Source organism: Miscanthus floridulus, chromosome 9 (genome assembly GCF_019320115.1).
Source record: "Miscanthus floridulus cultivar M001 chromosome 9, ASM1932011v1, whole genome shotgun sequence".
Taxonomy (NCBI): domain Eukaryota; kingdom Viridiplantae; phylum Streptophyta; class Magnoliopsida; order Poales; family Poaceae; genus Miscanthus; species Miscanthus floridulus.
The window spans coordinates 57,789,034-57,861,122 of record NC_089588.1 but is presented as its reverse complement, the minus strand read 5'-3'; the positions used below and the strand labels follow the sequence as shown (position 1 = coordinate 57,861,122).

General features: G+C 43.1%; 3 protein-coding genes across 4 annotated transcripts; 2 read left to right on the top strand and 1 right to left on the bottom strand.

The window, feature by feature from the left end:
* Window positions 1–20,775: 20,775 nt before the first annotated feature.
* LOC136481983 (uncharacterized) lies at window positions 20,776–24,281 on the top strand. Its single transcript, XM_066479243.1, has 2 exons — window positions 20,776–21,131; window positions 24,143–24,281. The coding sequence occupies exons 1-2, from the start codon at window positions 20,830–20,832 to the stop codon at window positions 24,261–24,263; spliced, it is 423 nt and encodes a 140-aa protein (XP_066335340.1). The 5' UTR covers window positions 20,776–20,829; the 3' UTR covers window positions 24,264–24,281.
* A 16,674-nt stretch (window positions 24,282–40,955) lies between these two features.
* LOC136481982 (peroxidase 43-like) lies at window positions 40,956–42,771 on the bottom strand. Of its 2 annotated transcripts, XM_066479242.1 has the most exons (3): window positions 42,280–42,771; window positions 42,038–42,200; window positions 40,956–41,932 (listed from the first exon to the last, which is right to left on the bottom strand). In XM_066479242.1, the coding sequence occupies exons 1-3, from the start codon at window positions 42,709–42,711 to the stop codon at window positions 41,493–41,495; spliced, it is 1,035 nt and encodes a 344-aa protein (XP_066335339.1). In that variant the 5' UTR covers window positions 42,712–42,771; the 3' UTR covers window positions 40,956–41,492. The 2 variants fall into 2 exon arrangements, with proteins under 2 accessions (XP_066335339.1, XP_066335338.1); XM_066479241.1 differs by having other exon boundaries at window positions 40,956–42,200.
* Window positions 42,772–62,621: 19,850 nt separating this feature from the next.
* LOC136481981 (uncharacterized) lies at window positions 62,622–64,723 on the top strand. The gene is made up of 3 exons (XM_066479240.1): window positions 62,622–64,179; window positions 64,275–64,473; window positions 64,627–64,723. Exons 1-3 carry the CDS (start codon window positions 64,003–64,005, stop codon window positions 64,647–64,649), a joined length of 399 nt encoding a protein of 132 aa, XP_066335337.1. The 5' UTR covers window positions 62,622–64,002; the 3' UTR covers window positions 64,650–64,723.
* The last annotated feature ends 7,366 nt before the right edge of the window (window positions 64,724–72,089 follow it).

The window sequence follows — 72,089 nt, the reverse complement described above, 5'->3', positions numbered from 1 at the left end:
GAGGAAGAGAAGTAGGAGGAGGAAGAAGGGAGAAGAAGGAGGAGGATGGGGGCGCCCCGGCCGCCGTTGCCATGTCCCCAGCACTTCCCAGCCATCGCCTTGTCCACTGACGCCCTGGCCCCTTCACCACCGCCGCCCTACGACGCCCACTAGGTATGCCCTACCGTCGTCGTCGTCATAGTATTACTAGTAGTTGCGGTAGTACTAGTGGTAGAGTAGCAGTGGTGGTAGTTGTAGGAGTCGTAGTAGTGGTTGTGACATTGTTACATATATGTGGTTGGATATAATCTTGTGCATATCAGCTATCGTGCTGTTCATATATATGTGCATGTCGGCCATCGTGCCATTGATTTTCTTGCAGGTTTTGGAAACCTCACCATGCAGGGGAGGTGCTACCGAAATTTTGTATTGACAGTTTTATGTTTCTTTTTTTGCAGAGAAGAGCCCGTCAGAGCGGAGCCGGAGTACCTCGGCGACCCCAATCGCCTTCCTCGCTGCTGCGGGTCTGCCTGCACCACGTCGCCTCGCCACTACACCGACCCACCATGGCCCCGTTAGCCTGACTCCACTGCCACCCTAGGTATAACCCCTCTTTCCGTATCATGGTCGTAGATCACGTAACCTAGTTAGGCGTCTCCCATTCGATAGAGATACGGTTGGAAATATGCAGATATTTCCATATCTAAAACTGTATCTATTTCAAATTGTCCACGTTTTTTGGACAGCCCGCGGATGCGTAGGTGGGGTTAGTTTCCATGGTCTGCTTCGATCCGAGACAGAGTTTCGGCATCATCTCCCTATTGTTCTCTGGATACACACTCTCCCTGGCAGGACGTGTATTTGGAGAAAAGTGGGGAGGTGCTGTCGAAATTCTATCTCGGATAGGAGTAGAGCATGGAAACAAACCTCATCTACGGATCCGCGAGTGGGATTAGGACCTATCCTCACCTATTAGATAGTAGGAACGTCATGTAGATGCAATTGATGTTTATATTACTCGTCGCTATATATGTTAGAGGATGGAGGACCGTGAGTGGATGTACATAGGGTCAGGTCACCAATGAATGGATCGACAAGACCGATGCTTTCTTGGAACGGGCATTTGGCGTGGACGCTAAAGGAGCGAGTAAAATTTACTGTCCCTGCAACAAATGTGCAAACAGGAAAAGACAAACAAAGTAGGTCATGGGGGAACATCTTTGGAAGAATCGATTTATGGCAGACTATACCCGGTGGGTCTACCATGGTGTGGTGAGACCACGCGTCGAGGATTATGATGCTGATGCCGAGGTAGCAGACATGTTAAATGACTATCATGAGGCATAGTTCGCTGAAGGACGTATGGAGGAGGAGCCAGAGGCAACCACAAAGGCATTCTATGACATGTTTGCTGTGGCACAGAAACCCCTTCATGGAGATAGACTTAACCGAAGCGATCAGAATGGAAGTAGACAATGAAATGGTTATTGAAGAGGACGCTGGAGATGAGGTGCAAAATGTGAAGGACTTACAAATGCTTGAGCGATTACATTTAGACAATGACAATGGCAACATTGCTCATTCAGATAGTGTTGATTATTTCAACATGATTGATAGTGATGATGAGACTTATGATCCAGCTAATCCCGATCATGAAGATTATTTCTAATACATGTATACTATGTTATTTTGTAATTACGTTTTGTTTATTTTGCATCTCTTTCTAAGTACTTTTTGTTTATCTGTGCTTATTGGTTTACTCTTTTTAATTGCAGGTGAATGAACAAAGATGGTGGGCGGTGGGATGAGGAAGCTAGCGTCCTTGTAGGAAAGGACAATGACCGCTGCACCAGGGGAGAGTAGGAGGAGGAGCAGCCGTAGGAGGGAGCCATCGCTTGAGGAGGAGGAGGAGCAGGTGCCCTAGGAGGACGCCGAGGAGGCGCGGGAGGACACGCAGGAGGACGACGATACAGTAGGGGGGTCCGCTTCCTCTAGTTCGTCGAGCGTCTACTTGCGAGGTCCTGTGAGCCTCCCTCAGCGATCGATACCTCATGAGAGATGCCCGCTGATTCAACCCGAGGGGGAAAAGTAAGTAACTTTAGATGTTATCACTACTTTATATGATATGTTGAAAATCAAAATAGAAACCAATAATTTTTCTTAATCACTTGGGCAGGAACTGGACGATTGTGGTGAGTGGAGGTGCTCACACATGCCAAGTCAATGGCATCCTCGTCTTCGGTGCAAGGAGCACTTCCCTAGCCTGGTTGAGTACGCTGGAGTGACGGGGCCGGCCTACTCGTTTGACCAATATGCCGCCGCCCCCGATGCTGTAGATTGGGACCGTAGTGTATTCAACAACAAGGCAGAGCGGGTGAAGCAAGAGTTGTGGGTAAGTCTTCCTCGCACTACATTGCTCAATACATCACATTCATTGGATATTCTTGAAATAATGAATGGATACATCGTGTTTGTATGTAGGATTTCTTTAGATGCCAGGACAGACATGAGGCCAGGGTGGATGCGGTGGCTACCAAATGCTGCAAAAAACTAGTCGTGGACATGCATTATGAGGCGCACATCCAGGCCGTCGTAACTTACCACGGGACCGTCCTTGGAATGGAGGTCACCAAAAGGGACGCAAGAACCATGACACTAACCCAGGACCAGTACATGTAGGTAAATACAGAACATTAATATTGATTCCTTTTGAGATTAAGTAGGCTTAATTTCATCTTCTGATATGTCATGTACTTGATGGCCTGTAGATGATTCCTTATTGGTGCGCCACACATCCCCAGTGCTGGGTACATATGGTGGACAAGTGGTGCTCACGCGAGTGGGAGGAGACGCACAACTTGTGCGAGAGCGGAGTTTGATGATGCCAGGTGTAGCACACCATCAAGGTAGCCGCAGCCTCAGCGGATACACAGAAACATGGGTATGCAAATTCATTTATTTGTTCTAACGCTCAATTCTGCATGATTTCTAATCATCTTGCTATTTTTCTCGCAGTCAGCATCACATGGTGGCCAGCCTTGCTCCATCTTCAAGGCATTTGCTATGGCCCACAAGGGCAAGGCGACGTCCGACGTCGACTACAACCCGGAAGACGGGCCCGAGGCGTACAACAATGCGACCATCCACAACCGCCTTAGTGAGTACACATCGATGACAAGGGAGGTCCATGGGCCAGAGTACAATCCGAGCACTAAGGACCTTGATGGAGAAGTCATCATGAGGGTGGGAGGAGGCAAGAAGCATGGGCGGTACTGGATTGGCGACGGCGCAATTGACTCGGCCGCTACTCCCAGTCTCTCCTAGATTCGAGCAAGAAGCACGAGCACGAGCCCGGCCATACGACCTCGGTAGGACACTTCACACCACCGGGTGGAGGCACTCGAGGTTATTCCTGGTTTATTCGTCGTTCATTGGTTTTTTCATACCTTTCCTTTGCATTATTGTAACACTGGGGTGAATATATTGTAGGCCCATCTGGAACAAGAGAGGAGGATACAGGAGCAGATGCAGGCGAAGATGGAGAGGGTGGAGGCTGAGTGGGAGGCCGAGCAGTGGAGGATGGCGGACATTCTTCAGTACATGCAAAGTCTTGGCGCCGCTACGGGTGTAGTTCCGCCACCTTCGCTATTCGCTCCACCTACACCTCCACCTCCTCACTATTCTACTCCTGTGAGTATAAATGTTTTAGTTTGTATGTTCATGCTTACGGTCAAACCTAGTGGAGTATGAAAGTTTTATTCATGTATGGTATATATTTATCTTGTCTCACACATGCAATCTCTTCTTCTTTTTGCAGAATCAATCGGCGGCATCAAACGATCCTCATGCTTCAGCGAATCCTTCACCAAATCAGTCTCATTGGCCATCTTGGTGATGATGCTTGTGGTTGTTAATGGTACTTCTATTTGCAATTGTGGTTGTAGATGATGGAGCACTTGGATTACTTGTGAACTTATTTGTGATATATTATGAGACATGTGACGTTTGTGATATATATGTGACGTTTGTGATATATATGTGGTGTTGGTGATATATATGTGATGTTGGTGATGTTTGTCATATATATCTTCTGTTTGTTTGGATGGGATGTAAAAAACAAATAAAAAGGCTGTTTTCAGTCATTTTGCCGAGTGCAATGGCCATGACACTCGGCAAAGTCACTACCTGAGAACATGCTTTGCCGCGTGCAAAGGCCATTGCACTCGGCAAACATCACAAATTTGCCGAGTGCCACGGGCAAGGCACTCGACAAAGGTCGCCTGTTTGCCGAATGTCTTGTCCGGTGGCACTCGGCACAGTGGCCACCTTTGCCGAGTGTCTGAGTCAACGGCGCTCGGCAAAGTGTCGACCTTTGCTGAGTGCTTGACCTTGACACTCGGCAAAGCCACTATCACGGTGACGCTCACCGTCATGGCGACTTTTCTTTGCCGAGTGTCAGATTAGCACTCGGCAAAGGCTTTGTCGAGTGCCCGATAAAGTGCACTTGACAAAGAGGTCTTTGTCGATAAACTGTTTACCGAGCGCCCTTTGCCGAGTGTAACACTCGGCAAAGGCTTTGCCGAGCGTATATCGGCCTTTGTCGAGTGCCTGAGGCACTCGGCAAAGAAGCTGAATCCGGTAGTGTTTGCTGTTAGAAGCCGAAGCACTTTTCACATTTCATGTTCTGACTACTCTGTTGTACTATTTGGTGGTGTGCTAAATGTCACAGTTGCAGTATCAGGGCGTGACTAACCATGCTGACTCGAAGCATTCTTAACTTGCCTACCATTGTTTCCCGTATTTGCATATCTCATCATACTAATTTTCTTCCTAACTTGCAGTTCGACACTCAGCTATCTGTATTCGAAATGGACCTGATCTGAACTAATCCTAGGTATATGCATGTATGTGCAAAATGGATCTCCTTGTTATGGTCTTTCTGCAGGATGTTGATTGAGTTTTGTTAATATATCTGTCTATGAAATTTGGTCAAAGTTAGGGAAGCAACTGTGTACTCAATCTGTGCAAAAACAAATTGGTTAGTTATCCACCGTCCATTCCATCACCAAAGCACTCATTTTTGTTTAGTGCTTAGATCTTTTATTATATTAATTTCTTTCAGTAAGTATACCAAGGAATGATCTGATATTCCCAATGAACTTGGATATAGCTAGTAATGAATAGATGGAAATTTTCATTATATTGTCTAACAGACAATCAAAATGCTTGTTTAATCTATATCACTGCTTATTTGTTTGGAAATTTAAGGTTACATGTGAATCTGTTGTCTTGTCTGCCATTAGGGCCCTCTCTTCTCTATACTGAACTTTGCCAATCCATTCCATACAGGATCTGCATTTATGTCCATACAGGATCTACATTTCTGTCGCATGTGCTGGCAACCAGGTCAGTGAGGAATATATGATATACAAAATTCAGTGATTTTGGTTCTAGACCAAATAAACCGGCCTGTACAATGGTTATGGTGACAAGAATTGTTTCTTGTTTGTTCTTTTAACATGTTTCTGCTTATCACAAATCTAGCATTAGGCTAATGCTCTGTACAATTTAAATTGACAGATACTTAGTTGAAATATGGGTTGCATGCTTATGTATATCCATAGTATCCTGATAGCATCAAAGAAAATTCACAAGCAGTTGCTCAGATTTCATGTTGTCCTGCTCAAGGTATGCAATATTCTTTAGTTTTGATTTTTAATTCCATTTTTGTTATCCTAATTTAATTAATCCTCCATATATACTTTGTTATCACAATTTAGGTAATGGATACGATGCATCTTGATGTTCGACCCATCAGGCATTGCAAGTTTAGGTATTGCTTCCTATCTTTATCTGTATGTGTCACTTCAAGTTAATTGAACAACCTGAAATAAAATTATAGACACATGATACTATTGCTGAACAAAAACCATCATGCATTGTTTTTTTTATCCACCTGTTGTCCTAGGTAATGGAATCTGAACTTGATCATATCTGTTAATCATATATTTAGTTACTAGTGACAGTAAGCAAAGAAGTGGAATAACCATGGCTAATTTAGTTACTGGTGACACTAAGCAAAGAACTGGAATTGCAGAACTCAAATCATGGCTACTGCATGGAACTTGTTGAAAGTCAGTTGTGGCACACCATTTAGAAACTTGACAAACCAAATCTCGGTTATTGCAGAGCCTGTAGACCTACAACGTCGAAACAATCATGGAGGCCGGCGCTATACTAGAAGCACTTCCTGCCATGGGTGCACATGGCAGCGTGCGGCAACAGGGAGCACCGCGAGTCTTTCTGGTCAATTGGCACTGGTCATGGATGTTTCCTACGCCCCAACAGGGTAAATGAATTTTAGTCAATTGCATGCTAGTATTTTAATCATCTTGGTTGAAACTTGAACTGCTGAGATGAGATGGTAATGCTTTTGAATGTATTGATGCCGAAACATTTGGACATCATCTATGTATCTATGAATGTGCTGAACATTTGGACACCATCTGTATGCTATTTATCATGTTGTGATGTGTCATGAAATTACTGTATGGACAATATATATTATAATATGTTGTTGCTACTGTTTCAAAATAAATTATTTTTCTATGTGTTTAACCTTTTTTCTGCGAGGGTAGCTACACAGAAACATTATTTTTAATCTGGGCGAAAAGAATTTTTCTGTGAGTTAACCTAACCGACAGAAAAATACATATTGTTTTTTCTGTGCGTTTATTTCTTTTTTTATGTGTAGATATCCACACAGAAAAATTATTTTTAATCTGGGTGAACGTAATTTTTCTGTGCGTGTAAGACCGACAGAAAAACTATTTCTGATGGTGAAAAATTGGATTTTTTCTGTCATGCTATTTCTGTGTTATTTTATGCCGGTATTCGTATTTTTCTGTGGGTTTTTACACACACATAAGCAATCGAGTTTCCAGTAGTGGACTCATATATGCCTGCTCGCCAATAATTCGTGCAAGAGCAATGATTCGTATTTGCATCTTTGAATAATTATTTCAAAATACCTATGTATGGTTCTGTTCCGAACATTAAAACCCGGTTAGTTCTTTAGACCTGTGGTGCCACATGACTTACATCCAGCGCTTAAGACTAAAGCTGATAAACTATATTAAGATAAGTGGTGCCAAACCAGAACTTCACTACATTAGTCTAAACTCAGGGTTACTACATCTAGAGTAAAGTAATTGTAGAAAGTAATTGCACAAAACAAAGTAGAGACGAATTATACCGAGAACTTGAAGTATTACAAAGGCAAAGATACAAGAGCTATATCAAACTTCCAAAGACTACTTCTGGAACTTTGAGGCAAGCTTGACTCATGATCTTTGTTCGCTCGACGCCACGCGTTGGTCGTGGCACGTGCGTCTTTGTCTCCCCCACCTGATGTTGGACGAAGTTTCTACCCAGCGGTGGGTTCGCTGGTTGGTGTTTGCCTTCGTGCTTTCTCCATGGGGAGCTTGAACCCCTGAGTTATGTCGAGGCGATTGTTGTTGAGTTCGGGTGGCCTGGTTCACAACCGGCTCGCCTTAGTCGTCTGACGGCCCTGGGCGGATGGCAACTCGGGCATTGAAAGCCCTATGTTTGGTTTTGGTAGCTGAGACAAGTAGTGGACTAACCTCTACTTAAGTGTTGTGATTGAGATAGGTTAGGTCCACACCAAGGTTAAGGAAGAAAGGCACTCATGAAGGCGATGATGATGGTGTGCAAATGTTGATCAAGTTCTCAATTCTTAGAAAAGAAGAAAGAGAAAAACAAAATGCAAGGGTTCAAGGCAAATGTATAAGGTAGGGAATTTTATTTTGCTGGCCAAGACGCGATAGAGTGTATGATCAGATTTATGATAGATAGCTATACTATTAAGAGGGAACTCCAAAGTTAAAAATGGTTATCTAAGTGCCACTAGGTGGATCAATTAATTGCATATTCATTAGACCTAGTGAGGACGTGAAAAACCATTTGAAAAATATTTGTGAAAATGCTAACTCACTTGCACTAATGTTGGAACACATTTGGAGTTAGCACTTTTGGAAAGGGTTGGAAACTTGAGCTAAAGATGCTCTTGTGTGAGCATCGGACCGAGAGAGGTAGCACCAGACTGGAAGAGGCCGGGTCCAGTGGCTAACCCTAGTTGTGGGTGCCTCTAGGTCACATCGGATCATGGGGTATGGTCCGATGGTGACGACCAGGGCTGCATCAGACAGTACATTGACACTATTCATCCGCTAGGCCCCACCTATCAGTGCATGGGAAGGATTCAAAGGAGGTACCGGACCATGGCCGTTGGTCCTATGTGTGGCGTTGGTCCAGTCCGATGCAGTTGGGAGCACACTGGAGCTCTCTGTGTTGCACCGGACCGTGGGAGCCTTTGCTTCGACGACCATCAGACTTAGAGGCGGCGGACTACACGTCATAGTGATCGTTGGCGGGCAATAGCTAGTTTCAATGTTGGAGCACCATGTGTACACAGCAGAGGGCATCTGACACTGATGGTCCAACGGTGGCACCGGATAGTCTGGTGCCCCCAAATTATGTGCAGTAAAGGTACAACGGCTAGTTTGTCCAAGGGTGTTATAAATAGAGCTTGGTTGGCATATGGCTGGCTCTCTTGGCACTTCAACGCATTATACACCCTTGTGAGCTTGGCAAACAGCTCCCACTCATCTCTTTGCCTAGTGCTTCATCCAAATTGAGACCGAGAGTGATTCTAGTGCACTTGCATTGAGTTCTTGCATCTAGTGGCAATAGAGATTGATTGAGCTTTGGTTTTCTCATTACTCTTGATGGTTGCTGCACCTAGGTGGCCTGGAGCAGTGGTGGATCGTTCATTGGCTATTGGTGACTGTTGTCGATGTCAGTCAAGTAATTGTAAGGGGCGCTTTGCTCATCCCTGCAGGAGATTGTGATGAGCAACTATATTGAAATTGTGGCTAGTTGGAGTGCACCATTTGAGTTGTCCTTGCGATACCCTTGGTGTGTCTAGCTTGTCAAGCTAGTTAGCTCATGAACCATCAAGTGGGGACTCGCCACAACAAGGATGTAAGTCACCAGCAAGCAACTGAACCTCGAGGCTATATCTTGTGTCAGCTCTTGCCCCATTAGTTTGCACACTACACTCTTGCTTTACATTCATATCATGTGCTTGTTAGTGTAGTGTTGTTTGAGTAGCTCACTAGAACAGTGGTAGTTATAGTTGTAACTAGTTGTGGTTGCTTTTGTTAGTAGCTCTTGCTAGTTGTAGATAGTTTTGCTAGTTATAGTTTGTGTGGTGTTGTGACTTAGACTATAAATCAAGCTACTATTATTGTTTAGGGGGCTTGCTTGGAGTGGACTAGAGCTAGTGCAAAGTAGAAGCTACTGGGGTCTCATATTGCTAATCTTGTCGCAGAACCGACCAATTTATAAGAGTACAAATACAATGGCAGCCCGCAAGCGGTCGCACTGTCATACTTGAACCCATATAAACCCGGTAGTCTATCGAGTACCACGATAGGTCTCGATAAATGATTTACAACAACCAAGATCGTACAGGATTCAACATACATGTCACATATTACATAAAGTTCGCAGATACATTTCCATCATCAGAGTATGAAACAAAGTTATTACAAACCAAGTTTGATAAACAAAAGCGGAAGCAAATTAAGTTTGAAAGTAGCATTTGCCAACATAGATTGATACAGTGCCCACATACGATCACAGTCCACAAAAGCATGTAGAGGGATTAATAAAGAAGCCTGCCCAAGGCTTACTCCTCATCCACAGTGGGATAAAAGCAACTCTTGCAATAACCATGATACACAGTGCCATCTGCAACAATGGAAAATAAACCCTAAGTACGAGAAGGTACTCAGCTAGACTTACCCATCATAAACTAGAAATAAAAATAACTCCAAGGATCATGCAAGGCTGTATAAGTGGATATAGCTTAATAACATTTTGCATAAAAAGTGATTAACTCAGTGATATAATTATAATTCTATTATCAAGTTAATTACGACTATCCATCTCTAAATTAGCAATTATCCTATGCCAAACATGTGGTATATCATTTTAAGAGCATACAATAGTAACCATAGCAGGTATTGTAATTCCGTATTTATCCGAACCATCATGTTCCATAGTACAGTTACTACGATGTTGGGACTAGCCAAGTTTCTCACTATCCGGGAGAGAGTGGTGATTCGAATCGATTTCAACTAGCTGGGAATTTATTCCTAACACAAACCTAGGCAGACCAGATCAACAGACACCTTAGGTCACCTTTGGTACAACTCAAGTACACATTTCGTGGGTTCGCCCAGCACCGCACAATCAGGGACAACCAAATGCCAGGACGTTCAGGCCCAGCTTGCCCTTGGGCTCAGTCTGGCTCCCCGCACATCCTTACTACCATCCAGAGTGCACACTTTTATAGAGCGGGGCCTAGCCTTAGTTGAGCTACTCAGCTTCGCGGTTAGAACGAGTTATCCGGCCAGCTAAGTGATAGGCATGCGTTCAATCTTGTCAGAAGCGCCAACAACGGTATGGTCCTTAATCGGCACAGATGGAATCACATGAGTCAACCTACGCATAGACTCTGCCCAGCCTTGATTTTCTTTTACCCCATGGTTTTTTTCCACGATAGCAAATATAGCCAACCATACTGTGGTATCCACCTATATCTCGCAGGTGACAGGAAATCACCCGACTTCTACCGGTCTAAGCATGGCTAAGCATATATTCGATCCTGGACCTACACAGGGTTAAAGGTGTATATATCTGGATAAGGAATTTATATGCATCAAGTGGTTCCAATCAACTCTTATAACCTAATGCATCAATCATAAGGACGTGAGTAATATTTTATAAAATACTGGGACACTTAGAATGCTCCGGGGCTTGCCTTTCAGAAAGAAAGTGGGGCGATGATCAGGGCACTCTGGAAACTCTTCTAGGTTCTGCTCCTCGCCTTCAGAAGCTACGGCTTGAGGAATCTCCTGCTGGTCCCCTTCCTCTCCTTCGCCGAACTCCAGCAACGTTATCTCTTCCGTCGATCCTAGATACATGAGTGTGACATGAGATAATGCGGATGCATTCATGTTGGCAAGTATAGTATGATGATACAAGATGAATGGATTCTTGCAAGCATTCTTAACAACATGGTGTTAAAGAAATAACATGCGCATCACATTTACTGAGTATGTGCATATCTCTTCTTGCTTATTTAGCCAACTACTTCAACAATGCATTTACTATATCACAGCACAGCAGCTACTTATTTTACTCATAACTGAAGTTCTACTTATCCAAATGCTATGATCTTGGACTTTCTGGAAAGCTTATAAAATTGTCTACATCTCTTATTTAATCACCAAAAGCTAATTCACACTTTATCTTAACCAAAATAGACAATCAATCTAGTGCTATCTAGAAATTCCAGAGAGCAAGTATTTTAGGATACTAACTTTAAACAGATATAACTCCTAAACCCTTTAGCCTATTGCTCTCAAATTTTAACACAAGATAAATGAAGAAGTTATCTACAACTTTGTTATTAACCATTTTTACAGCCAACATCATTTTTACTATGCAACATACCAAATCACAGAATCTGTCCAAAAACTTCTTTTCACCCGAATTATAAAAGCAACAATATTTCTACTACATGTAAGCATTCACATTTTGACAACACCAAGTTTACCAACAGTTTAAGAATACCAAATATACTCAAGAAAACATAATGGTAAAACCCAAACTATTTATTTAAATGTCTTTATTATTTTATTTAGATACTTAGGTTAAATAATAAACATATACTAAATGTATATCATAAATTCTCAGAAATTTACAAGTGGCTTACTAGTGCTACCAATAGACTACTGTAAAAGTTACACCCTACACAAAAATGACAAGGCATAAAGGCTTAAAATAGCATAAATAGAAAATCCTAGTGAAAAGTATCAAGCAACAGATTTTATATTTTTCTTAGCATCCATATGGTACTAGGAACAACCTCCAACAAATTTCATGAATATTGGATTCATAAATAATTTATTAAAATTCATACAAGGATCACCTAATTATAAAAGGAAAATCTATAGCTACAAATCCATACATGCACTGACCCTCAAATTTTTACCAAAGCTTATACTTGTCAAGAACAGCTCACCACATAAATGTCATAATTTTTAGAGCACAGGAACTCTAGATATAAAATAAACAAGTTTACATACAATTAAAAACATATTTCAAGTTTCATTTTAAATCTTCCAGAAATTCTACTACAAATGCAAATATCATATTTTTCATAAATACTACACTTCCTATGGAACACTACAAAATTTGGTTCACAAATTTTGGATCTCTATAGCTCAACTTATCAATTTCCAAAGTTACACACAAAAATAGGAATAAATGGACTAGCTTTTTCTGAATTGAGTCACTGACAGACGGGGTCCACCGGTCAGACGGACCCATGCATCAGCGACCGAAAATAGGGGAGGCGCCACAGAATCGACCGGGGTTCGACGGAGCTCGCCGATGATGGCCTCTCCGGCGACGGCGTCAGGACTACAGTGACCCCCACTACATCCCGCGCGCACTGGTGCAACAAATTGGACCGATTAACAAAGTTAGCTACTACGGCGGCGGCCATGGCAGGCGCGGAGGTGTGGGTCGATGGCGCTTTGCCGATGGTGACCACGATGACTCAAAACAGGGCTTGGACAAGCATCTACGGGCTACGGTGCACCTATTGCGCATTCAAACACAGCACGTGGTGGTCGGAGTTGGCCAGACCACGGTGACGGGGCACGGCAGTGGAATGCCGGCGAAGGTGAACGCGGCACGATGGCTTACCGGGCGTGGTCAGTGAGCACGGGCGGGCGCGGTGAGTCTCGGGGGTGATGGAGTGGTTGCGGTGGTGGAGAAGCGAGGCGAGGCAAGCTGGTGGCCTGCAAGCGACGGCGGCGAGCTTGGCGCTGCTGCGGCTGCTTCGGACGGCGAAGGAGGAGGCAGTGAAAATGGAAATGCAAGCGCGGACGTAACAGGCGGGCGATGGGGCTGATAAGGGCGTACTCTGGCCTGATGTGGTCGCGCTGGGCAGGGCGCCGGTGACGCGCGGCTTCACCAGCGGCTCCACACGGCGGCCCAAGCCTGATGCCGGTCGGCCACTGAACGCTGATTTAGTTTGTTCATCAGCGCGAGCGAGCAGCCTGACAGCGCGATTTGGTGACGCTCGTTCTCCTAAACCGTGAAGCAAAATCGAAAACAATCTAAATCAAATTCGTAGACCTATATACCATCTTCAACTTCTATTAAAGAATCAATCTCTAATTCCCAACCAATACACAGTAATATCATCTCCAAGTTGAGGCAGTGCAACTGAAAAACAGGAAAAGACTTAGAAAATTCTAAGTGTTGCAAAACAGTGTTTTAATGATTCTTGTGAGCCTAATTCAAGCATGTTAGGAGCTAAACCAGTCTATGACCCAAAAATAAAAGTTGTTTCTACTACAACTTTGCTTTAGTGACCACCTCCATGCAAGGTTTCTAGCACCTAGTTCAAACTTGGTCAAACATGCTACATTCAAAAGTTGATATACACTCAAACTATGGCTTAGTGACCAAATTACCCCTAACCATGAATACCAAAGTTGTTCATCATGATCTTCTAAACATGTTAAAGCTATTAGTAAGGTCACCCACTCATTTAATGCATTGGTCACACTTAGGGCTATCCAGGTCAACACATATAACATCACTTAAGTACTTGATCATGAAAGGTGACCTTCATGAACAATGTTCCATTTGTTAACCTAAGTATAGCTAATATGTTTTAGTGACTCACATAAACCATTTACATGTATTCACCCATGATCATATGCATATATACAAAGAAACATAAAATAACAAGCATGTTTCATATGTTTCAATCACATGTTTCAAATGTAAAAGCTTTAAATATGAATGCTTGATGCTCATGCTCATGCTATGCAAGACTAACACCTAGGATGTTACAAATCTCTTTGCTCTAGTGAATTGTGTTTTGTAGAAAAATTTTATAGGCTATTCACCCCCTCTAGCCATCTAGATCCTATCAAGCTTGACATGCATGATTTGCATTGCTGCTGCTAGATTCTGGCTTGCAATATGGATGTACATGAACCTCTTTACCATCGGCCTTTCGTCCAGATCGAGTTGCTCTTCAAGAGCTTGTTGTCTACATCAAATGTGATTGTTTTTGTTTGCTAGTGCATCAAGCTGATGCACGAGTTGATCGCGCATTTTGTCATTAGTATCATAATGTTCTGTTGCCCCTGACTCCCTCGAAGGAGTCTGGCATGTGATCTTGCTCTACTGTTTGCATTTGTAGTGTGCAAGTCCCTCGATTGCTCGGAGTCTGCCATATAGCATTCCCTCTCGAGGGATAGTCATCCGAATTATGAGTGTCGTCATCATCTAAGATAGCAAACGAAATCGTATGCATCTATCTCAGTGGTTGTCATGTTCTGGATCTCAAAATCCATGTTGATGTCGTCATAGTCTTCGAGACTTGCCATTGCGATGAATCTACAACATCATTGAGATTCCCATCATCATCATGGTGTCCTTTATCTTCGTCTTTGAAGCCGATGGTGCGAGTGTCGTGAGACGCGGCCATAGACTATTGAAGCATATGCTGGGATGTAGCCGCGACATTCCTCGGGCCGATCGAGAAATCGACAACAATATTGCATGTTAGATCCTTCTATCCTGCATTGGGAGCCCAGTCGATTGATCCCCGTAGGAAGTTGATGCCCCGATCAAGGATGTGTTTTCAACCAAAGTTGATGAAGAAGCACTGAGCATGGAGGTCCATGTGACAGGCCAACACGGGTGCACTAGTGGCCACAACATCCTCGAGCTCTGCGTGGAACATCCAAATGGAAAGGGGCTCCTCCCCTACATGACTGGTTCGGGGTCCTATAGGTGCAGGTTCCAAGGCGATCTGCGACGAAGTCCAGGCTACCATAGGTGATCTCGTTGCATGTGTGAAGCTTGTCGTAGTTGTCAAAATTGAAGATGATCTCCATATGAAATGCAATGAAAATAGATCTGCGCAAGAATGCCCCTACATGGTGCATCAACTGTCGGAAGTATGAACCCTGGCAATGAAGATCAGGGATCATGCGCATGGAATTTGGTGGGTAGCACATGGGACATAGATTTATATGTGTTTAGGTACGATGTCTCCTATGTCGAGTGGAGAGTATATCTGTTATCTCATATGCTCAAGGTTTACAAGGGACGTTGATGGCTATGCGAGCCTAATTGCCTAGTATGTAGAGAAGTTGTAAGGTACCAAATGGGGGCTCCTTGCCTCACCTTATATAGTGCGGGAGGTAGGGTTACAGATTAGTTCACACTCGGTTGATATACAAGTTTTTCTAATCGATTATAGAGAAATCAATCGGATAGAATTAGTTATTCTAGGCATATATCTTGCCATCAAAGTCTCGTCCAGTAACTTATACTCCACATCGATGATGAACCCCACCTAGGTTGGGCCTTATATTCGACTGCCTCGACCCATCCTACGCGTAGTGGGCTTTTCTGTAGGGTTCATATAACTGACACTCCTAATTGTAGTTCTAGTTTGAAGAATCCTATGAGCATAGCCAAATGAGAAATGTTTTTTTAGAAAACATACGTACAGGGACGTAGCCAGCGGTGGGGCTAGGGGGGCTTCAGCCCCCCTACCCATCCTGAGCACGTGAAGTTTTTCCTAAGTCTCCCCTTAAAATTTTATGCATACATGTATTAGGTAGGAGGGGCTAAGGTTAAGAGAAGATAAAAAAACCTCTATTCTTTTGTTCAGCTCCTCCTAAATTTTTTTCTAGCTTCGTCACTGCATACGTATGAAACATTTCTACGAGAATCTGAAGCTCTGCCAGACGCTCGAAGTAAAGAATTGTCTCTTCTTTTTCTTTCTAGAAAGAAAATACAAAAATCTGTAGATAAATTAAATGCCACTGAAGATTGGACCAGTAATCCAACAGTCACTGCAAGTTCCCCGACCAAAGGTAACGTGGTCACCACCGTCCTCGAGATCCTTGTGATAGTATCTGACAGGTTACCCATCATGGACCATGTAACGCGTGGCTGATTCATCCAGTTCTATTGGAAACATTAGTCATGCCAAGTAGCACGCAAAATTGGGTACATCCCTGGAAAGAATTTGGGACTGGTTTAGATTGGGGTTAGGAATTATTATTTGATACTGTAGCACTTTCGCCTGTATTTAACAATTATTGTTCAATCATGGCCTAACTAGACTCAAAAGATTCGTCTCGTAATTTACAATCAAACTGTGTAATTAATTATTTTTTTATCTACATTTAATACTCCATGTATGTATCCAAAGATTTGATGTGATAGAGAAAGAGTGAAAAAATTTACAATCTAAACAAGTCCTTGAACTATAAACTTAAACTTGCAAAGTTAGATCACTCGAGTGGCACTAGATGACTAATATGTAAACAAGTTTGCTCCTCTTGATAGTACGGCCATCTATCCTAAACCCGGTCACAAACTTCTCTACACACCTATGACCGGTAGATACAGTAGAATTTCGTTTGTATTTGGCAATAATTGTTCAATCGTTGACTAATTAGGCTCAAAACGTTCGTCTCGCAAAGTACAACCAAACTGTGCAATTAGTTTTTGACTTCGTCAACATTTAGTACTCCATGCATGTACCACAAATTTAATATGACGAGGAATCTTCTTTTTGCATAGTGTCAAAGTTTAGATTTTAGGTGAACTAAACACCCTCTAAATATGGGCTAGTACTGCACCTCCTCCCGCCCATCTGTTTTTTTATTTCTTTATTTGTTTGGTGGCCGACGATGGATTGACGGGTGATGTATCATGCTATAGACCTAGGAGCTAAACTGTTCGGCTGGAATTAAAAAGGGAAAATTGGTTTCATAGCACCGAAAGAACGCGAGATTCGGAAAATACTATCGAAAGTTCATTGTATCGTAAAATACCATTGAAAGTGAGTATCCGTTCCATGATGTAGCACTCTGTTACTTTTGCTGTCAACGCCGTCTGTTGGCATCCGTCCGAGGACTCCACTTGACTAAAAACACCATGGGAGGACGTGGAGAATAACCTGTACGTGGAAGCCCACTTAGCTGTCCACACTTGTCCCTGGTCTTGATGCCGATGGCTATGATTTGCTTGAGGTTAGTGAAAAGTTACGCCCTGTGCAAATTGACTAAACATCGCAGAAGAGATGGAAAGAAGAGATTAGAGATTGTGAGGATTGCATTCTAACTTAACCTGCTGTGGTTGCTGCAGAAAATGCTGGCATATGAGCCGGCAAAGCGGATCTCTGCGAAGAAGGCCCTGGAGCACCCGTACTTCAATGGTGTGAACAAGGAGGTGTACTGAAGTGATCCGAGTAGTAGGATTCGTCGAGAGGATCCTTGTCACCTTGTTCTTAGCTTAGTGTTTTAACATGGCTGCCCTGAAGCAGTGCTTTTGCTTCCAGGCAGTATCTCTGTGTTCAAGCTTCTACTTTCCTTTGTGTTGTGCCATTCACTTTGGTTGTTTCTTGAAATTTGTAGCCGGAAAGCCTGGGATCATCTTCCACTTGCTTTATAAAGCTTCACTCTATGGCTCTGAAGCACAAGATGCCTGTCTTAATCAAAGCCAATAATTCTCTCATCTGTTACTTCATTTTTGTAAGGTTTCAAAATTATTGTATGATGATTGAGCGTTATGTGGCTGGTTTGCGACGCTGCATGGCCCTTCCTTCAGCCTTCAGAATGACTTCCCTGACTAAGTGACTATGAAAGACCTTCAGCAGTATCAGTACAAATTACTTGTTCCGTTGAATCATTGAGGGAAGCTGGACAGCAAGATGGTTGGCTTTATTAAACTTAGATTAGATGGTCAGTGAACCAACTTGGCATGGCATAGGAACTTGAAGTTCAAGTACTCCTTCATTTGCACTACACTGTGCAATAGGATTTTAAGGACCAACAAAAAGGGCTCTGGCGATTCCCAATTTGGCGGCTTCCTCACGAGCGACGGCGGAGGCGGTCTTCGGCACTCGCAATGCTCGGCACTGCGGCGACTTGTGCTCGTGCGCTGCAGGCATGGCCTGCTTGCCGGTAGAAGCGGCGCTGCTCGCCAATTGCCGAGCGCACGGGATGGGAGAGGATGGAGCTGGCTGTCGGTGCCCAGACGGCTTCTCCCGTTCACGGGCTTTCTGCCCCTTCCCGAGCGGCAGCGGCGACTGCCTTGGTGCCGGTGGCGCTCAGCTCCGGCCTCCGGCGTGACGTCGACTTCGACACGCGTGGGTGCTCCGTGCTGACCACACTCGGCTACATGCGGGGAGCTCCGGGCAGCAGGGTGGCGGCGGGCTGGCCCTGGTGCCCATGGCGCCGAGCTCCAGCGTCTGGCTGCTGCGGGCGAAGTCACTGGCTGGTGCAGCACAGCTCCGGCGGCGGCGGCATTCGGCGAACCGGGGCGAGCGCGGCTCCAGTGGCGTAGCGCGTCGGTGCTAGAGTGCTCGGCGGCATCGTCGGAGTCAAGGACAGGCGCCGGGCTTGAGCTCCGAGCTCCCTCGGATGAGGCTCTACCACTGCATGCGGCCTGCCCAGGTTGATGCGACGTACAGGTTATTCTCCACGTCGTTTTTAGTCAAGCAGAGTCCTCGGACGGATACCAACAGACGGCGTTGACAGCAAAAATAACAAAGTGCTACATCGCGGAACGGATACTCACTTTCAATGATATTTTACGATACAATGAACTTTCGATGGTATTTTACGAATCTCGCGTTCTTTCGGTGCTATGAAACCAATTTTCCCAATTAAAAAATACTGCTTATACTGATTTTCACTGTTTATATTGATTTTTTTTAAAAAAACACTGTTATAGTTAAAAAAAACGACGAGCCAGCCGAACATCTTGAAAACGTCTTGCTTTTTGATACAATTTTTGAATGCTCCAACGTCCTTAATTCTGGGACAGAAGGAGTAGGCCTGTAGCTGGCTGCCTCTGCCGACAGAGCAAACAAGCTGCTGCTGCCGTGGCCGTGTGCCGCAGACCCGCAGCAGCCGCGCGGCGTTCGGCAGCCACAAACACACGTCGCCGTGCCGCACGCACTGCATGGTTATGGGCGCATGACGCCGTACGCGCTGGGTCGGTGTCGCCGACAGCGGCGCGGCCACATGCCTTGTCGCCGTCCGCCATTAACAGCCGCGCTTTCCGGTTCGGTCGGCTCCGGGTTGGCTCCGGCTCGGCCTCGATCGAGATCGTGTCTCCATTGGTAGCAGCGTTGCTTTATTTTTGTGCTACATGACGGGCCTAATTTTGGACTAAATGGCTAGCGGCAGTGTGAAATATAGGTCGGGTTTAATTTGCCTGTTCTGCTGTTTGCACGTACTATTGCTATCAATTCAATTCAACTAGCAGCATGACAGCTTCGGTTCCTGTCAAAGTGTCCATCAGAGTATTGAAGGATATATTCCAACTGCTGTGCGCTGGGATAATTTGTAAAAGCTTAGGGCCCTTGGAACGCAGAGTTTCGTAGGAATGTTACAGGATTCTGTTCATCTTTCGTAGAAAAAACCTCGAATAGGAAAAAATCCCACGTTCCAAAGAGGCCTTAGTTTTAAGTGAATTTAAGGCTCAAGCCCAATAAGCCAGTGCTTCTTTCTAGTTCGATCGCATTTCACTCCACCAGTGCTTGTTAATACAGATTAGGACATGCCGTCAATGTTTCAGGTTTACTGTTGCAGCGTAAAACGAAGGGAGAACTGGCTTCTTCGTTAATTTTGAGACGCGGCTGAACAATATGAAGCACTGTGAATCACAATTTGGGCATAAATATTGTTATTGTTACTACCAACATTTTGATTTCATTGGTCGATCAACAAGCACAAGGGATGTATATACTACGTATGTCCCTTGTCCACGCACAAACACCACAACTAGTGCTCTTAATTAATTTACAGTACTTAAGATTTAGGAAAAACGTAGATTTTACAATAAACCAACCTTCCCTGATTCATAAATAGCCGCCATATTAGCTTTAGTACTTGCCAGAAAAATCAGTGTGCTCTTGCTTGCGATATCAAATTTGATCACCGCTCCAGTATGGACCATTTCTCTGTCAACGGGATAGCCACGCGCCTATTTTGTTTTGTCAGACCACATTAGCGCTACTGGAAACTTGAATTGCTCTGCGGATGACCAATTTTTTTTTTGTGTTTTTTAGCACGCATAGAAAATTATGAATTTTCTGTCGGTTTCAAAATATCCCGACAGAAAAATACAAAAACTCACAGAATAATTATATGATTTTTTTTTGTGCGTGGGAGTAAACACACGGAAAAATAAACACTCACAGAAAAATTGAAATTATTGTGTCGATTCTTTAAATCCTCATAGAAAAAATATATACACGCACAGAAAAATTGGTATTATTGTGTCGGTTCTTTTATAAACGCACAGAAAAGCATACACACGCACAGAAAAGGCAGTGAAAAAAAATAAAAAACGCAAAACCACCTAGACCTAAATCCTCCATACGCGGCCGGCACCCCACCCCATTGCAGCAGTACGCGCCGCCCACGCTCGCACGAGACAAATCCGTCGCTCCCACCTCATCCCGTCGCTCCCAGCTCTAGGTCAGGCGCCCGCCGCCCATTGCCACTCAACCCACCCGGCGGCCGCCGCTCCTTGGGTATCGCGACGCGCCAGCCGCCGCTGCCAAAGTCCACCGTCGCCCCCGCCCGACGCGCCGCCTGCCCCAGATCTGCCGTCGCCCAGCCCCTCTAGCGCATGGCACCCCGAGCGCGACCTGTCCTGGCGAGCGGCCCCTCCCGGCGCGTCGCGCCGCTGGCCACCGCTTGCCCCAGATCCGGTGCCGGCGCGTATTTGCATCGAGGGCCGCACCCCTACGTCAAGCTGCTCCGCTCGCAGGGCAAGGTGGAGGTCGTCATGTGGGACCCCAGCTCCGAGACGGTGGTGGCCATGGACATCGAGGGCCGCACCACACGCACCATCAGGTTCATCCCTGGCAGCGCCTACTACGCCGATTTCATCCCCTACGTCTGGTCGTTGGCAGCCGTCTCTGGCTCCGGGTAAAACGCCGATTTCCTCCTTCCTCCCTCTGTTTTTTTGGAATAGATCTGTGTGTTGATAGGTAACTGCAATATGTTTGACCGATTGATATCTCAATACCTGCTTCCACAACTGCAAACTTCTGAAATATTGCCATGTTGGATGAATAGCTGAAATTCTGAATACGTAAGTTTTGCTGGATTGTTTGACATGTAGTACTCTGAGAATGATTGTTTTCTGCTGGCCTGGTCCTCTGGTCTGGGCATAATGTGATTGATAGATAAAAATTGTCCAGTTAATGCAAATTATATCCATGTCAACAATGGCACCTTACAGCACAACTAGCTTTATTGCGTCAACTGGATCATGCAATTACTTCAGTTCTGATTGCTAGTTTGGGATGTATGTTTGGCTAGTTTGGGATGTATGTTCGGTAGGTAATGTTGATATGGAGACACTGCTGTCCACTGAAACTGCAAGTGTGACTTGGTCCATATCTTAGCCTTTTTAGTGCTGGTAATTTGTCTTTTCTAGGAAGTTGTAAACAAATGATAAGTTGGCCCCTGTTTGACCCATTATTTATTTTCATTCACATGTTGTCCTTTTGCTGCTTTTCATATTGGTGTTTTGTTAGGTGTACTGTTACCTCACTTTTTAGGAGCAGAACTGGATGCTAGCTAATTTTTGGAGGAAACTACTACAATTTCAGTCTGTTGATGAATGTCATTATCTGAATAACCTAGTTTTCTGGCTGATTTGTTATATTATATTATATATATATATATATATGCTTGGTTGCACCTGAATATAATTTTTTTTGCTGTTTTGTGCATAATGTGTTTGTTACTCTGATAAATGGAAAAAGGGGAGGAGAGCCCGCCACCACGCCCCTTCCATGTCCGCCACTACCCATTCACCAGCCCTCCACCTCCAATGGGCTGACCGGACTGGAAGAAGGGGAGGAGAGCCGCGAGGGAAGACCACCTGCGCCACCGTCGGTGCCGCCGGTGAGCTACGTCTCTGACCGTTTCCTCCTTAGGTCGTGGCTTAGGACTTTCTCCTAGTCGAGATCTCTTGTGATTTGCCTTGTTTGTCATATCAAGACCTTTCACTACCGGAGACGGCTTCTTAGCCGAGTGTCCTAGACTTTGCTGAGTGCTTTTTATCGGGTGCTCGGCAAAGAGGCTATTTGCCGAGTACGAGAGAGAAAGCACTCGGCAAACAACTGACACTCGGCAAACAATAACACTCGGCAAAGACCAGGTTTGCCGAGCGTCGGGCACTCGGCAAACCAGAACACTCGGCAAAGGGCCGCCACCGTTAACGGCTGGCAGCCGCCGTTAACCCTTTGCCGAGTGTCTTCTCCTGACACTCGGCAAAGCGCTGATTTGTCGAGTGTCATTTTTTGACACTCGGCAAACCATATTTTTTTTTTCACTTTTGACCTTCAAACTTTTTATGCGGTCTTCATACAATACCTGGTACTCCATGTTCCAATGTGGCACATTTCTCTGACTTTTTCTATATTTCTTTAATTTATTTCATTTAATTGAATTTTCTTGGATAATTCAAATTATAACTGCTAGTCATTTGAATAATAAAAAAATGAATGGAAAAATGATATTCATGTTATTTAGTATAATGTGAGGCCGTATCCAGGAACAGACCACCAATTTTAAACATCTTGTTCACGAAACATGACCACGAACTTGCGGTCGAGTTGTTTTTAAATTCTATAAAAAGCAAACGAAGACCAAAAATCTTGAAACTTGTCGAGATGTCATGATATCATATGTGGAGGCTGTGATAAAAAATTGAGAAGGTTTTGCGCAAGTTGTCACGTACGATGCTTGCAAACCGAAGAATTTCCGAAGAAGTTCCCAACTTGCGCGAAACCTTCTCAATTTTTATCATAGCCTCCACATATGATATCATAACATCTCGACAAGTTTAAAGATTTTCGGTCTTTGTTTGCTTTTTATACCGCAAGTTCGTGGTCATGTTTTGTGAAGATGTTCGAAATTTGTGGTCTGTTCCTGGATACGACCTCACATTATACTAAATAACATGAATATCATTTTTCCATTCATTTTTTCATTATTCGAATGATTAGCAGTTATAATTTGAATTATCCAAGAAAATTCAATTAAATGAAATAAATTAAAGAAATATAGAAAAAGTCTGAGAAATGTGACACATTGGAACATGGAGTACCAGGTATTGTATGTGGACTGCAGAAAAAGTTTAGAGGTCAAAAGTGAAAAAAATTGTTTGTCGAGTGTCAAAAAATGACACTCGGCAAAACAGCGCTTTGCCGAGTGTCAGGAGAAGACACTCGGCAAAGGGAAACAATTTAAAAAAACTCTCTTTGCTGAGTGCCAGTCCAGGTGGCACTCGACAAAGAATTAAAAAAAAAACTTTGCCGAGTGCCAGATCGGGGGCACTCGGCAAAGGGGGGATTTAACCCAGCCGGCCCACACACACCGCACACACGCACGCCCGTGCCACTGCCGCTGCAACCCCCGCCAGCGCCGCCGCCGTCCCCCGCGCCGCGATGTCGGAGGAGGAGAAAGAGAGGAGGAGGAGAGGAGGAAGGAGGAAGAGAAGTAGGAGGAGGAAGAAGGGAGAAGAAGGAGGAGGTGGGGGCGCCCCGGCCGCCGTTGCCATGTCCCCAGCACTTCCCAGCCATCGCCTTGTCCACTGACGCCCTGGCCCCTTCACCACCGCCGCCCTACGACGCCCACTAGGTATGCCCTACCGTCGTCGTCGTCATAGTATTACTAGTAGTTGCGGTAGTACTAGTGGTAGAGTAGCAGTGGTGGTAGTTGTAGGAGTCGTAGTAGTGGTTGTGACATTGTTACATATATGTGGTTGGATATAATCTTGTGCATGTCAGCTATCGTGCTGTTCATATATATGTGCATGTCGGCCATCGTGCCATTGATTTTCTTGCAGGTTTTGGAAACCTCACCATGCAGGGGAGGTGCTACCGAAATTTTGTATTGACAGTTTTATGTTTCTTTTTTTGCAGAGAAGAGCCCGTCAGAGCGGAGCCGGAGTACCTCGGCGACCCCGATCGCCTTCCTCGCTGCTGCGGGTCTGCCTGCACCACGTCGCCTCGCCACTACACCGACCCACCATGGCCCCGTTAGCCTGACTCCACTGCCACCCTAGGTATAACCCCTCTTTCCGTATCATGGTCGTAGATCACGTAACCTAGTTAGGCGTCTCCCGTTCGATAGAGATACGGTTGGAAATATGCAGATATTTCCATATCTAAAACTGTATCTATTTCAAATTGTCCACGTTTTTTGGACAGCCCGCGGATGCGTAGGTGGGGTTAGTTTCCATGGTCTGCTTCGATCCGAGACAGAGTTTCGGCATCATCTCCCTATTGTTCTCTGGATACACACTCTCCCTGGCAGGACATGTATTTGGAGAAAAGTGGGGAGGTGCTGTCGAAATTCTATCTCGGATAGGAGTAGAGCATGGAAACAAACCTCATCTACGGATCCGCGAGTGGGATTAGGACCTATCCTCACCTATTAGATAGTAGGAACGTCATGTAGATGCAATTGATGTTTATATTACTCGTCGCTATATATGTTAGAGGATGGAGGACCGTGAGTGGATGTACATAGGGTCAGGTCACCAATAAATGGATCGACAAGACCGATGCTTTCTTGGAACGGGCATTTGGCGTGGACGCTAAAGGAGCGAGTAAAATTTACTGTCCCTGCAACAAATGTGCAAACAGGAAAAGACAAACAAAGTAGGTCATGGGGGAACATCTTTGGAAGAATCGATTTATGGCAGACTATACCCGGTGGGTCTACCATGGTGTGGTGAGACCACGCGTCGAGGATTATGATGCTGATGCCGAGGTAGCAGACATGTTAAATGACTATCATGAGGCACAGTTCGCTGAAGGACGTATGGAGGAGGAGCCAGAGGCAACCACAAAGGCATTCTATGACATGTTTGCTGTGGCACAGAAACCCCTTCATGGAGATAGACTTAACCGAAGCGATCAGAATGGAAGTAGACAATGAAATGGTTATTGAAGAGGACGCTGGAGATGAGGTGCAAAATGTGAAGGACTTACAAATGCTTGAGCGATTACATTTAGACAATGACAATGGCAACATTGCTCATTCAGATAGTGTTGATTATTTCAACATGATTGATAGTGATGATGAGACTTATGATCCAGCTAATCCCGATCATGAAGATTATTTCTAATACATGTATACTATGTTATTTTGTAATTACGTTTTGTTTATTTTGCATCTCTTTCTAAGTACTTTTTGTTTATCTGTGCTTATTGGTTTACTCTTTTTAATTGCAGGTGAATGAACAAAGATGGTGGGCGGTGGGATGAGGAAGCTAGCGTCCTTGTAGGAAAGGACAATGACCGCTGCACCAGGGGAGAGTAGGAGGAGGAGCAGCCGTAGGAGGGAGCCATCGCTTGAGGAGGAGGTGGAGCAGGTGCCCTAGGAGGACGCCGAGGAGGCGCGGGAGGACACGCAGGAGGACGACGATACAGTAGGGGGGTCCGCTTCCTCTAGTTCGTCGAGCGTCTACTTGCGAGGTCCTGTGAGCCTCCCTCAGCGATCGATACCTCATGAGAGATGCCCGCTGATTCAACCCGAGGGGGAAAAGTAAGTAACTTTAGATGTTATCACTACTTTATATGATATGTTGAAAATCAAAATAGAAACCAATAATTTTTCTTAATCACTTGGGCAGGAACTGGACGATTGTGGTGAGTGGAGGTGCTCACACATGCCAAGTCAATGGCATCCTCGTCTTCGGTGCAAGGAGCACTTCCCTAGCCTGGTTGAGTACGCTGGAGTGACGGGGCCGGCCTACTCGTTTGACCAATATGCCGCCGCCCTCGATGCTGTAGATTGGGACCGTAGTGTATTCAACAACAAGGCAGAGCGGGTGAAGCAAGAGTTGTGGGTAAGTCTTCCTCGCACTACATTGCTCAATACATCACATTCATTGGATATTCTTGAAATAATGAATGGATACATCGTGTTTGTATGTAGGATTTCTTTAGATGCCAGGACAGACATGAGGCCAGGGTGGATGCGGTGGCTACCAAATGCTGCAAAAAACTAGTCGTGGACATGCATTATGAGGCGCACATCCAGGCCGTCGTAACTTACCACGGGACCGTCCTTGGAATGGAGGTCACCAAAAGGGACGCAAGAACCATGACACTAACCCAGGACCAGTACATGTAGGTAAATACAGAACATTAATATTGATTCCTTTTGAGATTAAGTAGGCTTAATTTCATCTTCTGATATGTCATGTACTTGATGGCCTGTAGATGATTCCTTATTGGTGCGCCACACATCCCCAGTGCTGGGTACATATGGTGGACAAGTGGTGCTCACGCGAGTGGGAGGAGACGCACAACTTGTGCTGAGAGCGGAGTTTGATGATGCCAGGTGTAGCACACCATCAAGGTAGCCGCAGCCTCAGCGGATACACAGAAACATGGGTATGCAAATTCATTTATTTGTTCTAACGCTCAATTCTACATGATTTCTAATCATCTTGCTATTTTTCTCGTAGTCAGCATCACATGGTGGCCAGCCTTGCTCCATCTTCAAGGCATTTGCTATGGCCCACAAGGGCAAGGCGACGTCCGACGTCGACTACAACCCGGAAGACGGGCCCGAGGCGTACAACAATGCGACCATCCACAACCGCCTTAGTGAGTACACATCGATGACAAGGGAGGTCCATGGGCCAGAGTACAATCCGAGCACTAAGGACCTTGATGGAGAAGTCATCATGAGGGTGGGAGGAGGCAAGAAGCATGGGCGGTACTGGATTGGCGACGGCGCAATTGACTCGGCCGCTACTCCCAGTCTCTCCTAGATTCGAGCAAGAAGCACGAGCACGAGCCCGGCCATACGACCTCGGTAGGACACTTCACACCACCGGGTGGAGGCACTCGAGGTTATTCCTGGTTTATTCGTCGTTCATTGGTTTTTTCATACCTTTCCTTTGCATTATTGTAACACTGGGGTGAATATATTGTAGGCCCATCTGGAACAAGAGAGGAGGATACAGGAGCAGATGCAGGCGAAGATGGAGAGGGTGGAGGCTGAGTGGGAGGCCGAGCAGTGGAGGATGGCGGACATTCTTCAGTACATGCAAAGTCTTGGCGCCGCTACGGGTGTAGTTCCGCCACCTTCGCTATTCGCTCCACCTACACCTCCACCTCCTCACTATTCTACTCCTGTGAGTATAAATGTTTTAGTTTGTATGTTCATGCTTACGGTCAAACCTAGTGGAGTATGAAAGTTTTATTCATGTATGGTATATATTTATCTTGTCTCACACATGCAATCTCTTCTTCTTTTTGCAGAATCAATCGGCGGCATCAAACGATCCTCATGCTTCAGCGAATCCTTCACCAAATCAGTCTCATTGGCCATCTTGGTGATGATGCTTGTGGTTGTTAATGGTACTTCTATTTGCAATTGTGGTTGTAGATGATGGAGCACTTGGATTACTTGTGAACTTATTTGTGATATATTATGAGACATGTGACGTTTGTGATATATATGTGACGTTTGTGATATATATGTGGTGTTGGTGATATATATGTGATGTTGGTGATGTTTGTCATATATATCTTCTGTTTGTTTGGATGGGATGTAAAAAACAAATAAAAAGGCTGTTTTCAGTCATTTTGCCGAGTGCAATGGCCATGACACTCGGCAAAGTCACTACCTGAGAACATGCTTTGCCGCGTGCAAAGGCCATTGCACTCGGCAAACATCACAAATTTGCCGAGTGCCACGGGCAAGGCACTCGACAAAGGTCGCCTGTTTGCCGAATGTGTTGCCGGTGGCACTCGGCACAGTGGCCACCTTTGCCGAGTGTCTGAGTCAACGGCGCTCGGCAAAGTGTCGACCTTTGCTGAGTGCTTGACCTTGACACTCGGCAAAGCCACTATCACGGTGACGCTCACCGTCATGGCGACTTTTCTTTGCCGAGTGTCAGATTAGCACTCGGCAAAGGCTTTGTCGAGTGCCCGATAAAGTGCACTTGACAAAGAGGTCTTTGTCGATAAACTGTTTACCGAGCGCCCTTTGCCGAGTGTAACACTCGGCAAAGGCTTTGCCGAGCGTATATCGGCCTTTGTCGAGTGCCTGAGGCACTCGGCAAAGAAGCTGAATCCGGTAGTGTTTGCTGTTAGAAGCCGAAGCACTTTTCACATTTCATGTTCTGACTACTCTGTTGTACTATTTGGTGGTGTGCTAAATGTCACAGTTGCAGTATCAGGGCGTGACTAACCATGCTGACTCGAAGCATTCTTAACTTGCCTACCATTGTTTCCCGTATTTGCATATCTCATCATACTAATTTTCTTCCTAACTTGCAGTTCGACACTCAGCTATCTGTATTCGAAATGGACCTGATCTGAACTAATCCTAGGTATATGCATGTATGTGCAAAATGGATCTCCTTGTTATGGTCTTTCTGCAGGATGTTGATTGAGTTTTGTTAATATATCTGTCTATGAAATTTGGTCAAAGTTAGGGAAGCAACTGTGTACTCAATCTGTGCAAAAACAAATTGGTTAGTTATCCACCGTCCATTCCATCACCAAAGCACTCATTTTTGTTTAGTGCTTAGATCTTTTATTATATTAATTTCTTTCAGTAAGTATACCAAGGAATGATCTGATATTCCCAATGAACTTGGATATAGCTAGTAATGAATAGATGGAAATTTTCATTATATTGTCTAACAGACAATCAAAATGCTTGTTTAATCTATATCACTGCTTATTTGTTTGGAAATTTAAGGTTACATGTGAATCTGTTGTCTTGTCTGCCATTAGGGCCCTCTCTTCTCTATACTGAACTTTGCCAATCCATTCCATACAGGATCTGCATTTATGTCCATACAGGATCTACATTTCTGTCGCATGTGCTGGCAACCAGGTCAGTGAGGAATATATGATATACAAAATTCAGTGATTTTGGTTCTAGACCAAATAAACCGGCCTGTACAATGGTTATGGTGACAAGAATTGTTTCTTGTTTGTTCTTTTAACATGTTTCTGCTTATCACAAATCTAGCATTAGGCTAATGCTCTGTACAATTTAAATTGACAGATACTTAGTTGAAATATGGGTTGCATGCTTATGTATATCCATAGTATCCTGATAGCATCAAAGAAAATTCACAAGCAGTTGCTCAGATTTCATGTTGTCCTGCTCAAGGTATGCAATATTCTTTAGTTTTGATTTTTAATTCCATTTTTGTTATCCTAATTTAATTAATCCTCCATATATACTTTGTTATCACAATTTAGGTAATGGATACGATGCATCTTGATGTTCGACCCATCAGGCATTGCAAGTTTAGGTATTGCTTCCTATCTTTATCTGTATGTGTCACTTCAAGTTAATTGAACAACCTGAAATAAAATTATAGACACATGATACTATTGCTGAACAAAAACCATCATGCATTGTTTTTTTTATCCACCTGTTGTCCTAGGTAATGGAATCTGAACTTGATCATATCTGTTAATCATATATTTAGTTACTAGTGACAGTAAGCAAAGAAGTGGAATAACCATGGCTAATTTAGTTACTGGTGACACTAAGCAAAGAACTGGAATTGCAGAACTCAAATCATGGCTACTGCATGGAACTTGTTGAAAGTCAGTTGTGGCACACCATTTAGAAACTTGACAAACCAAATCTCGGTTATTGCAGAGCCTGTAGACCTACAACGTCGAAACAATCATGGAGGCCGGCGCTATACTAGAAGCACTTCCTGCCATGGGTGCACATGGCAGCGTGCGGCAACAGGGAGCACCGCGAGTCTTTCTGGTCAATTGGCACTGGTCATGGATGTTTCCTACGCCCCAACAGGGTAAATGAATTTTAGTCAATTGCATGCTAGTATTTTAATCATCTTGGTTGAAACTTGAACTGCTGAGATGAGATGGTAATGCTTTTGAATGTATTGATGCCGAAACATTTGGACATCATCTATGTATCTATGAATGTGCTGAACATTTGGACACCATCTGTATGCTATTTATCATGTTGTGATGTGTCATGAAATTACTGTATGGACAATATATATTATAATATGTTGTTGCTACTGTTTCAAAATAAATTATTTTTCTATGTGTTTAACCTTTTTTCTGCGAGGGTAGCTACACAGAAACATTATTTTTAATCTGGGCGAAAAGAATTTTTCTGTGAGTTAACCTAACCGACAGAAAAATACATATTGTTTTTTCTGTGCGTTTATTTCTTTTTTTATGTGTAGATATCCACACAGAAAAATTATTTTTAATCTGGGTGAACGTAATTTTTCTGTGCGTGTAAGACCGACAGAAAAACTATTTCTGATGGTGAAAAATTGGATTTTTTCTGTCATGCTATTTCTGTGTTATTTTATGTCGGTATTCGTATTTTTCTGTGGGTTTTTACACACACATAAGTAATCGAGTTTCCAGTAGTGGACTCATATATGCCTGCTCGCCAATAATTCGTGCAAGAGCAATGATTCGTATTTGCATCTTTGAATAATTATTTCAAAATACCTATGTATGGTTCTGTTCCGAACATTAAAACCCGGTTAGTTCTTTAGACCTGTGGTGCCACATGACTTACATCCAGCGCTTAAGACTAAAGCTGATAAACTATATTAAGATAAGTGGTGCCAAACCAGAACTTCACTACATTAGTCTAAACTCAGGGTTACTACATCTAGAGTAAAGTAATTGTAGAAAGTAATTGCACAAAACAAAGTAGAGACGAATTATACCGAGAACTTGAAGTATTACAAAGGCAAAGATACAAGAGCTATATCAAACTTCCAAAGACTACTTCTGGAACTTTGAGGCAAGCTTGACTCATGATCTTTGTTCGCTCGACGCCACGCGTTGGTCGTGGCACGTGCGTCTTTGTCTCCCCCACCTGATGTTGGACGAAGTTTCTACCCAGCGGTGGGTTCGCTGGTTGGTGTTTGCCTTCGTGCTTTCTCCATGGGGAGCTTGAACCCCTGAGTTATGTCGAGGCGATTGTTGTTGAGTTCGGGTGGCCTGGTTCACAACCGGCTCGCCTTAGTCGTCTGACGGCCCTGGGCGGATGGCAACTCGGGCATTGAAAGCCCTATGTTTGGTTTTGGTAGCTGAGACAAGTAGTGGACTAACCTCTACTTAAGTGTTGTGATTGAGATAGGTTAGGTCCACACCAAGGTTAAGGAAGAAAGGCACTCATGAAGGCGATGATGATGGTGTGCAAATGTTGATCAAGTTCTCAATTCTTAGAAAAGAAGAAAGAGAAAAACAAAATGCAAGGGTTCAAGGCAAATGTATAAGGTAGGGAATTTTATTTTGCTGGCCAAGACGCGATAGAGTGTATGATCAGATTTATGATAGATAGCTATACTATTAAGAGGGAACTCCAAAGTTAAAAATGGTTATCTAAGTGCCACTAGGTGGATCAATTAATTGCATATTCATTAGACCTAGTGAGGACGTGAAAAACCATTTGAAAAATATTTGTGAAAATGCTAACTCACTTGCACTAATGTTGGAACACATTTGGAGTTAGCACTTTTGGAAAGGGTTGGAAACTTGAGCTAAAGATGCTCTTGTGTGAGCATCGGACCGAGAGAGGTAGCACCAGACTGGAAGAGGCCGGGTCCAGTGGCTAACCCTAGTTGTGGGTGCCTCTAGGTCACATCGGATCATGGGGTATGGTCCGATGGTGACGACCAGGGCTGCATCAGACAGTACATTGACACTATTCATCCGCTAGGCCCCACCTATCAGTGCATGGGAAGGATTCAAAGGAGGTACCGGACCATGGCCGTTGGTCCTATGTGTGGCGTTGGTCCAGTCCGATGCAGTTGGGAGCACACTGGAGCTCTCTGTGTTGCACCGGACCGTGGGAGCCTTTGCTTCGACGACCATCAGACTTAGAGGCGGCGGACTACACGTCATAGTGATCGTTGGCGGGCAATAGCTAGTTTCAATGTTGGAGCACCATGTGTACACAGCAGAGGGCATCTGACACTGATGGTCCAACGGTGGCACCGGATAGTCTGGTGCCCCCAAATTATGTGCAGTAAAGGTACAACGGCTAGTTTGTCCAAGGGTGTTATAAATAGAGCTTGGTTGGCATATGGCTGGCTCTCTTGGCACTTCAACGCATTATACACCCTTGTGAGCTTGGCAAACAGCTCCCACTCATCTCTTTGCCTAGTGCTTCATCCAAATTGAGACCGAGAGTGATTCTAGTGCACTTGCATTGAGTTCTTGCATCTAGTGGCAATAGAGATTGATTGAGCTTTGGTTTTCTCATTACTCTTGATGGTTGCTGCACCTAGGTGGCCTGGAGCAGTGGTGGATCGTTCATTGGCTATTGGTGACTGTTGTCGATGTCAGTCAAGTAATTGTAAGGGGCGCTTTGCTCATCCCTGCAGGAGATTGTGATGAGCAACTATATTGAAATTGTGGCTAGTTGGAGTGCACCATTTGAGTTGTCCTTGCGATACCCTTGGTGTGTCTAGCTTGTCAAGCTAGTTAGCTCATGAACCATCAAGTGGGGACTCGCCACAACAAGGATGTAAGTCACCAGCAAGCAACTGAACCTCGAGGCTATATCTTGTGTCAGCTCTTGCCCCATTAGTTTGCACACTACACTCTTGCTTTACATTCATATCATGTGCTTGTTAGTGTAGTGTTGTTTGAGTAGCTCACTAGAACAGTGGTAGTTATAGTTGTAACTAGTTGTGGTTGCTTTTGTTAGTAGCTCTTGCTAGTTGTAGATAGTTTTGCTAGTTATAGTTTGTGTGGTGTTGTGACTTAGACTATAAATCAAGCTACTATTATTGTTTAGGGGGCTTGCTTGGAGTGGACTAGAGCTAGTGCAAAGTAGAAGCTACTGGGGTCTCATATTGCTAATCTTGTCGCAGAACCGACCAATTTATAAGAGTACAAATACAATGGCAGCCCGCAAGCGGTCGCACTGTCATACTTGAACCCATATAAACCCGGTAGTCTATCGAGTACCACGATAGGTCTCGATAAATGATTTACAACAACCAAGATCGTACAGGATTCAACATACATGTCACATATTACATAAAGTTCGCAGATACATTTCCATCATCAGAGTATGAAACAAAGTTATTACAAACCAAGTTTGATAAACAAAAGCGGAAGCAAATTAAGTTTGAAAGTAGCATTTGCCAACATAGATTGATACAGTGCCCACATACGATCACAGTCCACAAAAGCATGTAGAGGGATTAATAAAGAAGCCTGCCCAAGGCTTACTCCTCATCCACAGTGGGATAAAAGCAACTCTTGCAATAACCATGATACACAGTGCCATCTGCAACAATGGAAAATAAACCCTAAGTACGAGAAGGTACTCAGCTAGACTTACCCATCATAAACTAGAAATAAAAATAACTCCAAGGATCATGCAAGGCTGTATAAGTGGATATAGCTTAATAACATTTTGCATAAAAAGTGATTAACTCAGTGATATAATTATAATTCTATTATCAAGTTAATTACGACTATCCATCTCTAAATTAGCAATTATCCTATGCCAAACATGTGGTATATCATTTTAAGAGCATACAATAGTAACCATAGCAGGTATTGTAATTCCGTATTTATCCGAACCATCATGTTCCATAGTACAGTTACTACGATGTTGGGACTAGCCAAGTTTCTCACTATCCGGGAGAGATGGTGATTCGAATCGATTTCAACTAGCTGGGAATTTATTCCTAACACAAACCTAGGCAGACCAGATCAACAGACACCTTAGGTCACCTTTGGTACAACTCAAGTACACATTTCGTGGGTTCGCCCAGCACCGCACAATCAGGGACAACCAAATGCCAGGACGTTCAGGCCCAGCTTGCCCTTGGGCTCAGTCTGGCTCCCCGCACATCCTTACTACCATCCAGAGTGCACACTTTTATAGAGCGGGGCCTAGCCTTAGTTGAGCTACTCAGCTTCGCGGTTAGAACGAGTTATCCGGCCAGCTAAGTGATAGGCATGCGTTCAATCTTGTCAGAAGCGCCAACAACGGTATGGTCCTTAATCGGCACAGATGGAATCACATGAGTCAACCTACGCATAGACTCTGCCCAGCCTTGATTTTCTTTTACCCCATGGTTTTTTTCCACGATAGCAAATATAGCCAACCATACTGTGGTATCCACCTATATCTCGCAGGTGACAGGAAATCACCCGACTTCTACCGGTCTAAGCATGGCTAAGCATATATTCGATCCTGGACCTACACAGGGTTAAAGGTGTATATATCTGGATAAGGAATTTATATGCATCAAGTGGTTCCAATCAACTCTTATAACCTAATGCATCAATCATAAGGACGTGAGTAATATTTTATAAAATACTGGGACACTTAGAATGCTCCGGGGCTTGCCTTTCAGAAAGAAAGTGGGGCGATGATCAGGGCACTCTGGAAACTCTTCTAGGTTCTGCTCCTCGCCTTCAGAAGCTACGGCTTGAGGAATCTCCTGCTGGTCCCCTTCCTCTCCTTCGCCGAACTCCAGCAACGTTATCTCTTCCGTCGATCCTAGATACATGAGTGTGACATGAGATAATGCGGATGCATTCATGTTGGCAAGTATAGTATGATGATACAAGATGAATGGATTCTTGCAAGCATTCTTAACAACATGGTGTTAAAGAAATAACATGCGCATCACATTTACTGAGTATGTGCATATCTCTTCTTGCTTATTTAGCCAACTACTTCAACAATGCATTTACTATATCACAGCACAGCAGCTACTTATTTTACTCATAACTGAAGTTCTACTTATCCAAATGCTATGATCTTGGACTTTCTGGAAAGCTTATAAAATTGTCTACATCTCTTATTTAATCACCAAAAGCTAATTCACACTTTATCTTAACCAAAATAGACAATCAATCTAGTGCTATCTAGAAATTCCAGAGAGCAAGTATTTTAGGATACTAACTTTAAACAGATATAACTCCTAAACCCTTTAGCCTATTGCTCTCAAATTTTAACACAAGATAAATGAAGAAGTTATCTACAACTTTGTTATTAACCATTTTTACAGCCAACATCATTTTTACTATGCAACATACCAAATCACAGAATCTGTCCAAAAACTCTTTTCACCCGAATTATAAAAGCAACAATATTTCTACTACATGTAAGCATTCACATTTTGACAACACCAAGTTTACCAACAGTTTAAGAATACCAAATATACTCAAGAAAACATAATGGTAAAACCCAAACTATTTATTTAAATGTCTTTATTATTTTATTTAGATACTTAGGTTAAATAATAAACATATACTAAATGTATATCATAAATTCTCAGAAATTTACAATGGCTTACTAGTGCTACCAATAGACTACTGTAAAAGTTACACCCTACACAAAAATGACAAGGCATAAAGGCTTAAAATAGCATAAATAGAAAATCCTAGTGAAAAGTATCAAGCAACAGATTTTATATTTTTCTTAGCATCCATATGGTACTAGAACAACCTCCAACAAATTTCATGAATATTGGATTCATAAATAATTTATTAAAATTCATACAAGGATCACCTAATTATAAAAGGAAAATCTATAGCTACAAATCCATACATGCACTGACCCTCAAATTTTTACCAAAGCTTATACTTGTCAAGAACAGCTCACCACATAAATGTCATAATTTTTAGAGCACAGGAACTCTAGATATAAAATAAACAAGTTTACATACAATTAAAAACATATTTCAAGTTTCATTTTAAATCTTCCAGAAATTCTACTACAAATGCAAATATCATATTTTTCATAAATACTACACTTCCTATGGAACACTACAAAATTTGGTTCACAAATTTTGGATCTCTATAGCTCAACTTATCAATTTCCAAAGTTACACACAAAAATAGGAATAAATGGACTAGCTTTTTCTGAATTGAGTCACTGACAGACGGGGTCCACCGGTCAGACGGACCCATGCATCAGCGACCGAAAATAGGGGAGGCGCCACAGAATCGACCGGGGTTCGACGGAGCTCGCCGATGATGGCCTCTCCGGCGACGGCGTCAGGACTACAGTGACCCCCACTACATCCCGCGCGCACTGGTGCAACAAATTGGACCGATTAACAAAGTTAGCTACTACGGCGGCGGCCATGGCGGCGCGGAGGTGTGGGTCGATGGCGCTTTGCCGATGGTGACCACGATGACTCAAAACAGGGCTTGGACAAGCATCTACGGGCTACGGTGCACCTATTGCGCATTCAAACACAGCACGTGGTGGTCGGAGTTGGCCAGACCACGGTGACGGGGCACGGCAGTGGAATGCCGGCGAAGGTGAACGCGGCACGATGGCTTACCGGGCGTGGTCAGTGAGCACGGGCGGGCGCGGTGAGTCTCGGGGGTGATGGAGTGGTTGCGGTGGTGGAGAAGCGAGGCGAGGCAAGCTGGTGGCCTGCAAGCGACGGCGGCGAGCTTGGCGCTGCTGCGGCTGCTTCGGACGGCGAAGGAGGAGGCAGTGAAAATGGAAATGCAAGCGCGGACGTAACAGGCGGGCGATGGGGCTGATAAGGGCGTACTCTGGCCTGATGTGGTCGCGCTGGGCAGGGCGCCGGTGACGCGCGGCTTCACCAGCGGCTCCACACGGCGGCCCAAGCCTGATGCCGGTCGGCCACTGAACGCTGATTTAGTTTGTTCATCAGCGCGAGCGAGCAGCCTGACAGCGCGATTTGGTGACGCTCGTTCTCCTAAACCGTGAAGCAAAATCGAAAACAATCTAAATCAAATTCGTAGACCTATATACCATCTTCAACTTCTATTAAAGAATCAATCTCTAATTCCCAACCAATACACAGTAATATCATCTCCAAGTTGAGGCAGTGCAACTGAAAAACAGGAAAAGACTTAGAAAATTCTAAGTGTTGCAAAACAGTGTTTTAATGATTCTTGTGAGCCTAATTCAAGCATGTTAGGAGCTAAACCAGTCTATGACCCAAAAATAAAAGTTGTTTCTACTACAACTTTGCTTTAGTGACCACCTCCATGCAAGGTTTCTAGCACCTAGTTCAAACTTGGTCAAACATGCTACATTCAAAAGTTGATATACACTCAAACTATGGCTTAGTGACCAAATTACCCCTAACCATGAATACCAAAGTTGTTCATCATGATCTTCTAAACATGTTAAAGCTATTAGTAAGGTCACCCACTCATTTAATGCATTGGTCACACTTAGGGCTATCCAGGTCAACACATATAACATCACTTAAGTACTTGATCATGAAAGGTGACCTTCATGAACAATGTTCCATTTGTTAACCTAAGTATAGCTAATATGTTTTAGTGACTCACATAAACCATTTACATGTATTCACCCATGATCATATGCATATATACAAAGAAACATAAAATAACAAGCATGTTTCATATGTTTCAATCACATGTTTCAAATGTAAAAGCTTTAAATATGAATGCTTGATGCTCATGCTCATGCTATGCAAGACTAACACCTAGGATGTTACAAATCTCTTTGCTCTAGTGAATTGTGTTTTGTAGAAAAATTTTATAGGCTATTCACCCCCTCTAGCCATCTAGATCCTATCAAGCTTGACATGCATGATTTGCATTGCTGCTGCTAGATTCTGGCTTGCAATATGGATGTACATGAACCTCTTTACCATCGGCCTTTCGTCCAGATCGAGTTGCTCTTCAAGAGCTTGTTGTCTACATCAAATGTGATTGTTTTTGTTTGCTAGTGCATCAAGCTGATGCACGAGTTGATCGCGCATTTTGTCATTAGTATCATAATGTTCTGTTGCCCCTGACTCCCTCGAAGGAGTCTGGCATGTGATCTTGCTCTACTGTTTGCATTTGTAGTGTGCAAGTCCCTCGATTGCTCGGAGTCTGCCATATAGCATTCCCTCTCGAGGGATAGTCATCCGAATTATGAGTGTCGTCATCATCTAAGATAGCAAACGAAATCGTATGCATCTATCTCAGTGGTTGTCATGTTCTGGATCTCAAAATCCATGTTGATGTCGTCATAGTCTTCGAGACTTGCCATTGCGATGAATCTACAACATCATTGAGATTCCCATCATCATCATGGTGTCCTTTATCTTCGTCTTTGAAGCCGATGGTGCGAGTGTCGTGAGACGCGGCCATAGACTATTGAAGCATATGCTGGGATGTAGCCGCGACATTCCTCGGGCCGATCGAGAAATCGACAACAATATTGCATGTTAGATCCTTCTATCCTGCATTGGGAGCCCAGTCGATTGATCCCCGTAGGAAGTTGATGCCCCGATCAAGGATGTGTTTTCAACCAAAGTTGATGAAGAAGCACTGAGCATGGAGGTCCATGTGACAGGCCAACACGGGTGCACTAGTGGCCACAACATCCTCGAGCTCTGCGTGGAACATCCAAATGGAAAGGGGCTCCTCCCCTACATGACTGGTTCGGGGTCCTATAGGTGCAGGTTCCAAGGCGATCTGCGACGAAGTCCAGGCTACCATAGGTGATCTCGTTGCATGTGTGAAGCTTGTCGTAGTTGTCAAAATTGAAGATGATCTCCATATGAAATGCAATGAAAATAGATCTGCGCAAGAATGCCCCTACATGGTGCATCAACTGTCGGAAGTATGAACCCTGGCAATGAAGATCAGGGATCATGCGCATGGAATTTGGTGGGTAGCACATGGGACATAGATTTATATGTGTTTAGGTACGATGTCTCCTATGTCGAGTGGAGAGTATATCTGTTATCTCATATGCTCAAGGTTTACAAGGGACGTTGATGGCTATGCGAGCCTAATTGCCTAGTATGTAGAGAAGTTGTAAGGTACCAAATGGGGGCTCCTTGCCTCACCTTATATAGTGCGGGAGGTAGGGTTACAGATTAGTTCACACTCGGTTGATATACAAGTTTTTCTAATCGATTATAGAGAAATCAATCGGATAGAATTAGTTATTCTAGGCATATATCTTGCCATCAAAGTCTCGTCCAGTAACTTATACTCCACATCGATGATGAACCCCACCTAGGTTGGGCCTTATATTCGACTGCCTCGACCCATCCTACGCGTAGTGGGCTTTTCTGTAGGGTTCATATAACTGACACTCCTAATTGTAGTTCTAGTTTGAAGAATCCTATGAGCATAGCCAAATGAGAAATGTTTTTTAGAAAACATACGTACAGGGACGTAGCCAGCGGTGGGGCTAGGGGGGCTTCAGCCCCCCTACCCATCCTGAGCACGTGAAGTTTTCCTAAGTCTCCCCTTAAAATTTTATGCATACATGTATTAGGTAGGAGGGGCTAAGGTTAAGAGAAGATAAAAAAACCTCTATTCTTTTGTTCAGCTCCTCCTAAATTTTTTTCTAGCTTCGTCACTGCATACGTATGAAACATTTCTACGAGAATCTGAAGCTCTGCCAGACGCTCGAAGTAAAGAATTGTCTCTTCTTTTTCTTTCTAGAAAGAAAATACAAAAATCTGTAGATAAATTAAATGCCACTGAAGATTGGACCAGTAATCCAACAGTCACTGCAAGTTCCCCGACCAAAGGTAACGTGGTCACCACCGTCCTCGAGATCCTTGTGATAGTATCTGACAGGTTACCCATCATGGACCATGTAACGCGTGGCTGATTCATCCAGTTCTATTGGAAACATTAGTCATGCCAAGTAGCACGCAAAATTGGGTACATCCCTGGAAAGAATTTGGGACTGGTTTAGATTGGGGTTAGGAATCAGTATTTGGTACTGTAGCACTTTTGTTTGTATTTGACAATTATTGTTCAATCATGGCCTAACTAGGCTCAAAAGATTCGTCTCGTAATTTACAATCAAACTGTGTAATTAGTTATTTTTTTATCTACATTTAATACTTCATGTATGTGTCCGAAGATTTGATGTGACGGAGAAAGAGTGAAAAAATTTGCAATCTAAACAAGGCCTTGAACCATAAACTTAAACTTGCAAAACTGTACCTTCAATCCAGTAAACTTTTATATATCTATATAGGTGTAACTGCCAGGTAGCTAGCTCCTGCCAGTACACTACTAAAAGCCAAAATCAAAGTACCTTTGTTCAAATCTTGGCGAAAACAAAATGCAACCTCAGAAGCCAGACAGGCTCTGGCAGACACACCAGATCTAGAAGCTGGAAAATGCCATGAATGCTATACAACTTTGCAGTTGCATGCTGGTGCTATGCTACACTCCTTTTGGGGAGAGGTACTAGTCCTTTTCTCAGTAAAAACAAGCCCAATGCAATAAAGCTCTTGCCAGCTTGTGCCCGCCAACCATCCATAATTGGGCATGGAAACAAGAGAAATTCTGCGAAAGTTTCTTGATGGCATCTCTGGAAGGAGAATGGTGCAGTGTGTTGGGTGAGAATGTGAGATTGGTACATCTGCGCTGCAGCTCATTTTCCAGCTCTGCCGTAGCCTTACAGTCAACATGCATAGCATGGAATTTGGAAACCGCATAAATGCTGGTCTTGTTTACAGTTGCACCATGAAATTTCCTCATCAAAAAATTTACAAGTGACTTACTCAATTATCATTTGTCGTAAGATGCAACCTGTATTTCTAACTCAATTATCATCTGTCAGTATATAGATGAATAAATACAAGGGGACGCAGATCGGAGTACTTGTACAATGATGCACGGTATCTTCTGCAGTACAAGAAGAAAATGATTGCGCAATAATGTTCAGTGACAATCAGGTAGCAACAAATTAAAAAAAAACATTTTGAATTAAGCAGAGGAATAATCGTCACAATATTTGACACCTCTTGCAATATATAAACCAACACTTTTTACAGTTACAGTCGACACACAACGCAGCAAATGAATTTCCAAAACCGAACAACAAATGACTACCACATATATCGACTTATATAGTAATTTCTATATAAAAAACAATTTCAAATAATATATGTTATATACATATATGATCCGTCCGCCACGCCACGGCCTAGCTATATATACCACATCAAAAAGAAAACTGCACAGATCTTAAAGCTAAGCAAATTGCTTTTCAAAACCATGTGCAATTTTCAATTCGTGGATACTAGCTATACAGCTGGAGAGGCCCTGGAGAACTTGAATTTCCCTTTGCCCAGTGAGATGAGATGAGATCTACACGTTGTGCTACTGATGAATGGAACGAATTGATGAAGAGAGAACACTGCCATGAAAGCAGGCAACTAACCCCTCCGTGGGCCTGCTATCTGTGTGCAATGAATGAAGGGATCTATGGACGGATGGACCGGTACGCTTGCATTGGTGGGAGTGTGATCATCAGTCAGTTGAACTTGGAGCAGACCTTCCTGACCTCTCCCTGCTTGCTCTTGCTGCCGGCGGTGACCACGCCGATGCTGCCCATGCGGACCATGGCGTCCGCGAAGTCCTGCCGGAAGTAGGGCCCGAAGAAGTTGCTGAGCAGGCCGGAGTAGGAGTCGACGACGTCGACGGTGGCCGTGTCGTTGTAGAGCGCCGCGTCGGAGCCGATCACGGCGAACCCGTTGCGGATGTTGCGCAGGATGGAGGTGTCGAACACGCCCTCGCTGCCGCGGTCCAGCGCCAGCCGCGTGTTGAAGTCCCCCGGCGAGCACCGGGACTTGAGCTCCGACAGGAAGCCCGGCGGGATGGTTGGGTCCGAGCCCCGGCCGCCGCCGGGCAGCGGGAAGTTGTACAGCCGGTCCTGGAGGAAGAAGCACGCCGTCGTGCCCACCGTGTGCGCAGCTGCGTCATCATATATGCATGCATATGCACGTGTTCTTTTCAGTTCGCGCGTCCATCGTGCATGCGTGCAAGAAAAGTGCAGCGAGATGCATGCGGCATGCGTACCGGTGAGGAGGACGAGGTCCTTCTCGTCGAGGCCGTTGGCGCGGAACTTGGAGCGGAGCGCGTCGATGCCGTCGTGCACGTCCGGCAGCGCGTCGGCGTCCCGCAGGTTGGACACCTTCCCGTCGAGCCGCCCCGTCGGCACGTCGAACGACGGCCCGCCGGTCTGCACGCCATCGTCGGTCATCATCTCGGTCAGAGCTCTTATCAATGTGCACATATATAGTGGCAGTGGAAGTACGTACGAAGGCGATGGCGTCTCGGGCGGCGAGGACGACGATGTCGGCGCAGGAGACGACGCCGGGGCACTGGGCCTCGAGCTGCGTCTTGGCGCCCTCGATGATCTCCACACCGCGGAGGCCCTGGTGCTTGCTGTTGTCGACCTCGGCGTTGTTGCTACCGCCCTTGATGAGCACCGACGCGTCGCAGCCGCGGACGAAGCAGTCGTGGAACTGGAGGCGGATGAGCGCCGGGAGGATGGTGGGGTCGGCAGACCCGGACTGCCGGACGACGGACGCCACGGTGGACTCGGCGCCGGGGCAGGAGTTGGAGTAGAACCCCACCTGAAGCTGGCCGTTGGAGACGCCAGCGAGCAGCAGCAGCAAGCATGGCAGGGCCAAGCCTGGTGGCAAGTTGCTGCTGCTGCTGATGCTACTACACCTTCGGGTGGTGGCCATCTTAGAGAGAGCGAGGGAGGTGGTGAGGTGGGTACTAGCAGGAGGGAATGGAGGAGGTGCAAGTCCTGTGAGCTGCGTAAATGAGGTTTTATAGGCCTTTATAGGCTGTTTTGGTGAGGCGGTTCGCGCCTAATGCTGCGGCACATGTGTTGTGCTTGTGCACGGTGCATGATTTGATCTCACCCACGGGTAGAGAACAGACCTTTGATCCTCGGTTAAAATGGGCTCTAGTCCCGAGATTTTTTGCGCCTGGGACTAGAGATACCTTTAGTCCCGGTTAGTGGATCCAACCGGGACTAAAGGTCCCTGCCCAACGGCTACTGCGCCAGACAGAGGTGGTAGGGACCTTTAGTCCCGGTTGGATCCACCAACCGGGACTAAAGGTATACTTTTACTTCCGGTTGGTGGCTCCAACCGGGAGTAAAGGTCTACTCCCGGGCCGTGGCTGCGCCCAGGGTTGGAAAGTTACCTTTAGTCCCGGTTGGATCCATCAACCGGGACTAAATGTTCTCCCTTTATAAATCGGCCGTCTCCTCCTTCCTCTCCGAGCCCGAGCTCAGCACAATTTGAAGCTCACTGCAGTAGTGTTCTTGCTTCCTCCCTCCCTCCATTGTTCCTCCATCCATTCTTCTATTCCTCCGTCGATTTCTTCGATTCCTCCGTCGATTCTTCAGTTGTAAAGGTTACCAATCTCATACTCTCATTTTTTACCATTTTCTTATGCCATTTTGTTCACTATATATATTTATGGTTCTTTATTATGGTTTTTTTTCATTTGTAAGCAATTTGAGCTCAAAATCACTTCAAGCTTGCATATTTACATGAAAGAAGGTTAAAGTATATATAAATATAAAGTTAGAAAATAGTTAGAAAATTATAGCAAATCCTTACTAGTTGAACTTGCGGACCGTGTTCAGGTCGGCGAGGATGTTCTCTGCCGAGCGGTAACGGACGTCAAAGAGGAACTTTGATTCTACGAGGGAGAGCGACAACGGTCGTGGAAGACCGTGTTCCCTTCCTCGTAGAATCGGAGCTCTTCCTTGACCAAGTACGGTGCCGTCCGGTGGAGAAATGCTCGCTGAGCTGATCACGTAAGCAAGGTCAACTAGTACGGATGGTTATTTATTCACATGTCCCGATATCGTCGCAGTAGTCTGTCAATCACCGTACCTAAACGTAGTATATATAAATAAAAACTTAGAAAATAGTTAGAAAATTATAGAAAATCCGTACTAGTTGAACTTGCGGACCGTGTTCAGCTCGGCAAGCATGTTCTCTGTCGAGCGGTAACGAACATCAAGGAGGAGCTTTGATTCTACGAGGAAGAGCGACAACGGTCGTGGGAGACCGTGTTCCCTTCCTCGTAGAATCGGAGCTCTTCCTTGACCAAGTACGGTGCCGTCCGGTGGAGAAATGCTCGCCGAGATGATCACGTAAGCAAGTTCAACTAGTACGGATGGTTATTTATTCACATGTCCCAATATCGTCGCAGTAGTCTGTCAATCACCGTACTTTTTATTTTAACTTTTTATGAAATGAAAAACTTAGAAAATAGTTAGAAAATTATAGAAAATCCGTACTAGTTGAACTAGCGGATCGTGTTCATTTCGGCGAGCATGTTCTCTGCCGAGCGGTAACGGACGTCAAGGAGGAGCTTTGATTCTACGAGGGAGAGCGGCAACGGTCGTGGAAGACCGTGTTCCCTTTCTCGTAGAATTGGAGCTCTTCCGTGGCCAAGTACGGTGCCGTCCGGTGGAGAAATGCTCGCCGAGATGATCACGTAAGCAAGGTCAACTAGTACGGATGGTTATTTATTCACACGTCCCGATATCGTCGTAGTAGTCTGTTATGTGTGTACATTCCCATTCTTCTGTTAATTTGCGGAAATATCATATGAATTACTTACCTGCCGCAGTAAAAGACGAGAACACAATGACCATTAAAAATATCATTGTTTAGAGATCTAGATAATTTTATAGTTTGTTAATTTTATTTGTTTATAAAAGGAGAAATTTATAGTGTATTAAAAAATGAGTATAGAGAGTAGATGGCAACTGCTTCCGGGTCCTCGACCTCTCATGGGTTTCCAAAGCGACTTAGGCCGGGCCTTCCTCTCATTCCATGCGGCAAGTGTCGTGATGAGACGAAGATTGTGATAGAGTACCGAGTGAAGAAGGAGGGTCCCAACAAGGATCGTATCTTCTACAAGTGTCCGGATCGCAATGTGAGTTATTTTATCGTATTTAATGATTATGGTTAGTTTATACCTATTTTCATGATGGTTGTGATTAAAGTTCTAATTTTTTGTTTTAATTTCAGTGGGATGGCAGTGGACGATGTTCAGGCTTCTACTGGGAGGAAGAGTATGTTGAACTCGTGCAAAAATATCTTGCACAACAGGCAGATACGGCGGCTAATGAGGCAGTGATCCAGCCGAAGAAGCCCAAAGATGTTGCACAATCGGGGGATCTGTCTGTTTTAGTTGAGATTGGTCGCGAAATCCTTGTGCTCCTGAAATGTATTTTAGTTTTAGTTCTTTTAGTGGTAGTTGGGATTGTCTACATTGTAGCGATGCTTTCATAAATTTGTATCTTTTGTGGTGGTACGCATGTTGTATAAATAATTAATTATGATCTAGGTTTTAATATGATATTTATGTCATGTAATACAGATGAGCCGTCATTGGATGTATAATGCTGATCGCCGCTCTCAAGAGTTCATTGACGGCATGCATTCTTTATTACGTGCGGCCGAGGCAAACAAACGCGACGGTTTCATGTGCTGCCCATGTGCCATATGTAAGAATACGGTGGAATATCCTTGCTCAAGGACTCTTCATTCACACTTGTTCAAGTCGGGTTTCATGCCAAACTATATTTGTTGGACAAAGCACGGAGAAACCGGTGTTGTAATGGAAGAAGGTGAAGAAGAACAATGGGACGACAATGATATTATTCCTGATGGTGCGTGCTTCAATGATACTGTAATGGGAGAAGCTGAAGAAGAGGTAGCCGCAGAAGATGAGCCGGCTGATGATCTTTGTCAGGTCATTCGTGATGCACAAAGAGCCGGCTGATGATGTGAAAACAAATTTCCTGTCCAAAAACCAATAGTTTTAATAATTTTAATTAAACACTACATTTTTGCATTAACGAAATAATAAATATTAGTTACATTATGTTTTATAATTCTAACAAAAAATAAAAAAGTTAGGTTATAGATTTTTCCTATGTGCAATAAACAAAAAGAAAATTCATATTTTTAACAAAATAATTTTATGCCTTTTATTTAATTTACTATGTATTTAACAAAAACTATTGCATTTCTATTGTATTTAACAAGACTATTGCTTAAAACAGGCGGGAAACGAAACTGCAGGCCACCTTTACTCCCGGGTGGGAAGCCCACCCGGGATTAAAGGTGGGCTGCAGTTTCGTGGCCCGCCAAAAAAACCCTTTACTCCCGGTTGGTAATACGCACCGGGAGTAAAGGGTTTTTACTCCCGGTTGGTGGCTGGCACCGGGAGTAATTCTCTCTGATATATAACCTCCAGCGCCTGGCGCAGATTGATCCGCTCGTCTTCTTCCTCGTCGAACACCGCCGCCCTCTTCTTCCTCGCGCCGCGTCCGTTCGCCTTCCGTGACACCGGCGCCGCCCTCTTCTTCCTCGTGCGGCCTCCACCGCGCGCGCCCGTGCCCCTCCTCCGCGCGCGCCCGTGGCCCTCCACCGCGCCCTCCTCCGCGCCCGAGGCCCTCCACCACGCGTTGCCCCACCGCGCCCAAGGCCCTCCACACTGCCGAGCTCGATCGAGGTGATATATTCGTCGATCTCTTTGTACATTCGTCCGAGCCCTCCACTGCCGAGTTATAGATCACGTCGGAAACTACAACTTTGGTGTAAGCCATGTCAACGCTCGAGGTCGATTGAAAATTCCAAATTTTGAATCACAAAATCTAGGAACTAAAAATGAATATTTGAAACTCTAAATGATTTTAAATAAAAAACATATCTTAACGCAAGTTTTGAATATTTGGATATTATATGGATAAATTAGCAAGTTTAATTAGAGTGTCAAAAACTGCATTTTATGGTACAAAAATACATTTTAAGATCACCGGGACCTGAACTCATGACAAGTTTAATTAAGGACCACCAACAAAATTACTTTAGAAATTAATTAGATCGATGTAAATAATCCATGGCTTGTATAATAAACACGCTATATATTATTTGGAAACAACGTGTTTTTTAGTTTATCAAAAATAGGAACTCAATTTTGATACCCAGTTTGTAAACTAAGCGTTTTTTAGTTTATCAAAAATATCACATGTGATGATGTTAGCAGTTTTGGTTGGACTTGCATGCATGGCTACAGACAAATGAAGGAAAACTTCAATGTTTCTTCATTTGTGAATTTTGAATATACAGATATAATATATTAATGTTGCTAAAGTAATATGAGCATTACATATTTTTTTCCGGGAAGACTATCTTCAAACTTTATATCATAGCATCAGAGATCGTCTGTAGAAGAAGAAAATAAATTCTTATCATTTTGGAAATAGTAATGGTTATATGAGCAATAAGACACATATACTTACATTTCATAATGACTTATACTTACATTATTAACATAGAATTTTCTCATATGATGAATGACTACATGGTTCACATGGTACATAGGATCACAACATCACGCACCGACACCGCCCCGGCCCGCCTCACGTCGTCGTCGTCGTCAGCACGCCGGCCCGCCTCACGTCATCGTCGTCAGCACACCGGCCACCGCGCCGACACGTATATATACGTCATTTGTATTCATATGCATTTCGTCCATGCGTTTCTATGTATACGGTGGAGCACCGCCGCCCTCGTTCACCCATGTGTACAGACATATATACGGCGGAGTGGAGCACCGCCACTCTTGTCACACCGCCCTTTCTCGTGGCCTAGTTGATCAACATTCGTATTATCGTTATCGTTAATGCTAAACAATCACACCAGGGCGAACCGCGCTGTTGATGTCACCGACGTGGTTCGCCCTAGTCACCGACGCAATTTACCCTCGGCCGTTTATGTATAGCCCTAATTTGCCCTAGTACCGACGTAGTTCATCCTAGTGTGGCGAATTGCGTCCGTGACCGAGGAGCAAGATTTAATAATGCATATTGTTCGTAGATTTTACGCATGTAATAAGCAAAGATTTGACGTACTATATATTGGTTTTGTTTTTTGAAGCTAGATGGCCGACCCGAGAAATATGCATGAGGAGGAGTTGATGATGAATTTGATCAACACTGGCACTCAAGTTGCCGGCGATGATGGTGCTAAAAATAACGTGCAAGAGGATGCAGATGACGGGAGTCAGTACTTAGCTCTTGAACAAAATGAGCAACAACAGATTGGCCAAGTATATATTTTTTATTATTAGCTATATATATTATCATATGTCTTATGTGTGCTCATGACATTAAAAATAATGTTTATATTTTGTAGCCCTCTGGATCGACATCAACAACTACAACGAAGAGTAAAAATGTTCGAGGTCCCAAAAAGCCATTGGAGGGCTGCTTCATCATCTCGGAGTTCAATGTGGATACAGGAGAACCGGGGGCCGAATAAAATGAAATTTGTGCACCACTGTGGTTACCTTGTACGGGACCGGCTCCCGATTAGTACCCGTGAATGGAAGAAGAAGACCAATGCTCCTCATATCAGTTTTGTCTCCGATCGTGACAAGGCGTTAATTTGGAATGATGTCTTGGTACATTTCACGCTCCAAACAGATGGTTATGATGATATAATAGATGGTGATGAATTGAAGGAGCGAGTTAGGGATTGGGCAATGAAGAAGATGGCCACCTAGTTTCAGACTTGGAAGAAACACCTATACACGACGTATGTCAAGAAGAACATAGCACCAGATTTTACTGTCCTAGGCCCGATCTCAAAGCAGAGGCCCTATTGGGATGAGTTTGTACAGTACAAGACTTCGGAAGAGGGTGTGAGTCGGGTGATAAAGAACCAACGTAATGCCCAACAGAAGACATACCACCATACCTTGGGATCAGGTGTCTACCCGACTGCCATTAAGAAGTGGAACAAAATGGAAGCAGACCTTCTTGCCAAGGGTACAGACCAGAATCACTCGAGTAGGGAGAACGTGCAAAGAATTGGTTTTTCGGTCATGGGGGAACACTAGACCAGGAGACAGGGAAGTGCGTTTATGGCGCAAGACTGCAAGAAGTAGCAGAAAGATTGTTTTATGCTCAGAGAGCTACTGCTAGTGGTGCGTTCAGGCCCAACAGAGAGAAGGATGAGCTGACATACGCCATCGGGACTATTGAACATGGTGGCCAAACTAGAGGCAAAGGAAGTGTCTCGTGGGAGCATGGATTCCCTCAGGACAGACCTTCCTATAGAAGTCACCAGAGAAAGAAGGAAGAAGAGGCACAGCGGCTCCAGAGGTTGGAGGAAGCGGTGCGTGAAGCACAGGAGCGGGAAAAAAACCTTGAAGCAAGAATGCAGGAGGAAATCAGAAGGCAAGTGCAAATAGCAGTGAGTGCAAGCAAGCGGGCATCAGAGCCAAGAATCAACATTAGCCAATCTGTTCAGTTGAAAAGCAGCTACGTTTCCACGGAGATACCAAATCAAGGGGACATAGGACTACGCTTCCCTGTGGATGACGTCACTGAACCTTGTACAACGTGTGAGCTACATATTCCGAAGGAGAATTCCACAATCAAGGTGGCTATCGGTCTTGTTAATCCTATCGACCGAACCAAGACACCAAGGGTTCATGGGAATATAATCCAAGAAGGATATGCTACCGTCTCGGTAGATAAAGCTGAAAAAGGTTTTAGTGATTTCCCTCTTGACATTCCTGGAGGTGATGGCGAGAAGACTCTAGGAGAAGCGGAGAAGACATTCATTCTATGGCGCAAGCGCTACATCATCATTCCAGGGATGTCGGCTCCACCTCCTCCTGAACTACCTCACCATAGGTACGTGCGGATGAAAACACTACATCATTAATTTGTATTGGCTTAAATAATTAACAATCTGCTCATAATAATATGTCATTCCTTTTTTTGTAGCAGATCCTCCCCCAACCTAAATCCAATTGTTCAATCGCCAGATCATCAAAGTGCTCTGTACGATGACATTGTGTTGAAAGACGAGGCTGCATCCACACCATCTCCAAGGAGGTCTCCAACGCCGCAGCCGTCACCTCCAAGGAGGTCTCCAACGCCGCTGCCAACACCTCCAAGGAGGTCTCCAACGCCTCCCCCGCCCCCGCCTACCAAGAAGCCGAGCAAGAGTCCAGCCCCTCAAATGAAGAACCAGTCCCCGCCTGCAAAGAAAGCCACCGTGAAACCAAGGGCTATTCCCAAAATAATATCTGAAGAGAAGGAAGAAGGAACTGATGCATATAAAAAAGACATGTCTAGATTCTATGACAAACTTAAAATGAATCAAGAAGCAAGAAGAAACCCGGAGAAACCGTACTTCTTCGTAGCTCCAGATATTCTAAGAAAAAAGGTGACTTCTTACCAGCAACAACAGCGGGAATCTCGTAAGCCGTCCAAATCAATGTTATCAGACTATGACCGCACTCTCACCAAGTCAATTGAGGCGGCACAGAAAAAGAAGTGGGCAGAGAAAGGAGTTGCCCAACTCGGACAATAAGCGCACCAATCAATCCCCCCGCTAGTTGTTGGTAATGAATATGGTTCGAATTTAGGATTAATGCATCAGGCAAACATACCTCCAGATGTCGATTTGGATCACCTTGGTGAATTTCTTGATGAGACTGGTCTCGACCTTTACCAGATGTTTGGTGATGGAAACATTGAGAGTGCGGCGGAGGTTGATATTTGAAAGAAAAAATTTGTACTAGGCCAGAGTCTATACAACCCTCAAGCCTTATCTGATCTGGGGACGCAAATGTACCTGCTAAACAAGTGGTACATGCAGGCGTCTACTAGTGGAGACTTCTGCGTTGGTGTCAGAATTAGAGACGAACATTGGTTCCGTGGCGATGATGTTATGTATGTTGACTTTGCAGAATTTCATCAACTATGCCACCTGACCTCTCTAGACAAAGTTATCATTAGCTGCTATTGCCTGTAAGTAATAATTCTTTCGATCTATTATTAAACTCATCATATGTGTGTATATGCATATAAATTATCCTAACAAGTACTATATATATGCAGATTTACAATGACAGAGCTCAGAAAGGAAGGCTGCAATGAAATTGGTTTTGTTGATCCCCATATAGTATTCAAAGACCCAATTACTCCAAAGACTAATTGGAAGTCTGAGTCAGAGAGTAACCTCATGAACTTCTTAGTGAACCAACGCCACAAGAAGGATATACTCTTTTCCTATAACTTCAAGTGAGTGTTAATCATGTCGATCATAGCCTTAATGGCTCATATGTTGATTCTAGTTAATTAATGAGTGTTATGCGTTATATCCTATAAACACATGCAGCAATCACTGGATATTGATGGACATCGATCTGGTGAAAAGTCACTTGATAATCTATGACTCGATGAGAAAACCACAACAAGACTACCAAGATATGATAGATATTATCCAGAGGTAATTTCGGGATCTCTAGCAACTATATATACAAACAAACATGATGATTAACTATATCTGATGACGTGGCAAATTTTTTATTGGGCAGTGTTTGGAAAACCTTTATTGAGAAGCAACACATGGAAAAATGCAAAGCGCCACTGAATGTAATCCCTTTGAAAGTAAGTCCCCTGAATCGCATCATCTTTATTAATTAAACATATAGCTTTCACCGGATCACCAGATTGGATGACAAATTTTTTTCTCGTAAAGTGGTGTCTGAGGCAGGAACAGGGGAACAACTACTGTGGTTACTATGTTTGCAAGTTTATCAAGGTGCTCTCCCAAGGAACTCCTACAGAGAAACTCAAAGTACGTTAAAAATACACTATATATTCATTTAATTATTATTATTGATTGTGTTACTATGTCTTTATATATATATGTACATATATTAATTTATTTTCCTTTAATTCAAACCTGTAGACTCGATGGTTGGAGGAAAAGGTCATACGGCAAGACCAAATCAAAGCAATTCAAGAGTCTATAGCCGGATTTTTTAATGAGCAGGTCATCGATTCCAAGTGCGAGTTCTACTTCGACCCAACACTGCCATTGAAGCCAAGCTAGAGGATGAGAGGAAACTTGTTATGTCGCAACAACTATAATGCAATCTTTTATAATATATGCACATGAAATAATATAATGTAAAATACACATATGCATGCATGCATGTAAATATATATATGATGCATGCATGCATATATATATATATATTTCTATGCTTGAATTGTGTGATTTAATACGTTCATTGTGCTTGAACCGAAACATACTATATGCGCGTATAAATGTATAATTAGCAGCGTACAATACGACTTCGAAAACCTATTTTGAAAAGAAAACAAAAAAATGAAAAGAAAAGAAAAAAGAAAAAAAACCTTTAGTCCCGGTTCGTATTACCAACTGGGACTAAAGGTGCCGGCCATCGTGGCATGTCAGGAGGCACCTTTAGTCCCGGTTGGTGTTACCCACCGGGACTAAAGGTCCTCCTTTAGTCCCGGTTCCTGACCCGGGACTAAAGGACCCCCCCTTTAGTCCCGGATGCTTGCTCCCAGGTGGGGAACCGGGACTAGAGGGGGTTCCTCACCGGGAGTAAAGCTCGGTTCTCTACCAGTGACCAGTGTATAGCTGGGTAGGTACGTGCCAAACGTCTGGTATATACGGGTACAAAAACTGTCATGCCACCAGTAGATAATATACTTTCGGTTTTAGGCGGGTTTGGGACTAAAGAAAGAATTAGTCACGATTAGAGCCACCAACTGGAACTAAAGTCCCGTGCCCAACGGCTAGAGATGTAGGCCAATGGCTAGAGTCGTAGGCTTTTATAGGTGGAGACTTTTAGTCCCGGTCTGTGGCTCAAACCTGGACCAAAGGTAATCCTCTAGTCCCGGTTGGTGGTTCCAACCGGGACTAAAAGTCACGCTGGCCTTTTATTCCGGGTGGTGGCTCCAACCGAGACTAGAGGTGCACCCTTTAGTTCCGATCGGGTCCACCAACTAGGACTAAAGGTACCCACTATATATCCCGGCCGCTTCCTTGGTCCTAGCCACCAGCCCGAGGCAATCCAGTTCAAAATTTGCGCGTGTGTTCTTGCTTGGGAGAGCAAGAGCAGTTCTTGCCGGCCGCCGTCAAGCATCTTCTTCCAACCATTCTTCTAAAGGTTAGCATCTTTTTCCATCCATTCTTATTTTTTAAAGGTTAGCGACTTCATCTTCTAATCTTTTTCCAACCATTATTAAACACTTATAGTTTTCTAGATCTTTGTTACCAACATTAGTTCTCGATGAGAGTTAATAATCGTTAAAAAAAAATATGTCCCAACAAGAGTAGGGTGCAAAATGGTTGCAAAATGTTTAAGTTTACTTGGCATGCATATGTATATATCTTGATGATTTATTCTTTATAAGTTTCTCTAATATATATTGTTGCATGGTATATTTATATGGGGTTCTATATTTATTGGGATGTTTTTTTTCAGTTTTGATTGGAAATATGTCGATGAATGGCCAACACTCACTAGGAAGGATTTTAGGAAAAGCTGATCATGACTAAGAGGGGATCATCTGACCACCGACATCTCGACCACCACTTACCGTCGTTAGTAGACCATGTGCTCGTACTTTTGAAGCAATAGAGAGTACACTATTTAATGTGTTGCTCTATGTCAATAATATTTGTGGATACAAAATCGGTGACCTATATTTCGCCGAGTACATAATACGACGTAGTCAAACTTGGCGGTGATCTACTTGCGCTTGCATGAACTTGGTGTGTAATTGAAATTTAGGGTTGGACATCTAGTTTATCGTAATGACTTGTTTTAAATTATTATGGTTTTGTATGAACTTGATGAATGGGAATGATCACTGTAATATATAAGCTTTTAATTAGTTCCATTCTTATTTATGCATGACGTACAATAGTATAGCATATAATACGTGTATGAAAACTATTTAAAATGAAAACAAATTGAATGGAAAGAAACTACAAAAGAAAAAAAAGAAAAAAAGTAATATTTAGTCCCTGTTGGTTGTACCAACCGGGTCTGGAGTTGTCCATCCTCGAGCTCGTCCTGGAGGCTCCTTTAGTCCCGGTTGGTGAAAGCAACAGAGACTAAAGGGCCCCTATTCAATCCTGGTTAATAGACCCGGGACTAAAGGGCGGGCCTTTAGTCCCGGATTGGCAGTCCCGGTTGGAAAACCGGGACTAGAGGGGGTTTTCCAACCGGTATTGCTACACAACTCACTTGCGTAGTTTCAAATTAATAGTTTTTTATGAGGTTAGCTAAACTTTAGACAACATTTTAGACAATGTTTAGAGCCTAAGACCATGTAATCCAAACAAAGCCTTACATTTGTCCAAAAAAAATGAAACTCCTTTATACATAGAAAAGATTGGAATGGAGGAACACAAATGCGATGATGCTTTTTTTACAATATAATGTAAATATATGTATGTGTAAGTTTTTGCTTTTGGAAATTTTATTATACGTGGTCATGCCCAAAATAAGTGCACATCTCTCACTTCCAGGAGTCAAATATTCTCAAGTTTGACTAGATTTAAAAAAAATAACATTAACATTTATTTCTTTAAATTTGTTTACAATAAAAATATATGATGTGACTGATCTAATGATGTTTGTTTGAGACTACAAACGTTAATACATTCTTGCATAAATTTGGTCAAATTAAGAATTTGTTGACTTCTCGGTGCGAGATATGTACTTGTTTTGGGACGGAGTGAGTATATACACACACATTTAGTTTATTTCGCTTGGTGGCTATCAGATTTTCTGACGTGAAAATGTTGCACCAGCTGAATCTACATACTCCCTCCGTCTCAAAATTAGTGACGTTTTTACTTTTATACTTCTTATTTAACTGTTCATCTTATTTAAAAAATTTATATAAATTTTAATTATTTTGTTATGACATATTTTATTATTACAAATACTTTAATAATGATTTATTTGTTTTATTGTTTGCATAAAAAATTGAATAAGGCGAACTATCAAACAAGAAGTCTAAAAGTAAAAAAACTTCATTTATTTTTTTTCTCGAACATACAAAAGACTTGCGCGTCTATCTTTGTATTAAGGTAGAAAAAGTTGAATACGAACACCTTGAAGGTGTCTTAGGTGAGGGTCGCCAGAGTAAACTAAGCCCTGACCCTGCCTGAACCCAAGTATACAAGCCTATTACTCTGGACAGTAAACAACTAAGGTTCTCGGCGCCTGTCTAAAAAAACATCACTTATTTTAGGGCAGAGGGTATCCATAGAGTTCAATCGGATATATTCCACCAGGAATGCTGCGCTGCATCATTCCGAAGGGGACCGAGGGACGATAGGCCGTTCATGCAGCTGCATAGGGTCACCGGAGTAATTAATGTGTGGCAGCCTGGCAGGCTCCAGTGCATCCCATGGCGCCATGGCGTGTTCATCTATCCATCCATCGCTCGCAATTTATGAGGGTTTTTTGCCTTTTTGGACCGTCACTGCAAGAGGAGGTGGTCCAATACGTGGTTGGCACCGCGCCGCACACATGAGGGTGTCGGCTGAGCTCTGAGGGTTGGCGTGCTCTGCGTCCCATTCGTTTGACTTGTAAGTTATATTTTTTCGATCAACAAATAATATATATTTTTTATAATAAATCAGTCATAGCTTATGAACCAAATGAACAAGTTATTGTTTACGACATGCACCTACCCAACGTATGAAAACTTGTGTGTCACTGACTGCACCTGCAGTCCTAGGATTTCATCTAGAATGTAGCTAGTACTCCGTAAGTGTGTGCTCGTTTAGTTCTCAAAAACTTATCCAAAAAATGCTACAGTAGATATCACATCGAATCTTACGATACGTGCATAGAGCATTAAATGTAGACGAAAAAAAACTAATTGCACAGTTTGGTTGGAAATTGCGAGATGAACGTTTTAAGCCTAATTAATCCATGATTACATAATAATTGCCAAATAAAAACGAAAATGCTACCGTAGCCAAATTCTCAAAATTCACGAACTAAACACAGCCTGTGTGTACTGTACGTACTTGTGCATTCGTTCTGGAAGCTTTTTACTCGGAGAAAACTTGCGCGGAAGCGGAAGTACGCGTCGCCATGGTTGGGGTCGGAGGGTGGGGCAACTGGCAGCCTGCTTTTACCGTTGGAGTTCTCCCGTTTTCTTTTGCAAAAGGTATTGCACTCATCACACACGTGCGTAGGCCGCAAGCACCTGAGAGCTCCTCGTGAATTGAACATGTAAACAGTCAATTCTCATTCTCATATAATAAGTGAATATTGATTTCCTCGTGAACGCTATCTTTCCATATGTACAGGTAAAATGAACATTTTACTAACTCCTGACTTTCAACTCCCACGGTCCCTGGAGCATGGATAAATCAATGCGTCCAATTGTCTTAAGTCATTTTTTAAAAAAATTAACCGAATTTATAGAAAAAATGTCAGGATTTATGACACCAAACTAGTTTAATCAGATACACTCATAGGCTATATTTTCATAATGTGGTCATTTTGTGTCACAAATATTTATATTTTCCCCTATATATTCGATCAAGCATAAAAAAGCTTGATTTAAGATAACCCTAGGAACTAATAATTTATTCAAAGACGTAGGGAGTACATATGTTTCAAAAGAGCAAGGAGAGGGGGAAGAAAAAGAAGATTAGACAGAATTCTCCAAGTGAAAACCAATAATGTGCAAGTTGGAAAAAATATTGTGGCATCTTAAAAACAATAAATGCCTCATGGCTCCGCACTCGATTGTATGTTTGCATTGGAAATATATATGTCGATGAGCCTGCGTTCACAGATGTATGCCCCACGCTATTTTGTAAAAACATGGAAATTTAGTAACTATGAATATACTCCCCATAACAAATCCATATATACTCCCTCCGGCCTGAAATATAATTGAATCGGAGTTCAAAATTTGTAACACGACACCAATGATCCATGACAACACTAAAAAAAATCGTCATAGAAATGGATCTTCTATGACACGATTTCCATTCGTCATAAAATTTTCATCATAGATGTTCACATTTCTACTAGTGAAATAGTATAAGGTATTCTAGGCCATCAACCATTCCTCTTCTTTGTCTTTTTTGTAGGAAATACCGAGTTTCCTTTTGAACTTGGTTTCAACTAGACAAACAACCAACAAATAAGGAAAATAACAACCGAACTAATCCCTCTGCCCTAATTAGTGAATGTCGAGATGGTCTTTTACCAGACACCTTATTTTATCTAAAACTTGCTTGGATATCATATATTCCAAGACAGAGGGAGTATACAGTACAATATACATTTGGCTTCTCTGCATTGAATATACTTTCCATAACAAATCCAATGATACAATACAATATACATTTGGCTTATCTGGCTTTTTCTTCTTAAGAAAAATAGTTGTTGAGATCATACTATATTCATCAGCCTGATGTGTTATTCTTTTAGTTTATAATTTAAAGTGTCGAAGTATCCATTGTTGACATGCATTTCAAGACAAAATCACTTCTTTTAGCCAATAAATCTTGACCCAATAATCACTATTGTTTTGAGTTAGATCTATCACTGTCAGAAGAGCATACAAGTCCTCAACCACACTACTCTTCTTCCTCATCTACAACAATAGATCAACAGCGACATCCCGCCACTTTGTAATTCTATCATTCTCATTGGCTATTTTGGCTCACCTAATTCGATACATAATCATTGATACACCGCAATCGCCATCCGAAATCCTCATCTTGACCAAACCTCTAGAGTCATAGTCACCTTGTCACACAGTGACAAACTGCCTTGATCCTGTGATCCTGTCCTTGACTCCCTCTCAACCAGTAAGAGAACCAGAGGAACCATAATACTATTTTTGAAAATTTGAACCCTAACTCAATCTATCAAATCCAAGGATTTACCTCATTGGAGGGCTATTTTTGATTGAAACGAAGAGTACGTTTGCGCCATAATGCGAAGCCTGAATCATGAACAAATCCACCAACCACCAGTAAGAAAAACTATGGATAAGAAAATTCAATTATAGTTCCGGGCGCCGAGCATAGCAATTGTTCATTGACAGCCATCTTGAAAATGTATGGTTCCGAATAGAGACTACTATTTTTACTTAAAATAATTTGTTTTAGACTACACAACTTCGCATCAAACAGTCCTAAGATCGGTGACTATTAGCTGCTGTTTTTAGTGCAGGATCATAGCGTGGCCCACTCAATTAAAAGGCCGAAGTATTGGGACAGCAACCAGTATAAGGTCCTGAAAGACACATTCTCAGCTCAGAAACAAAAGAAAAAAAATTAAGACCTTGATAGTGAAAGCAAGCGACCCATGTATATCTAAATTCCCTTCTTTTCAAGAAGAAAGTTAAAACCAAATGAAACAACAGAAACTAATAGAATAAAATGGAGGAAACTACATTATGCAGGTCAATTAATCTGTGCTGATTGCGACTAGGCATCGACAGACATGAATTTATGGCGTACAAGATTGCTTACGACACACAGGAGAATGTATATATATACGTGTCTACCGGTATGAGCTGTACGTTGTGTCTTACAAATAAATAAACTACCCACCGGCCGCCGTGCATGTGTGCGTGCCCAATTGTTAGGTTTGCTAGCTCACGCATTGTTCTGGCAGCTGCTATCTCTCACCGGCTGAACGGCCACGCTATTTATTGCCCACGTGGCATGTCTCCGATCAAGAGCATGGGCAAGAACACCGATGCAGACTGTAGTTTACAACATTCATGCACCATTCTTTATATGGCTGTTAGTGAATAATAATATAATACTCCCTCCGAACAAAAATATATAACGTCATGTCCTAATGTTAATCAATTTCCCATCGTATTTACACGTAATATGCATATAAAAGACAAAAAACTAAAGCTAACTAATATATGTCACGTCATCTAAAGTCTCAAAATCTAAAGATTTAGCACATCCAGCCACACCTAGGAGAGACGCCGCCTCCATCTAGCGCCCTGCTCCTCTTCTGCTCCGGCAAGTATACTAGTGGTAAGAATGAGAAAAGGACCATCTCTCTATTATATCAAATTTTAAATCTAGTTTGCTTAGAATTTAGTCCAATTAAATCTACTGTCGAAATCAAATAATTTTTGGTCGGTATCTTGCTACCTGCGATGACTTCGATGAAGAAACACGACGAAGTTACTATTGCAGGTATAACAGAAGATCAATTTGTGTCCATTTGTATGCAAGGGGGGAGGAGCGCTCTTGGGCACTGACGCACTGTACACAAGAACAGTAACTTCATCGCTCTCTTTATGAAAGGAGTCTTGTGCCCTGAACTACTGGTCCACGAGATCGGTGGCAAGGACGTCAGGAGCACTCGAAAACACCTAGACATCGCCCACAACCGGAGACCGGCTCTTTGCCGAGTGCCAAGTAGACTGCCGAGTGTTTTTTTTTGGCACTCGGCAAAGAGCTTCTTTGCCGAGTGCAGAAAAAAAAAATACTTGGAAAAAAAACGCTCGACAAAAAACTCTTTGCCGAGTGTTTTTTTTTGACACTCGGCAAAGAAGCTTCTTTGCCGAGTGTTTTTTTTGACACTCGGCAAAGAAACTCTTTGCCGAGTGTTTTTTTTACACTAAGCAAAGAAAATTTCAAAGCACATTTTGAAGTAGTAAATTAATTCAAATGAAAAAGTTTTCAACTACAAAGTTGTATAACTCATCAAGATGTACAATGTTTGTTTTGGTTTTTTCTTCATATGACAAAGTGAAAGTAAATTTGTTCACAAATCTAACATATCTCTTTTGTAGTTTATGAAACTACAAGAGAGATATATAAGATTTGTGAACAATGTTAGAACGACCATGTCGGATGAACAGATGACCAAACAACCAAAATAACTTTGTAGATCTCGAAAAGTTATGAAACTTTGTAATTGGCAACTTTTTGATTTGAAATCATCTTGTCATGCAAAACTGTGTTTAAATTTCAAAAATTTAAAATTCGAACTTTTCAAACGACCTCGGATGGAAAAACAACCAAAATAAACTCTATAGATCTCGAAAAGTTATGAAACATTGTAGTTGGCAACTTTTTTATTTGAAATCATCTTGTCATGCAAAACTGTGTTTGAATTTCAAAATTTTAAAATTCAAATTTTGTAAACGACCTCGGATGGAAAAACTTCATAAACTAAAAGTGTAGATCTCGAAAAGTTATGAAACTTTGTAGTTTACAACTTTTTTATTTAAATTCGTTTAGGGCCTGAAACAAGCAATTTACACTCGATTTAGTATAATATGTGGGGAACCAAAACGGAATCTAGACATAGGTGGCAGTTTGGTGCAGTGGTTAGAGGAGGGGACGCGCGAGGGAGAGGTCGCCGGCATCGTAACCGTAAATTTTACAAGAAAAATGATCGAGATGGGCGGGCGCTTGGCCGGTGGGGGCCTCCACCGATTAAAAAAAAATTTGGGTTTTTTTCGGTTCCAACTTTGCCGGCTTTGTCGAGTGCCCGACAAAAAACATTCGGCAAAGACGCCTTTGCCTGCCCATTTTTTACCGAGTGACCTTTACCGAGTATAGCACTCGGCATGGGCTTTGCCGAGTGCCCACTGAGTCCGGTAGTGCCAGTAGCTAATCCCATCCGGTGACAAAAGTGGTCGGCGCCGACCACGACAGGCCGGAGGCAAGGAAAAGGTGGTGGAAGAAAGCGACTATGCTCATAAAAAATTACTAATGCAGTAAAAGGTTAATTCGTATGAAAAATTGACTCAATCAAAATAAGTGGCTATTGTTTGTATGTATTAGGAGTTTAACAAATGTGGTAGGCAAGCCACATGCACGCTATGACACGCCTGGGCTTGGGTGGCCAGACCATAAAATAAGTGGTGCGGTGCCAACAAAGGTTTTGTAGCTCCAAAGTAAGAATGATGGGAGTGAGGGATATCGGTGAGGAACAGATTGATGGGAAGAAAGTAAGAAATAAAAGACAGAAACTTTTGTTATTTAATATATCGTTAGCTATATAGACTATTACAGGTATATATAACGAGCTCTCACTAGTACACATAAATGCATTTTGTCGACACGAGTGATTTTTTTCAATGGCAGTTTTTTTTTTTATATAACAGTCGGCTCATATTGGAAACACAGGCTCGACCAAATCGTGAGCAACAAGAGTTTTTACAAATTCAGGGAGACAGTTTGCCCACACATGCAGGTCAGCTGGGTCCCAACACATAGCAACTTTGGCTAACTCATGTGACACAGAATTACAAGCTCTAGGAATAGAAGAAATGCCACTACAAACAAAATGCTCCCGCAGCAAGAATCGAGTGTCCATAATCATCTTTCCACATGCCGCCAAATCCATAGAAGGGGACAGAAGAGCTTGTTTGAGGACAGAGGAATCTACCTCCAATTGGATACGAGATATACCGTGATCTGATGCCACCTGCAAAGCATTCTGGCATGCCGCCGTCTCGGCTGTTAATGCGTCTGAAGCAGCGATTAGGCGTCCAGCCCCTGCCAAGATCGCTTCACCTTCGTGGTCACGGATGACGAAACCCCAACTGCCCTGCAAAGTGTCCGGAATGAAAGAACCATCCGTATTAATTTTCAGCTGTCCCTGAGGTGGTACGCTCCATTTAGGTGTGGCTTTCTCCCGATGAGTTTGCTGCTGTGTTTCATTTGTGCGCAGATCGCCAATAAGTTTCATCACTTCTGCTGCCACTTCTTCCCCAGACAATCCCTTCTCTCCTTTGTTTATTTTATTTCTCGCACTCCACCATTTCCAGAGTAAGAGCATCGTCTTGATATAGGTCTCCTCCGTCATGTATAGTACTTCAGTAATCACCTCCCAAGCCGATCGTTTCAACAACAGCATCTGGCGAACTGGCTCAAGATCAAGACAAGACCAGCAGCGTCTGACCATTTTACATTTGAGAAAACAGTGACCCCCATCCTCGTCAAAACGGTAGCATACCGGGCATCTTGTGTCAAGCAGCACGCCCCGACGGCGCATGTTCATTTTCACAGTCAAGCTATTGCGCGCCAAACGTCATATGAAACGCCTAACCTTCGGCGGACACGGGATCTTCCAAAGCTTGCGCCAGACAGCTCCAGTCTGCTCTTCATGCCTACCGCCGCTGCTGCTCTCACCTCTCTGACGGGGCTTCACACGCTGCTTCTCATCGTTCATCACATGGTAAGCACTCTTAACTGAGAAGAGCCCTCTCCGATCAAAATGCCAGGCTACAACATCGTCAAGGCCAGAATTTGTTGGCGTTGCAAGAATATACCGTACATCCTCTTCCAAAAAACATCCCGAACCATCTCCTCATCTCATGTACCCGATGATGGATTAATCAGCTCCACAACCTTTGTTAATAAATTGTGTCCCCGAGGAGTGATTGGTCTTCTGGAAACACCATTGGCTATCCACGGATCCTCCCAAATTTTAATTTGAGTTCCATCACCTACTACACGCCAAATTAGTCCCTTCTTCAAAGCTTGGAGACCTCTTACAATATTACGCCAAGTGTAGGAAATTCCTGGCACCTTCTTGGCATGCAGTAGAGAATCAACGGAACCATACTTCGCCCTCAGCAGCTGCGCACATAAGGAGTCTGGGTTCTGTACACTAGTAGAGAACAGACCTTTGATCCTCGGTCAAAATGGACTCTAGTCCCGGAATTTTTTGCCCCCGGGACTAGAAATACCTTTAGTCCCGGTTGGTGGATCCAACCGGGACTAAAGGCCCCTGCCCAACGGCTACTGCGCCAGACAGAGGTGGCAGGGACCTTTAGTCCCGGTTGGAGCCACCAACCGGGACTAAAGGTAGACTTCTACTCCCGGTTGGTGGCTCCAACCGGGAGTAAAGGTCTACTCCCGGGCCGTGGCTGCGCCCGGGGTTGGAAAGTTACCTTTAGTCCCGGTTGGATCTATCAACCGGGACTAAATGTTCTCCCTTTATAAATCGGTCGTCTCCTCCTTCCTCCCCGAGCCCGAGCTCAGCACATTTTGAAGCTCACTGCAGTAGTGTTCTTGCTTCCTCCCTCCCTCCATTGTTCCTCCATCCATTCTTCGATTCCTCCGTCGATTCTTCAGTTGTAAAGGTTATCAATCTCATACTCTCATTTTTTACCATTTTCTTATGCCATTTTATTCACTATATATATTTATGGTTCTTTATTATGGTTTTTTTTCATTTGTAAGCAATTTGAGCTCAAAATCACTTTAAGCTTGCATATTTACATGAAAGAAGGTTAAAGTATATATAAATATAAAGTTAGAAAATAGTTAGAAAATTATAGCAAATCCTTACTAGTTGAACTTGCGGACCGTGTTCAGGTCGGCGAGGATGTTCTCTGCCGAGCGGTAACGGACGTCAAGGAGGAGCTTTGATTCTACGAGGGAGAGCGATAACGGTCGTGGAAGACCGTGTTCCCTTCCTCGTAGAATCGGAGCTCTTCCTTGACCAAGTACGGTGCCGTCCGGTGGAGAAATCCTCGCCAAGCTGATCACGTAAGCAAGGTCAACTAGTACGGATGGTTATTTATTCACATGTCCCGATATCGTCGTAGTAGTCTGTCAATCACCGTACCTAAACGTAGTATATATAAATAAAAACTTAGAAAATAGTTAGAAAATTATAGAAAATCCGTATTAGTTGAACTTGCGGACCGTGTTCAGCTCGGCAAGCATGTTCTCTGTCGAGCGGTAACGGACATCAAGGAGGAGCTTTGATTCTACGAGGGAGAGCGACAACGGTCGTGGGAGACCGTGTTCCCTTCCTCATAGAATCGGAGCTCTTCCTTGACCAAGTACGGTGCTGTCCGGTGGAGAAATGCTCGCCGAGATGATCACGTAAGCAAGGTCAACTAGTACGGATGGTTATTTATTCACACGTCCCGATATCGTCGTAGTAGTCTGTTATGTGTGTACATTCCCATTCTTCTGTTAATTTGCGGAAATATCATATGAATTACTTACCTGCCGCAGTAAAAGACGAGAACACAATGACCATTAAAAATATCATTGTTTAGAGATCTAGATAATTTTATAGTTTGTTAATTTTATTTGTTTATAAAAGAAGAAATTTATAGTGTATTAAAAAATGAGTATAGAGAGTAGATGGCAACTGCTTCCGGGTCCTCGGCCTCTCATGGGTTTCCAAAGCGACTTAGGCCGGGCCTTCCTCTCATTCCATGCGGCAAGTGTCGTGATGAGATGAAGATTGTGATGGAGTACCGAGTGAAGAAGGAGGGTCCCAACAAGGATCGTATCTTCTACAAGTGTCCGGATCGCAATGTGAGTTATTTTATCGTATTTAATGATTATGGTTAGTTTATACCTATTTTCATGATGGTTGTGATTAAAGTTCTAATTTTTTGTTTTAATTTCAGTGGGATGGCAGTGGACGATGTTCAGGCTTCTACTGGGAGGAAGAGTATGTTGAACTCGTGCAAAAATATCTTGCACAACAGGCAGATACGGCGGCTAATGAGGCAGTGATCCAGCCGAAGAAGCCCAAAGATGTTGCACAATCGGGGGATCTGTCTGTTTTAGTTGAGATTGGTCGCGAAATCCTTGTGCTCCTGAAATGTATTTTAGCTTTAGTTCTTTTAGTGGTAGTTGGGATTGTCTACATTGTAGCGATGCTTTCATAAATTTGTATCTTTTGTGGTGGCACGCATGTTGTATATATAATTAATTATGATCTAGGTTTTAATATGATATTTATGTCATGTAATGCAGATGAGCCGTCATTGGATGTATAATGCTGATCGCCGCTCACAAGAGTTCATTGACGGCGTGCATTCTTTATTACGTGCAGCCGAGACAAACAAACGCGACGGTGGTCCAAGACACCAAGGATTCATGGGAATATAATCCAAGAAGGATATGCCACCATCTCGGTAGATAAAGCTGAAAAAGGTTTTAGTGATTTGCCTCTTGACATTCCTGGAGGTGATGGCGAGAAGACTCTAGGAGAAGCGGAGAAGACATTCATTCTATGGCGCAAGCGCTACATCATCATTCCAGGGATGTCGGCTCCACCTCCTCCTGAACTACCTCACCATAGGTATGTGCGGATGAAAACACTACATCATTAATTTGTATTGGCTTAAATAATTAACAATCTGCTCATAATAATATGTCATTCCTTTTTTTGTAGCAGATCCTCCCCCAATCTAAATCCAATTGTTCAATCGCCAGATCATCATAGTGCTCTGTACGATGACATTGTGTTGGAAGACGAGGCTGCATCCACACCCTCTCCAAGGAGGTCTCCAACGCCGCAGCCGCCACCTCCAAGGAGGTCTCCAACGCCGCTGCCAACACCTCCAAGGAGGTCTCCAACGCCGCTGCCAACACCTCCAAGGAGGTCTCCAACGCCTCCCCCGCCCCCACCTACCAAGAAGCCTAGCAAGAGGCCAGCCCCTCAAACGAAGAACCAGTCCCCGCCTGCAAAGAAAGCCACCGTAAAACCAAGGGTTATTCCCAAAATAATATCTGAAGAGAAGGAAGAAGGAACTGATGCATATAAAAAAGACATGTCTAGATTCTATGACAAACTTAAAATGAATCAAGAAGCAAGGAGAAACCCAGAGAAACCGTACTTCTTCGTAGCTCCGGATATTTTAAGAAAAAAGGTGATTTCTTACCAGCATCAACAGCGGGAATCTCGTAAGCCGTCCAAATCAACGTTATCAGACTATGACCGCACTCTCACCAAGTCAATTGAGGCGGCACAGAAAAAGAAGCGGGCAGGGAAAGGAGTTGCCCAACTCGGACAACAAGCGCACCAATCAATCCCCCCGCTAGTTGTTGGTAATGAATATGGTTCGAATTTAGGATTAATGCATCAGGCAAACATACCTCCGGATGTCGATTTGGATCACCTTGGTGAATTTCTTGATGAGACTGGTCTCGACCTTTACCAGATGTTTGGTGATGGAAACATTGAGAGTGCGGCGGAGGTTGATATTTGGAAGAAAAAATTTGTACTAGGCCAGAGTCTATACAACCCTCAAGCCTTATCTGATCTGGGGACGCAAATGTACCTGCTAAACAAGTGGTACATGCAGGCGTCTACCAGTGGAGACTTCTGCGTTGGTGTCAGAATTAGAGACGAACATTGGTTCCGTGGCGATGATGTTATGTATGTTGACTTTGCAGAATTTCATCAACTATGCCACCTGACCTCTCTGGACAAAGTTATCATTAGCTGCTATTGCCTGTAAGTAATAATTCTTTCGATCTATTATTAAACTCATCATATGTGTGTATATGCATATAAATTATCCTAACAAGTACTATATATATGCAGATTTACAATGACAGAGCTCAGAAAGGAAGGCTGCAATGAAATTGGTTTTGTTGATCCCCATATAGTATTCAAAGACCCAATTACTCCAATGACTAATTGGAAGTCTGAGTCAGAGAGTAACCTCATGAACTTCTTAGTGAACCAACGCCACAAGAAGGATATACTCTTTCCCTATAACTTCAAGTGAGTGTTAATCATGTCGATCATAGCCTTAATGGCTCATATGTTGATTCTAGTTAATTAATGAGTGTTATGCGTTATATCCTATAAACACATGCAGCAATCACTGGATATTGATGGACATCGATCTGGTGAAAAGTCACTTGATAATCTATGACTCGATGAGAAAACCACAACAAGACTACCAAGATATGATAGATATTATCCAGAGGTAATTTCGAGATCTCTAGCAACTATATATACACACAAACATGATGATTAACTATATCTGATGACGTGGCAAATTTTTTATTGGGCAGTGTTTGGAAAACCTTTATTGAGAAGCAACACATGGAAAAATGCAAAGCGCCACTGAATGTAATCCCATTGAAAGTAAGTCCCCTGAATCGCATCATCTTTATTAATTAAACATATAGCTTTCACCGGATCACCAGATTGGATGACAAATCTTTTTCTCGTAAAGTGGTGTCTGAGGCAGGAACAGGGGAACAACTACTGTGGTTACTATGTTTGCAAGTTTATCAAGGTGGTCTCCCAAAGAACTCCTACAGAGAGACTCAAAGTACGTTAAAAATACACTATATATTCATTTAATTATTATTATTGATTGTGTTACTATGTCTTTATATATATATATGTACATATATTAATTTATTTTCCTTTAATTCAAACCTGTAGACTCGATGGTTGGAGGAAAAGGTCATACGGCAAGACCAAATCAAAGCAATTCAAGAGTCTATAGCCGGATTTTTTAATGAGCAGGTCATCGATTCCAAGGGCGAGTTCTACTTCGACCCAACACTGCCATTGAAGCCAAGCTAGAGGATGAGAAGAAACTTGTTATGTCACAACAACTATAATGCAATCTTTTGTAATATATGCACATGAAATAATATAATGTAAAATACACATATGCATGCATGCATGTAAATATATATATGATGCATGCATGCATATATATATATATATATATATATTTATATGATTGAATTGTGTGATTTAATACGTTCATTGTGCTTGAACCGAAACATACTATATGCGCGTATAAATGTATAATTAGCAGCGTACAATACGACTTCGAAAACCTATTTTGAAAAGAAAACAAAAAAATGAAAAGAAAAGAAAAAAGAAAAAAACCTTTAGTCCCGGTTCGTATTACCAACCGGGACTAAAGGTGCCGGCCATCGTGGCATGTCAGGAGGCACCTTTAGTCCCGGTTGGTGTTACCCACCGGGACTAAAGGTCCTCCTTTAGTCCCGGTTCCTGACCCGGGACTAAAGGACCCCCCCTTTAGTCCCGGATGCTTGCTCCCGGGTGGGGAACCGGGACTAGAGGGGGTTCCCCACCGGGAGTAAAGCTCGGTTCTGTACTAGTGGTAGAATCGAATCCTCCATCCCTGATGTGCCAGCATGGCTAAATTAAACAAGGGAAGACGTAGCACCCAGTTTTAAGAACAAAACCAGATACATACCTTATGTGAGCCTAGGATGCCAAATCTCACATATAGCTACAAATAAGGGTAATATGATAAGACAATGCTTAATATATAACGTACTTAGTATAAAGAATATAACCTTAGATAGCAAACAGCGAAAAGACAACTCCGATCTTCGGGTGAAGACTCCAATTCCACATGGACAACTGACTGGTTGATCACAAGCCTAATTCCTCCAAACTCTAGCAATTTGGTATTCATCCGGGATTTTTATCCAAACAATTGAAAAATAAAGCAAGCATAAGTACATATCGTACTCAATAAATATAACATGGGGTTCATGACACTCAAAAGGCTGACACTGGTTTAACTGCGATTAACTTTTAATGAGTCATCTTTTAGCAATTGGGTGACAACAAGTTTATCACAAGCCCATATAAACACATGATCAAGTAAACAGGAATAATAAATAGCATAAACAGTAATCATTAATGAGTATCTTCATCATCCGTATCATCAGTGTTCATTATCTATTTCGTAAGGGTTCTAAGGCCGCTCGTGACCGTGAGCACGGTTGATATATCAGTTTTACACCCTGCAGAGGTTGTACACTTTCACTGTGAGTCGTGATTTACCCTTTCACCCGAGGTAATGGAGACGGGGATCCCGATCTTCCGTCAGGTTTAAGATAAACAACGATTTGTTCGAAGAGCGACACACCGATCCGGCTTCAGATCACAAAGACCCAAACCCTTCAACCTTAGCACCACGTCTCCTCTTGTTATCAACCGTGTCACAATCCGGTTGATCTCGCCAAGAAGGCTAATCCCTGCTGCGAATCGAAGAACACAAGCAAGAACAAGATAAAAAGCAACTCAATTAAAGTGACAATTGCAGATGAATGATTAAGCACTCGAAGTTGGGGTCTTGCAAACCGATAACGGCGACTGTTCAATGACAGATTGATCTAAAACAAAACCCAAAACCTAAAGTAGGTGGTGGCTACTGATTATATAGCTTAAGGGACATCCAAGGATCCCTCTTCATGCCCTAAAGGTGCCCCAACACGTTACAAGGCCCAACGGCTCAAAAGACGACGACGCAGCGCCGTGATAGATTCGGGACGTTAACTTGTTTCGACAATTCCCATTGATTCTGATAGCATTTTGATATTGGACTACTTCCATTGGTTTCCTTATGAAATTATCTTTCCATCCATATGTGGATCATCAAAAACGGAGTTCGTATGCGACCTGAACGTCCGTTTTACTATACGCTGGTCCTAGAGCCCGAGATGGACTCGAACTCAAGTTGGACTGGGCCTCCGGCTTGGCTTGGACGTCCTTGCTGGCCTCCTAAGGTGGTGGCCAAGGAGGAGGACGTCCAAGGACTTTCTTGGTGGGTTCTCCAAGTCCTTGTGGTGTGCTCCCACTTGGGCCAGGGGCCAAAGGATGAATAACAAGCCCATAACGATAGTGTAGCTCCCAGCAGAAACTGCGACAGAATATCTTGATGGTTTGGAGGCCTTGCTAATGTGATATTGAGATGAGACTAGATCTATTTGAAATATTATCAAACAAGCTTTCCATCAAGTGCTCATTGACCTCGATCGCACTCCAGATGGCTGAGTTATGGCCTTCCCAATGAAGCACTGTCGAGCTGCCGATGAACCAAAAATTCAACTTTGATGAACTTGCACGTTGAGACATATGTGTACCTACATTCAAATAATGACATGTACATGTGGAACCAAGTGAATTGTACCAAAAATCACTATGCAAATATAGAAACGAGCTCACCTTATAAACAATGGTCGTATCCGATGGTGTCATGTCCTCATCATCCCCCCCTTCTTGACAACAAACCGTCCTCGGTTTGGGATTAGCTGAAGAAAACGTTGTTGGTAGTAGTCAACATTGCTCCCCTTCTTGAAATTTAACATGTTTCTTTATAACAAAACTAGAGAAACTCGACATGACAAGATTATAGCAATTGCAATCCTTTGGTTGATCATACTTTTGCACAATATAAGGAGATTTTAGATTTGAACAAATATAGACACGATGCACCATATACTCTCCTTTACAATTATATTTTCCAATAAAATGATATGTACAAGTAGACAACCATGACAATTCAACACATTTAAGTTTCTCTTCTAAACTACTAAGAGCATATAAAGTATCAAACTCAATATAACCCAAAGTATTTGAAGAATACAATAATTTCTTTTCATTTTTTTTGGTAGCAATGGGAAGCAAATTTTTATGTTCAGCATCAGTAATTGGTTCCAAAGCCAAAGCATCATACTCATTCACTAGTTGTGGCATACGTATAATAAAAGCATTTTCACACAGCTCTTCTTTATCACTAGCATTATTAGAATAATTATTTTTTGACAAAGGCAATTCAGATTTAACATCCAATTCTTTCCTTTCATTAGCAGCTCTATCTCTATTAGTTTGTGCATTTTCAGCATGGTTTAAAGTTTTACCAAACTCCAAAGTATGTGTGGGAGGTGGTGGTGGTGAAGATGTTGTTGTAGTGGCAAAAGTAACCACTCGCCTTTTTATCGCAGTCTCAACCTTAGCAAATGGTTGCTCCACCCTTGCTAAAATCTGGTTGAGGTTGTCGCTAATGTTGGTGTGGTTCTTTTGCTGGCATTCCTGCAATTCTTTTTCTGCAAGCATAGCAAGCTGGAACAAATGTTTGAGAGTATAAAATTCTATATGGAAAACAATATCTTGTATTTCATGCCTCAAACCACCAAAAAAATGAACAATGGTATCTTCCATGTCCTCTACTATCCCACAACGTATTGCACACTTTTAAAACTCTGTATAATATTCTTGGACAGACATATTGCCCTACTCTAAGCACTGCAATTTGTTATGCCATTCATGTTTATAAGAAGGAGAAATAAAATGATCACGCATAGCTATCTTAAGTTCTTTCCATGTACCAGGTAAAACATCCTCTGCAACTAGCCCATACCACCAAATAATGGCAAAGTCCTTAAACTCACTAGTAGCTTGTCGAACTCTATATTGCTTAGGTACAAGGTGGGCACTAAACTTTTGTTCTACCATTATCTCCCAATTAAGGTATCCTTCAGCATCATAATGACCCGAAAAGGATGGTATGGTCAATTTACCTCTCATACCTTGATGATTATAGTCTATATGTGAGGGCTCATTGTTCTTTATTCGGTCCATCCTTGCAAACTTCTGGTCCATGATTTCCTGTAATTCACTCTTAAACAGAAACTCGTTGTTTGATATTGTTAGAAATTAATATAAATCCCCTATCAACTATTTATGGGTAAGTGGAATCACACTCTCACACGTCTTACCAAGTTCTTACAAAGGTTCTTACCAACACAAAGCAGTGGACGGTATAACCGGTGGCTGGTTCGTGATACCTGTGAGGGTGTGACACCAAGATTGCAAGGGTATTTTTCTGTACCGATCTGAAGTATATGTGGAGCTTGGGAGGCACGAAAAAGAACAAATATATATATATATATATATATATATATATATATATGTGGCACATAAGTCAGTGATAGACAATAATATTGAATAAATGTCCAGAGCACTTGTCCTAGTTGCTGGCCTATACGTGTTCCTATCACCAGTTGTGATAAACAAGAGAGGAAACAAGGATGAAAGGAAACAAGTATCAAAGGTAGCAACGGATGTGAACAAGGCAAAAGATATCACAAACAATAGAGCTATTGAGTGTTCCTTATGTGCTCCTTTTCGATATCTTCTATTCTCTTTTACTATTTTTTTCTTTTATTTTTTGTCCAATCATTTTTTTTTCTTGGTTTTTCTCTTTTGATATTTTTTTCTCAGCAAGGAGAACACAAGAATAAACCACAAAAAATTTGAGCTCAATTGAATAAAAGATGTGGCCTATAGAAAATTAGGACTGTGCTCTAAAAAGCATACCAAAACTTATGGGCCCAGAAACTCAATTTTCCTAATCAAATTTCACAAATCTAATTTTTGCGAACCCAGCAACGCTGGGATAAAATAGATCTAAAATTTTCTGGCATTCTCCGTAGATATAAAATTTTCCTCGTTTTGAGTTCGGATGCAAAAGTTATGACTATTTTAAGGAAGCTGCTCGAATCAGGGTTTTAGTGGACACAAGATGCAAACCGATGGTGATACGAAATAGCAGCGGGTGAAGGGATCAACACAAACTAGAAAAGAACACAATCTAAACCAGCAACAAGACTTTGACCTAAGACACAAACTCAACAAA

What these genes read in the sequence shown, in the direction of transcription:
- LOC136481981 (XM_066479240.1), top strand. Translation starts at nt 64,003, where the DNA reads ATGGCAACTGCTTCCGGGTCCTCGGCCTCTCATGGGTTTCCAAAGCGA. An exon ending in ACAAGTGTCCGGATCGCAAT is followed by an intron (nt 64,180 to 64,274) that starts GTGAGTTATTTT and finishes TTTTAATTTCAG; the next exon opens with TGGGATGGCAGTGGACGATG. An exon ending in AATCCTTGTGCTCCTGAAAT is followed by an intron (nt 64,474 to 64,626) that starts GTATTTTAGCTT and finishes CATGTAATGCAG; the next exon opens with ATGAGCCGTCATTGGATGTA.
- LOC136481982 (XM_066479241.1), bottom strand. Translation starts at nt 42,711, where the DNA reads ATGGCCACCACCCGAAGGTGTAGTAGCATCAGCAGCAGCAGCAACTTG. An exon ending in CCCGAGACGCCATCGCCTTC is followed by an intron (nt 42,201 to 42,279) that starts GTACGTACTTCC and finishes GATGGCGTGCAG; the next exon opens with ACCGGCGGGCCGTCGTTCGA.
- LOC136481983 (XM_066479243.1), top strand. Translation starts at nt 20,830, where the DNA reads ATGGCACCCCGAGCGCGACCTGTCCTGGCGAGCGGCCCCTCCCGGCGC. An exon ending in GCAGCCGTCTCTGGCTCCGG is followed by an intron (nt 21,132 to 24,142) that starts GTAAAACGCCGA and finishes CTTTTTTTGCAG; the next exon opens with AGAAGAGCCCGTCAGAGCGG.